The sequence below is a fragment of the Nycticebus coucang genome, chromosome 1, assembly GCF_027406575.1.
Source record: "Nycticebus coucang isolate mNycCou1 chromosome 1, mNycCou1.pri, whole genome shotgun sequence".
Classification (NCBI taxonomy): domain Eukaryota; kingdom Metazoa; phylum Chordata; class Mammalia; order Primates; family Lorisidae; genus Nycticebus; species Nycticebus coucang.
In genome coordinates this window covers 84,441,872-84,513,960 of record NC_069780.1, presented here as the reverse complement: position 1 = coordinate 84,513,960, position 72,089 = coordinate 84,441,872, and the positions used below count along the sequence as shown (strand labels likewise).

Here is a 72,089-nt window from a genome sequence, read left to right as displayed (position 1 = left end):
TCAGGGGAAGGGTGGTGTGGTAAATATGAAACTATTAATCCTACCCTCTTCAGTGTGTCTTTTTAAAAATTATTATTGTGCTAAAAGCAGGCACTGTGATCTCTCACTTGGTTTTCTTAGCTTCTTTTTTTTAATTAATATTTCTGTGGAGACAATCTCTGGAGAGTTCTATTCTGCCACCTTGTTCCACTACTTCCAGTCTTAGAATTTGATAAGATTCCAGTCTTAGAACTTGATAAGATTATAGTGTTACAAAATCCATCTTTAAGAAGCTTTCAGAGTGTTATAAAAGAATTAACAATCTGAAAATGATGCAGAATGCAATATTTTATATATGTCCTATCAATCTTTTTATGTTTTATAAATTTTGCTTTTATGTTTATTAATTGCATTTGTTCTGCTCACAGGTATGAAATTTACTAGTTTTTAAGATTCATAAGGGGTAAATTCAGATCATTCATTCTTTTTTTCTTTACTGATATGGGCATTTAATTCTATAAAGGTCCCTAGATGAAATGATTTAGCTACATTTAATAAATTTCTTTTTGTTGTATTTTCATTTTTATTACATTCAAAATACAGCTTTGAATTTTTTCAAAATTTTTCTCTTAATGTTTTCATTAACTTATATGTTATTTAGAATTGTGTTTTTTCAGTTTCTAACCATTTGGATATCTTTTTTAGTTATCTCTTATAAATACTTAATATTTGTAGCAAAAATGAATCTTTGTATGTTTTTCATGCTTAAGACTTGTTTTATGATTTATCTTGTTCAATATTCCATGTTTAATTTATAAAAAGTGAATTCTGCTATGTTGGAGTGGATTATTCTATAAATGACAGATCAAATTCATTTGTTTGTGTTGCCCAAGTCTTATGTATTATTACTTATTTTTTAAATAATTGTTTTATCAACTATTGAGAAAAAGTGATTGAAGTCTCAGATTATAATTCTATATCTTTCCATTTTCCTTTTAGTTCAATAATGTTTGCTTTATTTATTTTGTTATTCTGTTATAAATTAAATATACCTTCATGGTGGTTGTTCTCTGGATGAATTGGCCCCTACAGTGGTTATTTACTTTATTTTTTTTTTAATTGTTAAATCATAGCTGTGTACATTAGTGCAATCACCTGTACCCATTCTAAGATGCACCATAGATGTGCATCCACCAAAATCTCCCCCCTCCCTTCCACCTCCTTGGCCCTTTCCCCATAGCCTTGTGCTATAGTTGGGTTATAGTCTTCATGTGAAAGCTATAATTTAGCTTCATAGTAGGGCTGAGTACATTGGATACTTTTTCTTCCATTCCTGAAATACTTTGCTAAGAAGAATATGTTCCAGCTCCATTCATGTAAACATGAAAGAGGTAAAGTCTCCATCTTTCTTTAAGGCTGCATAGTATTCCATGGTATACATGTACCACAATTTGCTAGTCCATTCGTGGGTCGATGGGCACTTGGGCTTCTTCCATGACTTAGCAATTATGAATTGGGCTGCAATAAACATTCTGGTACAGATGTCTTTGTTAAATTGTGACTTTTGGTCTTCTGGGTATAAACCTAGTAAAGGAATTATAGGATCGAATGGCAGGTCTATTTTTAGGTCTCTAAGTATTCTCCAAACATCCTTCCAGAAGGAACGTATTAGTGGGCATTCCCACCAGCAGCGTAGAAGTGTGCCCTTTCCTCCACATCCACGCCAACATTTCTGGTTTTGGGATTTTGTTATGTGGGCTACTCTTAGTGGGGTTAGGTGATATCTCAGAGTAGTTTTGATTTGCATTTCTCTGATGATTAAGGATGATGAGCTTTTTATCATGTGTTTGTAGATTTTGCGTCGGTCTTCTTTAGAGAAGTTTCTCAAGTCCCTTGCCCACCCTGAGATGGGGTCACGTGTTCTTTTCTTGTTAATACGTTTGAGTTCTCTGTGGATTCTGGTTATTAGACCTTTATCGGAGGTATAACCTGCAAATATTTTCTCCCATTCTGAGGGCTGTCTGCTTGCTTTACTCACTATGTTCTTGGCTGTGCAGAAGCTTTTTAGTCTGATCAGGTCCCAGTAGTGTATTTTTGATACTGCTTCAATTGCCTGGGGAGTCCTCCTCATAAAATATTCACCCAGGCCGATTCTTTCAAGAGTTTTCCCTGCACTTTCTTCAAGTATTTTTATAGTTTCATGTCTTAAGTTTAAATCTTTTATCCAGTGAGAGTCTATCTTAGATAATGGTGAAAGGTGTGGGTCCAGTTTCAGTCTTCTACAGGTTGCCAGCCAGTTTACCCAGCACCATTTGTTAAATAGGGAATCTTTTCCCCACTGAATATTTTTAATTGGCTTGTCAAAGATCAAAGAACAGTAAGTAGCTGGATCCATCTCTTGGTTCTCTATTCTGTTCCAGACATCTACTTCTCTGCATTTGTACCAGTACCATGCTGTTTTGATCACTATGGATTTATAGTACAGTCTCAGGTCTGGTAGCGTGATTCCTCCTGCTTTGTTTTTATTGCTCAGTAATGTTTTGGCTATTCAAGGTTTTTTCTGATTCCATATAAAACGAAGTATTATTTTTTCAAGATCTTTAAAGTATGACAATGGAGCTTTAATAGGAATTGCATTAAAGTTATATATTGCTTTGGGCAGTATGGACATTTTAACAATGTTGATTCTTCCCAGCCATGAACATGGTATGTTTTTCCGTCTGTTAACATCTTCAGATATTTCTTTTCTTAGAGTTTCACAGTTCTTTAAAATTTATCAGCTTAGTAAAACCAAAATGTTATTATCTCATAATTGTGAAGTCAGAAATCTGAGCATCACTTAGTTAGATGCTTCTGTCTCAAGGACTCCCATGAGTTTTTAGTCAAACTTTTTAATACAGTGGTGGTAGTATCTCATCTGAAGACTTGACTATGATAGTGTATCTACCTTTAATTATTCACAAAGTTGTTGGTGGGGCTTGTCCCCTCACTACATGAATCTTTCCATGTGTTACAGCTCATAATATGGCAAGTGGTTTCCTGAATGAAGAGCAAGAACTTAAAACAGAACCAATTCTTTTAAAATCCTACTCTCAGTAGCAAAATCATATTACTTGTCATATTTCAAATGTAGAAGCAAGCCAGTAATTCCAGCCTATACTTAAAAGACATAATTACAAAAGACTTGAATATCAATAGTGGTGATTGGAGGCCATCTTAGTCACTGCCAAGATTAATCGTTAGCTCAAACACAGCATCTGAAAATCCCCTCAGGTAAGAAAATAGGCACCAAGCATCAGCTCATCTCAGAGGTTCTCTTTTCTCCTTAGAATTTTAATTCATCTAGGAGTTGTTGCTTTTATAAATGGCTTCAAATATTATTTTTTGTAATATGTCTACATTTTCTTGTTTGCATTGAGATAATAGTCTGCCATTACATGTTGCTTCCTAGCTGGAAGTGAAATGTATTCTTTCAATTAGTATGGTCTTCATTTATAAAAGTTCAGTTTGATTCCTTTTCGAAATCTTTGATTATTTTTGTGGTGTCTATCCCTCTACTTTATTTGAAATTTTCTTATATTAAAAAAAATTCAGAAAACTCTACTGATGATATTTTTAAAGTTTTTCAGGAGCTATACATGTATGTATGTGTGTGTTATGCATGTGTGTGCGTGTGTGTGTCATGCTTCACTCTAGCTGCAAAAATATGTTTATAAATCATAGAGATTAAATTTGAAATAAAAGCAGGTATAAACCTCTAAAGTTGGCTTTTTCTTAAAAACAGAATCTCAATTTAAATATATATATACTTTTTTTTTTTTTGAGACAGAGTGTCGCTCTGTCACCCTCATTAGACTGCTATGGTGTCACAGCTCACAGCAAGCTCCAACTCTTGGACTTAAGTGATTCTCTTGCTTCAGTCACCCAAGAAGCTAGAACTACAGGCGCCCATCACAATGCTGGGCTATTTTGTTGTTCTTGTTGTCATTGTTGTTTAGCAGACTCGGGCCAGGTTCAAACCCACCAGCTCCAGTGCATGTGGCCAGGGCCCTAACCACTTAGCTACAGGTGCTAAGCCCTCAATTTATATTTTAATAGTTTATACTCTGTTGTATCAGAAGTAGAAAATACCATTAGGAAAAGAATGCGTAAAAAGTGGGTAGACTGAGGGGGAAAATATTTATTTCCAGTAATAGGATGGAGCATAACATAAAGCACACTTCATACACCATCTATTCTTCAGGGGAGCAGTCTCATCATTCATGGAAGCAATTGCTTTGATTTTGGAATACAGAACGTATAGTGTAACCTCTACCTAGTCCAGGTTTGTAGTGTTCAGCTCTTCTGTTGTACTTAATGCCGTAGTATCAATACATATTTTCTACATAGTCTATGCTATTTCATATCTTGGAAAATTTGTTTGATGTTTATTCATGCTGTTACTTATTTCCCCCTATTTCCAATCATCACTATCACTTGATATTCAAGTCTTTTGTAATTATGTCTATGTGATTACTTAATATACATTGCAACCTCCCTCTAGTACACTTTCTTGAATTGCAAAAGCTAGAAAGCTAATGTTATAACTTTCCTATTTCCCTTACCTCTCATATATGTCTAGTAATCATGAAAAGCTTGAGTTTAGAACTGAATTAACCAAGGAGAGTAAAAGCAGCAAATTATGAAACAATTCTGTTATAATACAAAGGCACAATCAGCTTTCTTATTCAGGAAGTTTTGTGCTTGTAGCAGAACTCTGGTTCTAGAGTTAATATCTGTTGTATTAATTATTTCAGATTACCAGATGGCTTCCTGATGATGGCAGGTGTGGCAACTTCATTAGTAAACCAGTCCTATAGTGTGCTTATAAAAATTTTTTCTGTAAGCTCAGACTAGAGTCCATTTCATCAGCACTTTTAGTGATTAAATGCCATTTGATGGCCCATTATAAATCCCTTTCTCTTTAAACAATCTGGAGAGGATTGCATTCTTTGCATAAGAACCCTGATTGGCAAACCTATGCTTTATAATTTGGCTCAGGTGATGTCTCATCTCATTCAATGTTTTAACAAATTATTTGATTACCCCTTATGTAAGTCCTCCACAGAAGGACTTACATGATGTTCTAACACTGCATTAATTTCTGTCTTACTAGATTATACTGACATAGTGTCTTTTTAAATGTTTCCTCCATTTGGTAATAAACTCCTTGAAAATACAGTTCATTTAATATCCATATCAGGAAAAGAGTTTATAATAACTACAAACTGAATTTAACTGTGATACAAAATCTTCATCCACTGGCATTGTCTTTGTGCTGCTTTTTCCATCCATTATATTTTGTTAATTAACTGTCAGATACTAACTCTATCTCGTCTTCTCTTCATTCCTCAAATTTAAGTTTTTCTTTAGCTATATATTTAAACTCACAGGGAAAATCATTTGAAATAATCATTTTATATAGTAGTTTGCTTACCTATATTTTGAGTCATCTCCTTGTCTAATATTTAAATGTAACTGTGTTCCTGGAAAATCTACTAATCTAAATTGCTACATTAAGTGTAAGATATTTTGATGACTTATTCAATTTAATCACAATTTAAAACCTATGCAGTAAGATATATTATTTGCATTTTACAGATGAGAAAATTGAGACTTCTGGATTGGAGCCTAAGTAATTTTAAAATAATTCAGTAAGAGCTGAAGAGGGAATTTGAAATTAAAACTAATTTCAAAATCAGTGGTATCAATAAATGTCAAAACTTCTTGTACACACAAGTCTTCTGGAATTTTTCCCAAGAGATCTCTAAGACAGCCGAAGAGGAAGAGGAGCTAAAATAGGCGGTAACCATTTATCCCTATCTTCTGGCTCTCACAGCTATATTTTTATTTCTATCATGTGTTGAGTTTTTTCAAAAAATTCTCTCCTTGATAAATCTTCTGCCAAGTTCCTCTGAACCCTTTTATCAACTAGGCCTCACCCTTTAGACTTCTGCTCAATCTTTGTATTTCTCCTTTTTCAGAAAAATTCCACAGTCAGTTTAGTGAGACTTCTTCACCCTTGATATCTGATCTTCATTCCACATCCTTGGTATCTGACCACCCTGATCTACCCTTAGCAATAATCCTATGAAAATAATTAGCTAGACTCCTTTCCTTGTTTCTGATGTTTACTCTTAGAAACTTCCCATTCACTAATCTCCTTGGCTATAAACTTGACCATGCTGTAGTCAGAATTGAGCCTTGCTCTATACTGAACAATTTTCCCCTCATTTATAATACCTGGATAAAATCTGTTTTTATCACTTTAACTGTTGTCATCTCCTGGTTTTCTTTAACAATTTCCACTTAAGATTTCATAGGAAGAAAGTATCATATAATTAAAAATCCTAATGTATTGATTTTGTTACATATGTGATATTTCTTACCATGGAATTTCCCTACAGGTAATTAAGTTTTATGTATTAATTCCTTGTAATGTTGGATGTCAATAATCTTGAATTTTTTTGTGATATAATTATAAGTAATTGAGATTCATAAATTTACCTTAAATTTTTTTCCATGTGGAAAATGCTTTTAAGCTGGTCATAGAGGAAATAGGAGCAGCCAAGCATGTGTGAGAAGCATTCCAGGTACAAACCAAGCTTGGCGACTGGGGTTATTAACATAACATAATAGCTATTAAAGCTTTGAACATCTGCTTGTTAAATGATAGCCTTATTGCTATTCCCTTGGAAAATACCTTAAAAGTGACTGGTACTTTTAGGACTTTTCTGTTATGTTGCAAACACATTTTACTAAGAATGGTATAAGCCATTTGGAGCCATAACATATATGGCTGAATTGTTCATACTGTACTGAACATTTTACTTTAATTTAAAGATGATTTGTTTAGTCTTTTATATTACATTTGGATCTTAAGATCATCACATACCAACAATTATGGACTTTCTAAGTGGAGAATTCATAACATGCACAGCCTTTTGTTTAATATTATAGTGAATTTGATATAACTCTATGTTAACCTAAAAAGTCAACATGAGACCCATTGCATATTGATTATTTTTTTTGCAGTATATTCATTCTTAGTGATAAAAAAATTTTGTAACGGAAAATTTGGGTCAAGTGGATTAGCTTTAACTCTTGTCAGACTTTGTTCAGTAATTTCAACTATCAGACTTCACTGTATGAGTTTATGTGAGGGTCATAAAATGGTAAATTGGTCTAGAACTTCAATGTACAGAAGAGTTTTTATGGCAGACTGTTGCTCAAAAGAATAAAACAAACACATGCACCATTGAAAAAATTACACGTATTTTTGTTTCTCTAAACTAACCCAAACCATGAAAGCAAATAATTCTTTAATGTTGTCACATGAAAGATATGATGGCTCTAAAATATTTCTGTTGTTAGTTGCATCTCTGTCTAGCTTAAAACAGCTTAAGTCAATTCACTGTGTTCTAAACTAACATGGAGACAGACCAAAAAATCAGATTCTTTTGTCTAGAATAATAGTCATCAGTGCCTTCAGCTGAAAAACACTAACTGAAGATTAAGATGACACATGCTTTCACTTAAAGTCCAGTTTAAACCAGGGATTCAAAGCATCTTAATATGGCCAGTTGTTATCCAATAATGATGCTGGAATTGTCATCTTTACAATTGCAAAAACTAGCAATAATTTAATGAATTAAAAATCATTCATGTTCCGCTCCATTATAAAATATTCTGTTCCATTAGGAATTGAATCAAATTTCATTGGAACTAGATTGCTTTGGGAAAGCAGTGTGATACGCACTATTTTAGTCACCATACATATGTTATTTAATACTGTGAGTAGTATCCATTCACTTATTTTACAGATGAAAAAAATCAATCCCACTAATTAAGATATACATCTATGGATCTCAAACACCAAAAAAACAAGAAAACATACTCTAATGGACTTCACAAGACTTGGAATTAAATCTTCTCTTTTTTTTGTTTCTCTTACAGAAGATCCAAGATCTCTCTCAGCATGGTACAATGATTAGAATGAAGGATCTAAAGTTAGACCATATGGGTTCAAACCTTTTCTCTTCTACATATGAAAAGTGTGACCTTGATGCCGTGATGTAATTATTTATCCCTAAATTTCTTTGTGATATGAAAAAAAAAATTTCTACCAATACGAAATTAGAAGAATAAAAAGTCATTAATGTTTACAATGAAAAACCTGGAGACTGTCACTATTGATGTTAAATGAATTACTAGGCTGGAGAAGTAACTAGAGCTATGGTTTATAGTATGTATGACTGACCCTATTTCATTAACTATCTATTCTCTTATTCTTTCTCAACAACAGAAACCCAATTTTGCTTGAGACACCATTATACTTAAAAACATGGCATGTAGACAAAACAAAGTGGAGGTTCTGTGAGTTAAGAGAAAGGATAGAATATTTATTGAATAATTTATTATTAACAAATATTTTCTGCCATGGTAAATTTAACCTAGAATTAAATCAAAAGATCATAAAAAGATCTTAGTACTTCGTGCATCTATAAGATACTGAAATACTGTGAAAAGAGCTTTAATTGGTGTTTATGATACCTCAGGTGTGATAATACTCAGGTGAATGATATGTGGGTTTGTTTGTTTGTTTTGGTGGAAAAAAAGGAGGAACAGATAAGATAGATTAGGTTATGTAATAACTTTATAAGACTGAATTTTAATGGAAAGTATAAGTGCAAGAGTATATATGAACTAACAATGGCTTTATCTTTAAACAAAAGTACAGCGCCTTACCTCTCTGTTCACTGACAAGATCTAGAAACAAGAACAAGAATTGATTAACAGTAAGAAGTATACCTAGTGTTCAGATTGTGTTGTCCAAGTATTATTTTCCATTAGACAAAGAAAAAGCCAAAGATATTAGAAGAATTAATTACCTGATTCCAGATTTGGGACATAAAATACACAAGAAAATTTTGGAATGTTTTGTTTTACAATAAATCAAACAAGTTATCAAAGATTACTGAGGATGTTTCAAAAAGACTCAGCAGCTAACTGAAGAGTTTTCTATTGTCCAAAGAAGGAGCAAACGTACAATTTAAAAATTGAATAAGAAGAGCACAGGGGATTTTGGGGGCAGGTGAATACACTATACAATACTTTTCCAATGAATACATGTCATCACAACACCAAGAGTGAATCCTAGTGCAAACTGTGAACTTTTGGGTGATGTGTCAAATGTAAGTTCATCAATCATAACAAATATATCACTTGGGTGGGAGCTGTTGATCATGGGAGAGGCAATACAGGCAGGAGTATGTGGAAAATCTCTGTACCTTTTTTTTCAACTTCTCTGTGAGTCTAAAACAGCTCTAAAAATGTCTTAAAGTTGTAACTACAATGAATGAAACATTTTACATTTAAATCTATGAGTTGCTAGCATAGTAATACAGACTAAAATAAAACTCACTGGTCATTTTCAGGAGATTCTGGGTCAGACGCTGAAATCTATGACTCTTGGTTCTAAACTGTCCCGCTTTCTGATTTTGTATATAAATTTTTCTTGGAACACATCATACCAATTTATTTACATTAATGCCTATGGCTACCTTTTGTCAGTAGAATTGAGTAGTTCTGACAAAGACTGTATGACTTGCAAAGCCTGAAGTATTTAATAATTGGCTTTTGGCAAAAGGGTTTAGAACATGCTAACTCAAAATATGGCATCTTGGAGAAAATCTCACCTTCCCTTACCCTAATTTTCTGAAGTAGTCATAAAAACCTTCATGTGATAAGTTCCCACCTTAGACCCGGAGGAAAGGAATGTTATCTCTGAAACTCCGTGGACAGAGAGTAGAATCTGACCATAAAGGCCTAAGTTCCCTCCAGTTTATTATCATTAGACTACATTCCTTTCTCCAATCACACATCTCTACAACAATCCACTTCTTCATCAAAATTAACATAAAATACACAGATTTTCCTATTTCTTCAGGTCTTCATTTCCTTATGAAGGCTCCTGTATCACATAAAACTTATATTTCGGAGGGAGGTAGAGAGGCAGACTTCTCAGCGAGGTGCCCCACTGTATTCAGGGGAAAGCAGGTAGATACATGATCTGTATTTCCCCCTGTATTCAGGGGAAAGCAGGTAGATACATGATCTCCGGGAGCTTATCAAAATCACAGAAGAGCCCTGAAGGGCTGGAGAGAACTGGATAACCCACAAGCCCTGAGAGTCAGCAGGTGGGGGTGGTAAATTCTTTTAATTTCTGATATGATATGTAGTTAATTAGGAAACCTGGTTTACTTACCCTGTGTAGATAGAGCTAGTTTTTCCCTTCCCCTTTCTAAACAAGCCATCAGTTGTCTGTTAACAATCTCCTACATTTTACCCAATTTTCCTGGGGACTTGGGATTCTTTCAACCTTACCTTCTGGCATTTTGCATATGCACTGTTGGTAAAAATCAATAAAAGCCTTCTGAAGAAACCGGAGAGGGGCTACGTTTTCTCAGTTTACTACTGAGCCTGAGATAATGTAAGCCTTCTCCAGGCATTCACAGACTTTGTTTTGAACTGGGGTAGATTATTTTTCAAACCAAGTCAGGTTGGGATTCATGGGCAGCAGCCCCTGACAAATTCTATGCTTTTCTCTTGTTAATCGGTCTTGTGTTATAGGGGCCTCTGCCATGACTATGAGATGGGAAAAGGAGACAAATTTTTCACAAGACAAATTTGCTTATCATTTTTCTAAGTAAAATCATTATTGTGAGAATTAACAAATAAGGAGAAAGAATCAAGCATTTATCCTTCATTTCCTGTATAAATATAACTTCAAATTCACCAAATGTTAATGAGGAGATATTTTTATAGATATATTCTAACTTCTAAATGAAAATGGAATGATTAAATTAGAATATCACTAGTTTTCTACTTCCAGTGTAATAATAGGTCTAATGATACAATGATCCAAGGAGTTTATTTAAAAAAAAAGAAACCACCAGACATTATATGCTTTCTGGTAGGACTTAAAATATCACCTATGATGTAGTCATGCATAATATCAACCCTGGATCTGATCAAAACCTAATTACTACCCATTACAAGTAAACCTGTAACGGAAGGAGCCCATGAGACTACACCAAGTTGACATCATTGATAATATTCAGACTACAGGAAACTGTAAAAAAACAACTAGTTTGTAAAACAAGAGAGATGTCAGGAAAAATAGAAGAATACTAAAAAATTGTCTTTTAATAATATCAATCACAAATATGAAACTATGACTAAATTATAAAAAAGATAATTTTTTGTATTTTAGAGATATATACTAAAATATACATGGATGAAATAAAATAATGTCTGGAATTAACTTCAAAATGACTCCAGGGAGAAGGGAAGAGAGAAGGCCTCAAGTAGAGCAGTACTGGGACTTGTTTATGTGTGATGATTACTTCATGGCTTTTTATACTGTTTTTCCCTATGTCTGAAATTTTCCATAATGAAAATTTAAAATATAGAGGAAAGAATAGGAAGAAATTCAGTCAAGCTGGGGAAAGGGCTATGAAAGAATTGCTGGGTAAGATCTTGTTCTTGTATGCTGTTTCTATAGAACATAGAATTTTGTTTTAGACGAAGGATTTAATCAGTGGCAAAGCCAGAACTAGCCAACATGCCCAGGAAGGAGTGAGAAAACTTATTTACAAATGTAACGTAGCCAAGTTATATTCAGTTTCTGTTCCAAATACCTGTCTTTTACCCTACTCATCTGTTCAATTTTTATATCCAGTATTTTTCACATTAGAATAAAGCAGGATTTCTCTTCTGAAAAGTGTTTTTTACATCATGACAAAATGACACGCTAGAGAACCTTACAGTAATGTGGGTCTGGAGCAGTTCGTAATTACACTTAATTGACATAACACAGGAACAAGAATAACATAGCCTTCAATGATATTTTTTTCTCTCATTAAATTCAATGATAAACTATCCAAAGATGGTATCACTGGCCCATCATTATTACTAATCTCCCAACCAAACACCTTCCTATTTCTGATCCACCCATCAAGTCTATGCTCTCAGCAGGAAGATGAAAGAGTATGTACTGGCAGCAAGGTTCCCTAGCTTATGAGCCTAATGTTTATGACCTTTTCTTGAATTCCCATACAATTGTCTCTATTTATATATAGCACATATACCTGTGAGCAACGCAGAACTCAAGGTTATACTCCAATGCACCCCTGGGAGATACCCACTTTTCTACTGGCTCCCGTCAGCAAATGCTGTCTAAAATAAATACAGAGAACTTTGTACTTGCATATCTTTTTGAGATTAATAATACTAGAAGCTATGGGAGACAGAGTCAGTGCTTTTGAAAGTGTAAAGACACATAATCTTTTGAAATAGTTTAATGACATCATATGGGAAAACTAATTTTAATTTAAATAAATATACGCATGACTTAGCAACTAGATCTGTCATTAAGTTTATTAAGTATGAAATGTCCGATTTCCTTCAGGACTAACTGTGATAGTTGCTCTTCCTGGCATTTCACTGTGATACCTTCTTGTTCTATTTTTATTGTGAAGGTGCATCCTCATTCTTTCAAATGCCTCATTTTGGCCTGTGATCATCTTTCAAAATTTCTCTTTTAGAGCTATTTTAATGAAATCTTGGATAAATCAAAAATTAGTGTTATTTTTGAATATGAGTTGCATCGTGGAACCAGGGCAATGCAGGCAGCTGGAAATACCAACACAGTGTTTGGGAAAGAGGTGGCTAATGAACGCAGAAGATGCTGGTGATTTGAGCTGTTCTGTTCTGGTGATTTTAATCTGGAAAAAGCCACGTGGGCATCAGGTGAATAATGATGAGCTGAAAGTTGTAGTGAAAGTGAATTTATTTCAACCTACGTGTGAATTAGCAGCAAGGTCTGACATTACTATTCTAACAGTATTGGACCTTTTGGAACAAATCAGCCAGAGAAGGAAGCTGGATAAATGGGCTTTGTGTGAATTAAACGAGCATCAGAAGAGAAATCGTCTCAAAGCTTTCCCCTCTTTGCCGTCACAACATAAAGGCAACTTATTTCTATACCATATTGGTATGTGTGATGAAAAGTGGATTCTTTTTGACAATTGCAAGCATTTGGCATAATGGTCGTATAAACATAAAGTGTCAAAACACAGTCTGAAAGCTAATGGTGTCTGTTTGGTGGTTCAGCACTTCTATTATCTACAACTGCTTGGTGAAACCTCGTCGATGAATTACCGCGGCTGTGTCCTGCGGCCTATTGGTTACATGATGAAGAAGCTTGTGATGAATCAGCGAGATTGCTCAATCGAGACAATCCTCCAGAAAACAATACTGTCGCACAATCCACACTGCTCTGACTACACCTGCAGGCCATAGAAACCCTCTGTCCACCATATTCACCAGACCTCACACCGACAGACTACTGCTTCTGCCAGGCTTTGTACCACTTCTGGCAGGGAAAACATATTTAATTCTCAAGCTGTAGAAAATGCCTTTCAGAATCCCATCATCACTCGCTTTCCAGGGTTTTTCTGTGGCTGGTATCTCCGAGCTACAGTTAAGATGGAAAAACTATGTCACTAGTTTTAGGTGCATAGCATGATTAATCGTGTTGCTTTTGTTTGAGATATAATAAACAAAACTTTTGATTCCAAATCGGACTTTCATATGCAATGATCTAATACATAGGTTTGACTTCATCAGAATGCTCTTCTAGGGAGAAGTGATCTAAGGCGTGGAAATGTAGGGGAAAAAAAAGAAGAAGAAAAGAAAAATTCTTTTTTTGAATTCTTCTTTCAACAGAATGCTAGGCAGTTTTTAGCAGACTCATCCAAGATTAGCTGACTCTTGAGGACTGCATGTGTCAATGTGTTTGCATGACCAGACTATATAATTTAATAATTTCAAAAAGACAATTTAAGTTTCAGAGAACTGATTACAATGCAAGTGTTACCTGTCCATAGCAATGCAGAAGATTCTTGTTCTTGGTAATGCAGATGAAATGTGCCTGATAGAGAATGTGAACCTCTATAAGGAAATTCTCATTTGAACTGGTTTTGACATCTGACTGACTTCTTCATTAATTAATGCTTTAAACAAAACATACGTTATAAAACATGGGTTGTTTTATATTTTATGTTTATCGAGTTATAATTTTAACTTTTTGAAATTTAATCTTGAACAATTTTGTAGATTTCACTGAGATGCTCGAATGGTCTTGCTTAATAGACCCAAGGAAAGCACGTGACCAGAGAAGCACAAACTAGTGTGAAGACATGTCTTATCTTGGTTCTCAGAGTGAATCCGAGTAGTAACAGACATTTAATTTCAGTGATTCAGTGTTTCCTTAGCATTTCTCTCAATCTATTCATTTTTTAAATCACTCACAAAATATGTTTCAAGTTATTATCTTTCATGCTTAAAAAATTTCAGTACTTTTCAGTGAAGATCTTTCTGTTTTTTTATTTTTTGGAAGTACATTTGAACACTCTAAGGCATACTGACATTTAAAATGGATCCAATTTACATAACATTTTCTAGGGTCTAGAAACATATTTCAAAGGAGAAATTTGAATCCTTTTTATATATCACAATACCCAAAAGGATAAGCAAATATATCACTAGCTTATCTCCTTATTTCCCTGATAAGGTATATTGTTTCTGTTAGCAATTGTTTCTGTTATTTTTTGTATCAGATATGAGAAAATGTTAAAGACAGCATTTTTATAGAGTTTATCTGCAATGATATGCTTCAGATGAATAATATGTAGAAGTGGGTTTGGAGAAGACCTAAAGATTGTTAATTTTTTAATTTGTTAACCATGTTTTAGGCCACTGAAGGTGATACTAACCAAAGATTTTAAAAGAGAAACAGGATTTTTAGAAACAATCCAGCAGTGAAATCTTTAACAGTGGCCAACTTATGAATATTTTATTTATACTTACTTAAATATCTTAAACCATATTATCATAATTAATTCATAGACCTTTTCTAAAATATCAAGGAGTTATGAAGCAACTTTTCACATTTGGAGAAGGGTAAAGAAAATGCATTCTTGAGAACAGTATGCTTTATTTTGCCAACAACTTCTTAAAAATGTGAGATGAAATTATGTATGACTCAGGTCACTGCAGTTGTTGTTTGGTTTTGCCTACATTTAAAAAAAATTATGCCATAGCTTATAGTTTTAATAAAGTCTTTTTCCCCACCTATTTTTAAGTGATCCCTGTTTGTTCCCAGCTTTTATTGACCTAGTCTGAGAATAGAGTCAGAGACTCCGGTTACCCTTCCAGATCTATTTTCCCTCATTCTCTATCCTCTCTTCCCACTTAGGAGCTGTCCCATGAACCAACAGGGGGCTCCCTTGAGCTCTCACTTCTGGTTGGATGTAGCCAGTTGATGGTGTGGGAGACAAAGATAGGAGGGAGAGGGAGAGTGGTAGCTACTCTGTGCTCCCCTCACCCACAGGCTGGCTGTGTTCATTGACTGGGGTTGCCTCATTCAACCAAACTCTTTGACAGGACTCTGTCTTTCAAGGTATGATAACCACCCTTTCTTTGCTCCTTTTATTTGCACCTAGAGTGGCGGCAGTTCTGCTGTTTCTAGAACCATGTATGTGTAATATTCTTCATGATTTTCTTACTATCTGATTATATCTTTGTATGTGTTTTTTTCATTAAATCTTTCTCAAAGTATTTGTGTTGGAATGTGACATGTATTGCCCTGACAAACAACAAATAAACAAATAGGAATATAGTAATGCCCTAAATTATCTATAGGTGGTGTTTATTCGATTCCTTTCTATTCATTATTTAATGAGAACTGATGAAGCAACTAGGTTCTTGGGAATGGAGAGGAGAATGTGGAAGAAGAAGGCAGGAAAGCAAAGCCGTGTCCAGCCTATGCTCCAGAGAACATAAAGCGCCATCCACATTTCTATTGTCCAAGAAGTTTTTCCCCTACTGCTCCTCTCTCCATGATTGTTAAGATGTTTTTCTTCCTTTCTAAATTATAAACTCTTTGTTTGGCAGGGTGCAGTGGCTCATACCTGGAATCCCAGCACTCTGGGCAGCTGAGGCCGGTGCATTGCCTGAGCTGACCAGCCTGAGCAGGAACAAGACCCCAGGGTATTGTGTCGGGCACCAGTAGTCACAACTACTCAGGATACTGAGGCAAGAGGATCCTTGAGCCCAAGAGTTTGAAGTTGCTGTGAGCTCTGATGCCACCATACTCTAGGGAGAGCAACAAAGTGAGACTCTGTCTAAATAAATAAATAATAAAATAAATTCTTTGGAGAGAATATATCTTCTCTCTGCTATGCAAACCCTTTTGTTGGTAATGACTTTTCTTTTTTTTTGCTGTATTATGACTCAAATAGATGTTAATGTCTTACAGAGGTTATTGTTCTACACCAAAAAACTAAGGTTTACAGATCACATTAGTGTAAAACTGGACCTTTCCTTCCAAATGTACTTATATTTCTCTATTTCTCTATTACTCCTACCACCTTCCAACCTCCATGCCATAGGTCAAGAGTATGATGTGAAAATGTCTGCCCTAGTGAATTTCTTTTGCTTCTCATGTTTAGAATTTCAGATTAGGTATTACCAGAGTTTGAATCAAAGTAAATACAAAAGGAAAATCAATAAAATAAAACATATTCATATACAAAGGGTACCAAAAAATGTATACACATTTTAAAATAGAAAAAAGCATTAAAATTGTAATACTCAATATATACTGATTAAAAAAGAGGAATACAAGTCACATTTGAGCACCTCTTATGATTGCAGGAGTCAAATATGAGTTGGGTATATAATTTGGATATGTTTTTTTCCTTTCTTAAGATATGTATACATTTTTTAGCAGCCTCTGTATATTCATATTCCATTCCCATAATTATGACTCTCTATACTTTACCTTCTTCTCATTAAGTGAAGGAAAAAGCAAGAAGCTTTAAAATAAAAATAGCTACACATAAAACAGACTCCTTAGGATGATTTGACGCTACTGAAAGATAAAGGAATAGAATTATAAGCAATAAGTGGAACATTAAAAATATTTCTTAATAAGTCCAGAAAAATATAATCTCCTTACATATTCTGAATTTAACATTTATTCTTGATCTTAAGATATTCCATTTTAAAGGATTATGGAAACTCATTGAGATACAAAAATCCTCTTTCTAAGACTATATATTATACTTAATTTTTAAATATTTTAAAACATTTTTAAACTCACAAATTATAAATAATGCCTACTACTTCTATTATTTTACACTGTGCCAAGATACCATTATTTTCTAAGTAAGATGCTAATATAAGCCTACTCGATTACATAAGAAAAAGAATTAAAAATATGAAAATTAAAAATGAGGTGATAACACTACAATTATTTGCAGGTTGTGTGATTATATACTGAGAGAGATAAGAGAACCAGATAAAAATTATAAAAATATGTAGTTATTCGGTAGAGTATAATATTAACTAACAGGAACCAATGGTAGTCAAACAAGAAAACAATACAAAATGCAGTAGAAAAAATACTCCATGAATGTAAAACTTCTAGGAATACATATAAAGAAAAAGTATGCTGTGGCAAAGCAAACATTTTAGAACTTCCTGAGGTTCATAAAAAATTAACCTCATAAATTAAATAGAAATAATAAGAAAAAATAATCTTCTCTAGATAATTTAGTAACTTTAACACCATATCAATTAATATACCATTTATTAACTACATAAGTTAATACCAAATTTATATAGATTTTTTAAAATCTTATTAACTACTATTTATTAATACCAAATTTATGTAGATTTTTTAAAATCAAAATTCAGAAGAGACGAACAATAAAAGGGACTTTTCCTAACACATTGTAATATGCCATATAAACGTAAGTTGTAAAAATTATGAAGAGAATAATGCAACCGAACAAAAAGTTCAGAAAGTGACCCTGATACTTATATGACTTGAAGTATGTCTGAAATGGAAAAACATAGTCTTCAACAAATGTGTTGATCTCTGTGGGGGTGGAGATTGAGGGTGGGGGAAAGTGTTCCTACTCGCACAAAGATGGATTCCTAAGGCGGTAATGATGTAAATATAAGAAACCAGGAAACAGAGAAGAAATATGGGAGATTTCTTTCATAAACTAGGACAATGGAAGGCCATTGTGCCTTTGATTCAAATATTCAAAAGCCATAAAAATTGGTAAGTTTAGTGATACAAAAATTGAAAACTAATAGGTGACAAAAGAAAAAAAGCAGTCGAAAGACAAGAACCAACTGGGAAAGTATTAATAACTAATATCGCATACAAAGACACCCTACTTTAAAGAAACCTACAATTGGACAAGTCAATAGAAAAAATTAGCTATGCACAAATTTCTGAATTGCAGCAATGTTTCTAATATCAAAAGTTAGTGCTAGTTAGGCAGCATATGACATTTCCCTACAGGGAGAAAATTAGTCACAGATAAAGAAGTAAAAAATCTTTTTGTCTTGACAGGAAAAGATATGCCAGAATAATTGTTAAGTTTAAATAAAAGCAGAAAAATACATGCTGTATGCTGTTGTTTGTGTAAAAAGGAAGAAAAAACAGAATATGTGTTTGGAATATGGTATCTTATACACAGAAAAAAAACACAAATAGAAGCTAACAAACGAGTAAATAACAGTGTTTATCCTGTTGAGTGGAGGTACTAAGTAGAATGGAATCAAGAGTGGAAAGGTGTCTTAGTTTGTCAAGTATAAAAGAATACCACAGACTGGGTGGTGGCTTAGGCAACAAATATTTTTCATAGTTCTGAAGGATGGGAAGTTCAAGATCAATTTGTCAACAAATTCCGCCTTTGGTGAGAATCTTTCTGGTTAGCCTATTTCTCATTGTATCCTGACTGGCAGAGAGAGAGGAAACTTTCTCTCATCATCCTCATAAAAGGGTACTAATCCTGTGATAGGTGCCCCACCTCCCTGAACTCATTCAAACTAAAGGCCCTATCTCCAAATACCACATGGAGAATTTGGGCCTCAACATATAAATTTGGAGAGGGAAACAAACATTCAATCCATGGCAGAAAGAAACTTTTCACTACTCACCTTTTAATACTTTCTGGTGTTCAAACTTTGAAGATTTATTGCTTATTCAAAACTTAAAATATAAAACCGCCTCAAAAATAACAGAGATGTATGATAGCTCAACTCATTAAAACCTGATTGAATAGGTGGTATCTTTAAGTTAATCTCTTTGAAGAGAGAAGCAAGAATTGATAGAAAGTGTAACGGGATATCCCATCCATTAGTAAACTAATGTTCCTGTTGGCACCTGTTATCTTCTTTTAGTCATTGTTCAAACTGGTTAAATTTTGCTTGTAATTTTCTCCATCAAATAGTCATACTTCTCTGAAACCATAGGATTTTTGTATTATAAACATTGAAATTATTCAAAATTTTTCTGTTTACATGATTCCATAAATTCTGAGAACCAAATATCTGTAATATTTTAAAGATACTAATATCAAGCAAATGCAAATTATGAGTGGATTATAAAACAAAACATTCCTTCAGAAAGCCACAACCTGAAATTAACAGGCTGTTGTGTTCTTCATGAGCTGGAAACCCAGATGGCCAAGCATTCTGCAAAAGGTAGGAAGTGATGAGTGTAGGAGGTGGTAGAAAGTGGTATTTTAGGAGATTTGAAATGAGTGAAAGCACTGAATCCTTTGGTGCCTGGTACTCTTTTTGTATATGAGCTTATGTAAACTTGGTCTACCCTGAGTCCACAGAGGAAAAGAGAGTATTATTTACTTCTAAATTTTCCATGTTAGACACAGTTAGTCATAGGGGTTTCCCTCTCTTCTAAAATGAGGAAAACATTTGGGTAAGTACCTTGTACAAATATGAAAGTTCACAGTACAAAAAATAAAGATTTTCAGAATAAGAGACACCAGAAGGAATATGTGAGCTAGGAGGTAACCAACGTCCTAAGTAAATTATTTCTGAAAAATTTATTGAGTTCTCAATCATCTAATACTCAAGCAAGAGTATTAAGTTTATAAATATAAACATTTAAATAAGTCAACAAATTCTCAAAGTTTTGAAAATTATTCTGTCCATTGTCAAAGCTTCTAAGGTCATGGAGAATGAGAACTTTGTCAGCAAAAATCTTAGGAAATTTTGATTTTACATATAAATATAAGGAAACATAAAATTACATATGGTTGCTTTATATAACCTTCCTAATATAAAAAGTCACTAGGATTATTAAAAACAAAAATATAATCTGGCTATTTTATGATTTTTCTGGAAATTCTAATAAGCAATGATAAATATGGTTTTAATTGGACTTTTTCATAATGGGTAATTTCTTTATGTCTAGAATCAGTAGGACAACAGACAAATCTCAAACTTCGTGATTCAATACAGTTCTTCTCGTATGTTGACTATAGCCTAGAAATTTATGATTGCAAAAATGCATGTACCCCGTTGATAGGCCCAAATTTAAATTCATAGCTGCTAATCTCCAGGATCCTAGGATGCTACATTTAATTGTATCATATTTTCCCAGTTTTTTTATCCTGTCATGTACATTTTTTTGCCTTTAATTAGATCATTCCCATCACTATTGACACATGCTGCATCTCTGTCTTAAATATCTTTCAATTACAATAGAATTCTTCTCCAAGAATTGCCTAATTTTATTATCCCCTTTATAGCAAAATGTCTTGGAAGAATTGTCAACATTTCCAGTTTTGTATTATGTCCCCTTCTGTTCTCTAGCCAAATATAATAGGACTCAAGCTCCAACAATACTTCTGTAAACCAGATTACTTGTTCTTCTTTTGCCACATCCAACAGTAAATCCACATTTCCTAATTGTTAAAATTTTTCATAAGTTCTAGTCTAAATAAATGCTTCAAGAGGATGGCTTTGTCTGCCTCTACTCCTCAGCGAGTTCCCTCCCATTTCTACTCACATCTCATCTTCCTCAGTGTTTATGTATCAGAGAATCCAGGGCTCAATCTCAGATCCCTTCTCTAGCTAAACTCATTCTATAGGCACTGGCTTAAGTCTCATGGTTTTACATTACTTATATTCTGGGGAATCACATTAAATCTACAGCCTGGACTTCTACCTAAAGCTTAATCCACAGACTTCTACACTTCAACTGGATCTCTGAATAATATTCAAAATTTCTCATGTACAAAACAAACAGATCTTTCTTAAAGTAGCTCTGCCTTTGGTTTTCCACATTTCAGTGAAGAGCAACTTAATTCTGTCATTTGCTGAGACCAAAATTGTTGGAGATATTCTTCATTCTTTCTTGCCACATCCATTTCTCTAACATACTAATTGGGTACAGGAGACACAACATCTCAGAGCCTCTCACTGTTTCCTCATCTAATTATAATTCTCTTTCCCAAACAGAATAATGCAGTCTGATACTTTCTTTAGCTTGTTGTCATATATAATGTAAGAGAGTTCTTTCCTGAACAATGTGTAGTTACTGCACATTTCCTACCATTCTCCATTGTCCTTAACCACATAATGTCCATTTCCCTCCCTTCTACTTTCCTCCCTTCCTGCCTTGAAAATAGAGAATTAAAGTAAGACAAGACTAGTGGGCATAAGAACTCGACCCCAGGAACATGGAGACAACTCGGAGAAGTCTGGGCCTCTCTAGTCACTTGGGCTTGGGGTTTTGAGGTAATCCTACATAAATATCAAAGTTCAGTGAAGGTCCCCTTGGCATATGAGCAGCAGATCTAAAAATGCTTTTTGATTCCGTTTTCCTTCTGAGCTATTGACTTGTATTCTATCTTTCCTTCTTTAGTCCTCTCAATTTGAGTTAACCCTACTTTTCAATCTGTTTTCTTTCTGTTACTTCCCTGTTTTACCTTTCTTTTATGCTTGTATTTTTTCCTCTGTAACAAGCACATGGTGGGTAGATTGAAATGAATTGCAATTTCTGATAGTCTTTGACGGTGTTCAAGCTAATACAGTGATAGGAAATTGCTGCAGCTATAAAACCTAGTTGACTATCTTTAAACTAGCTATTAACCTTGGCCAGATATCTTGATGCTGGGCTCTTGGCATGCATGGTTTAAAAATCATTGACTATCGGGCGACGCCTGTGGCTCAACGGAGTAGGACGCCGGCCCCATATGCCGGAGGTGGTGGTTTCAAACCCAGCCCCAGCCAAAATCTGCAAAAATAAAAAATAAAATAAAAAATGTACTATCATTAAAAAGAACTGCTATCTTTCTGATAGGGGAACAAGTGTAAAACGAGTAATCACCCTATTATCTAGGTGGTAAGTAATCTACAGAACAAAGGCACATTCCACACCAGATTTCAAGCTTTGATTGATATGCTTAATACTCTTTCAACACTCTCGCAAATAAGAAATTAAGTTCTTTTTATTTATGTTTAAGTCATTTCAGAATGTTTTCTTCCTTTCCTTGTTTTATATTGTGGCAACACAAGGCAGAAATTAAGCTCTTATAGATGATGCTGTGGGCTATGCCTCACGATTCCTTTATGGCACAGCAGGTGTTTACAGCCGTACGTCCCATTGGCAAAATATCAAAGCACTGACACAAATGCATTTTGTACTTTAATAGATTAGGGCCTTCCAGTGAGCCAATCGATATTTAGCTACAAAATATTTTCATTTCCTTCTTGCAGATAAGTTTACTTTGAAAAAGGTGGCATAATCATTTCCAAAGAGGACAGACTGTGGTCATAATTTGTTCTGCCAAAGAAATGAATCATTTTAGAGATCTTTGCCTCCTACATCTTCCATGCTCCTGCTAAAGAAAGACAGAATTTCCTGACAAAGGAATGCTTTTTTATATAAGCCATTTTTCAAATATTCTAAAATAATTATCTCTGTACCCAACGCTGGGTAATTATAGCATGTGAAGAATGTATCATATGGGAGCCCAAATCAAATATAATTTGCAAAACTACTGAACCTTTACAACAAAATGAGAACACGTACAGCAGGTGATTGCTGCTGCTTTATGTCAATTATTAACTGTTCTATAGCAATACCTGCTAAATATTTCATCTTTAAATTTTTGTGGCAGGAGTGCAAGAGAAATTTTGGCATAAAATCTATCCCATGGATTTGCAAAAAGGAAAATTCAATTTGAGCAAAAGAATGAATTTAAAGGCATACTGTCCTCTGGCTGAAACCTGTCTGATGTAATGGTGCCGAGCAATGCACCCGTTAGTCCTGAAGCACCTATCTTTAAATTGTGCTATGACAAATAACTGATGCAAAGGAGGCACAATATGTGATCAGGGAGAAAAGATGACAAGTCCTGTAGAAGCGTTGTTTGGAATCGGCTCAGTCAGAATCACGGTGGGGGAATATCTGAGGTAGGAAAAGGGTCTTTGGTAAATCAACTACATTACAGGATTCACTGCTTTGCTCAAGTCTCTGAATTCCTCCTTTCCTCTAGAAGCCTTCATAATTTGTCTCAAATGCTATAATTTATTGAATTACTTTCAGAAAATATGTCTCTTACTTGTTCTCCCAAGCATACTGACGCAACCTTGGGTACTACCCTTTGCATTGTTATAGACTTACCCTTCCGTCTTCAAGTGCTTTGTGAAGAAACATGCTAGATCCCTCTATGTTGCTAAATGCCACAATGCCAGCAAAGTTCCATACAGGAGATACACATTCTATATATTGTCACTTTAATAGAGTCCGTTTAAAATGTTAAATATTTCTTTACATCAATAAACTATAAAAATACAAAAATATAGTCCAGATTTTCATGACAAATATTTTAAATTCCTCATGGAATCCTTATATATTGTGTTGTGTTGTCAATTAATAGAAGTATGTTTGGTAGGTAACATATACCATTCTTCACGTTTGATAATGTTCAAAGCATATTAACACAATTATTAGTACTGCGTGACTTTAAATAAGTACATCTTTATAATTTTTGCTTTTTAATGTATGAAGTCCTTCATGGGAATAGCTCTCTGGATAATCAAACGAGCCCCTTGAGATGAGTTTTAAAAAGTGGATATAGTATATGATGAAATTTGAAATTCTGGGGAGTTGTACATGGTTTTCCAGAATTAACTGGTGCATCTAAGTAAACAGTTCAGAAGATATAAATTCTCCGGCCCCAGTCACATGGGCAATCAAATTGATGACTGAGGCAGACACTGTGAGGTTAATTTCAAAGAAGTATTTGGAGACCCCATTCCCTCAGTCTCATCAATTATCCCAGGACCCAACACAAGCTATTCTCACATGGTGGACATCGGCCCTTAGGATCAAAGTTTTTGTCAAGGGATGTTAGTAACCTATTCAGAAAAATAAAATTGGTTGACAGGATCCCTCAGTTTGATCACCAATTTCAAAAGAGAAATAATGGTAACTTGGCTAGATGTAGAGATGCCATGGAATAAACAAGATTGGCTTCACAGCACCACACTCACTGACTGTTCTTTGCTTGTCCTTCCTGTCCTAGATGTTTAGTCATCAAAGCTTATCCAAAACCAAGATGGAAGATTTATTTATTATCCTTTTTATTTATTTATTTAGTTATTTAGGACAGAGTCTCACTATGTCACTCTTGGTAGAGTGCAATGACATCACAGCTCACAGCAACCTCAGACTCTTGGGCTTAAGTGATTCTCTTGCCTCAGCCTCCCAGGTTGCTGGGACTACAGGTGCCTGCCACAATGCCTGGCTATTTTTTTTATTGTGGTTGTCATTGTTGTTTTAGCAGGCTGGGCCAGGTTTGAACCTGCCAGCCTTGGTGTATGTGGCCAGCACTCTAACCACTGAGCTGTGGGTGCCGAGCCAAGGTGAAGAGAGTGCAGGACTGCAACTCTGGAGATCTTCTTTTACTCTTGCCTCAGTTATTAGTTAACTATGCTACTTTGACAGCTCACTTTATTTTCTCTCTGTCAAATCTACTGTCCTTATATGCAAAATTAGTGATCTGAAATTGGTAAGTTTCTACCATCTGTCCAATGTCTCTGAATCTGTAAGAAAAATAAGAGCATAATAAACCATTTTCAAAATGAGATGAAAAGTTATAGTAAGTGATTCAAGTCATGACACTAAGTGATTTCTAATTCTGGGCTTTGCTCAAGTGTCAATTTGAAGAGAAAATGTAAGCATCCATTGTTAGCATCCTAATGTAATTTGAGTAAAATGACAGAGCTACTGATTCAATACCATTACCAAATTAGTTTGTCCATAACCTCTAGCATGGCACTCCATTAAATTACACACTCATTAACAATATACTTGGAGACATGTTTGTAGAAAGAATCTTTTAGCGAGGTAGTTACAAACCACACTGTTAGCTTTATATTCCAACATTCATTAACACTCATTTGAAGTCTTAACCAGACTATTGCTATGATGAATGTACAGAGAGAGGACCTTGGGCCCCTCACACTGGCCGTACCCTTCATCTCCCAGATGTGTATAATATGTAAGGAAGCAATTATTTCCTATCCATAGCCTACTAACCATTTAACCATCTCCCTCTAAAATGATCTTTTGAGCATAAACTCAAATTGCACCTGCCACAGAGGAAAACACTGCAGCTGAAAGTAATTTTTCTCCTTCCACCCACCCACCTCTGCTAGGCCTACCTTCCATCCACAAGGTACCAGCTGTCTCCATCCTCTCCTGACCCTAAGGCTTTCTTTCAGTCACCTCTACCCACCTAAACACCATGCTGTCTTCAGTGGTATTGCTGGGAGTTTGTTTCCTAAGGATATGTTACTGTCCTTACCTCCCAAATTCTTTGGACTCTAAATCATATCTTCCACCAGTCCTGAACATGACTATTTTATGCTAGCTCTTATCCTTAGCAATGCATATGTTAATCAGCTATTTCAATGATTTGAATTTTTAGGCTTTTTTTCTCTGTTGACGTTTAATTCACATAAACTTTTCTTTTGCATTTCTGCCTTATTTTTCTGTACATCAGTATGTTTATGTGATACGCAATCATTACCTATGTAGAGTATAAAAATTTATAGGAAAGCATTTTCTTTCTATTTTTACTTTCATATATCGTATCAGTATTTATATATACATACATATATTGGGGGGTTAATCATTAAATTTTTTAGATTTCAGAATATTAGGGGATACACATGCTTTGTTTACATAGTTTGTTACATAGTTTGTTTTTGTATAGGTTGAATCAGAATTATAATGTGTGCCCTTCACCCAAATAGTGTGCACTGTTCCCAAATGGTGTGAATGTACCCATACCCTCCAACCACTTTCTCTGAGCTTGATTTTCACTGAGATTTACCTCTATATGGTCTACATACATATGTTGATATTGAGGTCATTAATAGCAAAATATGTTATATGACAGATATACTAAAATAGCTTCTAATAATCTGGTTGATGATTTTATTATTTTTTACAACCCACAGAAGACCCTTTGACTGCTACATAAACTTTTACATTTTGTATTTCTCCAAAACCACCTCTACATATTCATATATAATTAAAAGACAATCAAACTGGTGTGACATGGAATGCATATTTTTTAACTATTTTTTTCTCTTAAGTTTAAATTTAAGTACTAAGAAACATGTATGTTCTTAATATAACTGGAGATTAAATTTATAATATGTAAAGAAGTAATTATTTTGTAACCATAGCCTACTAAACATTATTAACAGCTTCCCAAGGCAGTAACGCAGTGGTAATAAATATGAGTCCTGAAATAATACGATAATTTTAATTGTACCTGGGTTTTCAAGGATATTGTTATTTCCTCAGATCCAAGTAGTCCAGTCACATAGTCCAGTAACTTAGAATGCTGTTAGTCTGATAGTTTACCCAAATAAAAATAAAAAGCTAAATATTTACTGATGTACAAAAATATTAAAAACAGAATGACTGCTATGTATAACCAATATAATTGTTACAAAATATATTAATATTAATAAAATAAAAATAGCTAGGCATTGTGGTGGGCTCCTGTAATAAAAAATGTATATATATTGAGATATTTAACTATACTGATTATAATTTTAAAAATACATAAACTAAATGTGAAATAACACAACATTTTGGCATCAAATTCTATTTTCTGTTATATACCTTGTCCTAAAATCTACGTTTTTGTTTTCTTTTTATTAAACATTTCTAATTCTAAATTATTTGGCAAGTTCTAGTATTGACTTTGGTAATTCTTTTGTGAATGGTGGATAATAAGAGTCTCAAGTATAGCTAAAGGTATTTTAAAAATGAGACCTGAAATGTGTTTAGGATAGTGTCTGGCACATGGGAAGGACTCAGGAAGCGTTAGTGTTTTGGTTGGTTGGTAGTTTGGTTTGTTTGTTTAAAGTTTCTGTAAGCATCTAATATATTTGTCACGCCTTCAATTCTTTATTTGTATCCTCTTTACAAGCATGCCCTCTTACGTATTACATGAGAAGGTTTAAAGAAAAAAAGAATGATTTCTGTTTTGTGTAGTATTCTTATCAAGGGAGAAACTAGAACATTTAGTGGCTTTTTTTAATACACTATCTGGAAGTTAATAGTCAAATATTCTTCTCTCCTGACAATTTTATTATGCCTCCAAAATTGAATAATATCTGGTCATTTAAATGGCCTTTCAGCTTCTCACCTTGTTATTCTTCTTTTGCCGTTTGTTTTTTTGAATAATGACCTTACCTCGATTTGTCATTTTGTTCAGTGACCAAATCCTAAAACTCTGTGTAGCAATAAGGATCACAGAATGGAAAGCCATTTCAGCAGATATTTTGATCCTCTTAACTGAATAAGGAAAACCGCACAAATGATTTATTGCCTTTGGAAAAATATGTACATTTACCAAGAAGACAGAGCACTATACCTATTGGAAAAATTAATTTATAAAGAATATTTTTCTGCCAATAATGTTATTCCCTGTACACACTGTCCAAAGAATAAAGAAATTTACGTAAATCCTATCTTTGCCTGAAATGTTCATTTATTCCAAATTGTTTAAGTAATCTATGAATGCATGCTTGTTGTTAGAAAAAAACAATCAAACAATACAGAAAGTACAAAACAAGCCCAGCTCTGCACCAGACGCCTGCCCTGGTCCCCCACCCCATGCACGTCACTATCATAATGGCCCTTTGTCACACAGTGCTGAGTGACAGCTGTGAATTCTTTCTTCTAGGCTGTTTCCACACATTTATACCGTCTATCTGTGCTGTTATCAGAGTACAGAATTCTCACTTCATAAAAATGGAAAAGATGTAAGAACTAAATGAAAAAAATCTTTGTGGGAGATTGAAGAGGCAAAAGAACAGAAGTAGCAGAAGAGAGCCTCCTGGAGACGTTAATCGGTTCATTTCTTACCACGCCCACGAGGCACGTGTTATTCCAGCTTTCGTGACAGTGAGGTACAATTCAGAGACACCCTCAAGGTTATATCAGCAAAAAGTGGAACTGGAATTCAACCAAATTCTATTTTTACCAATACTTCAAATTTAGCACTTACACTATATTACCTCTCAGTGTATTTTAATTTGAGAACTTGAATTTTTTTTTCAAGGTAAAAAAGAGAGATTTTATTTAAGAACAAAGAGAAAGTTCAGAGCACTTTCAAGGAGAGTTGGAAGTGGATCCCTCTAATGGAGGAGAAAGGTGAGCGGGAAGGAGACACAAAAGCCCGCAGGGCAGAAATTTCAGGGTAAAGGAGATTTTATTAAGAAGAACAAAGGGAAAGTTTAGAGCAGTTCAAAGACAGTTGAAAGTAGGTCCCTCTCATGGAGGAGAAAGGGTGAGGGAGACCCAGAACTTTAAATTGGTTGACAATGGTGGCCGGGTGCCCTAGTTCACACCTGTCATCCCAACACTCTGGGAGGCTGAGGCGGGTGGATTGCCTGAGCTCACACGTTCGAGACCAGCCTGAGCCAGAGCCAGAACTCATCTCTAAGAATAGCTGTGACGCCATGGCACTCTACCCAGGGGCACAAATGAAACTGTCTCAAGAAAAAAAAAATGTTGACAATGGAACTTTCTTCTAGATGCACTTGCACACAGAAACTTATACACATATACACACATGCACATGCATCTCAGGGACACACAATTAACAGAATAACATCTTTGCAGGGATGTATGTTGATGAATAATTGGAATAACTTTTTGAGGTCATTCTTTGAGAGCAGAGGGAAATACTTTTTAAAAAGATTTTATTCTTAGAGCAGTTTTAGGTTCACAGGGAAACTGGGTGGTACAGAGACTGCCTGTATACCTCCTGCCTCCCTACAGAGCCTCTGCTACAGTCCCTCCTGTCATCAACTTCCTCTCCTGGACAGTTGTTTAATATGCTGAAATTCCCCCTCTGTAAACAAATGAGAAAAATATGATTTCATATTTATGAAATATTTTGGACAGCAGGTGATTTGGTGGATTGTAGAACATTAATGTTTGTTGGGTAATTTTAAAATTTCCAGTATTTTCAATTACTTTAGCATTTTCAGAGCTTTGTCTACTTGGATTTCAGTAGACTTTCATTTGCAGCTGATTAGTAAATACTCTTAAACATGATTTAAGAGTAGATTAGCAGACACTCTTAAACATGATAAAGGAGAAACCTGATTCTAGAATGTTTCTAGCCACATTATGTCCATTCACAGTCAGAATCTCCCTCTGGTCAATCTTTCTTCATTCTGCACAGCACTGCACCGCTGGGGATACCAGGGCTCAGGTCATCCCTCGGCTCCCTCTGGATGGAGGCACATTCCCTAATGAAAGGCCATAGTTCATCTATCAGAGACGGGAACTGGATCTCTCTTCCTGAGCTTGAGCCTCCAGCATAAGTAAGAATGAAGAATCTTGTCCATTGCAAGTTCAGAGAGCCAGAGCCCGTTTTCGATACAACAGTTTCAAATCTATGAACAAACTGCATGGATCAGTTAGTTACTCTGCATGTTTATAAATGAAATACTCAGTTATTTCTCAGCTACCAAGTCTATTAGCAAAGTTTCTAATAATTCTAAAAATTACCAAGAAAAAGGATAAACATGAATATTTAGGATAAATTGCATAAGACACATACTTTTCTTTCTTTTTTTTTTTTTTTTTGTAGAGGCAGAGTCTCACTTTATGGCCCTCGGTAGAGTGCTGTGGCCTCACACAGCTCACAGCAACCTCCAACTCCCGGGCTTAAGTGATTCTCTTGCCTCAGCCTCTGGAGCAGCTGGGACTACAGGCGCCCGCCACAATGCCCGGCTATTTTTTGGTTGCAGTTTGGCTGGGGCTGGGTTTGAACCCACCACCCTCGGTATATGGGGCCAGCGCCTTACCGACTGAGCCACAGGCGCCACCCCGACACATACTTTTCTTAACTTAATAAACAGTATTTCTTCCACCTAATTATTCATTAATCATTGCTGAGGGCAGAGAAAACAAGATGGGGGAAAGAATGAGAATGCAGAAAAGACTTTTTCAGAGACATTCTGACTATATTTCAAATTTAATGTATAACTGCAACGTATCTAAAATATATACGTTTGTAATTCTTTTCTTGTTGCAGCTCAGGAAACAATATACCACAATGCTGGACTCAGAAACAGCCTCCGAATCAAAAGGTTTTGTCTGACCTTCTCCTGCCCTCCTGTCTGTCAGACTCATTCACCAGTCCTGGAAGATACCTACAGAAACTAGACTCTCTTTTCCCCAAGGTGGGTCGTAGAAGCCAGAACCCCTTTTTCTGAAAGCCAGCCACAAACCTAAGAAAATTATTACTCTAACTTTCCCTTTGCCTTTCTGTGTAAAAAGTGGCCCTCAAGAAATTACCTGAAGAATCTTATTTGACTGTAAATTATAAGACCCTCATTTTGGTGCCAGAGTTTCTTTCTGCAGCAGGTCCTGGGTCTCAGAGATTCAAAGAATGAACCCCAAGACCATAGAGATCAGTGATAAGACAGGATTTGTTAGATAGAAAGTAATGGAAGGAAGGAAAGGCAGCAGAGCCTCTGGCAGAGCAGGCAAGACCCAAGTGGGAAGTCTCTGCATGGGTCTTTCTTCTAGGGGTTTTATTCTGTTTGGGAATTACACTTGGCCAGGACTTGACAGACTGCAGTGAGGGTCTGAATGAATAATGTATTATCAAATGAATGCAGTTCCTTCTCTCAGGGAAAAAGCTGCAGGAGGTTCCCTGCAGAGGGGAACCTAGCTTACATGCAATGCTGGAAACACCACTTTCTCCTGTCTTACGTTTATTCAGAGCGCAGTTTGGAGAGGAAAAGACAGTTTGCTTAGGCCTGGAAAGGGGACCCCTGTCCAGCCCTGAATGAGAGAAACTCTGTATCAATTTCAAAGAGAGCCCTGCCCCACACCCAAAGGAAGGAATGCTACTCAGAGAAGCCAGGAAGAATCTAGACAGTAGGACCTTACTGGGTTTACCCTACCTGGTCTATTAGCATTACACCACACCCTTTGTGTACGCTCATATTTCTACACCGCTGTCTATACTTTATTAAAGTTAAACATAAAAATGGACAATTTCCCCTGTGTATTTTCATCTTCTTTCAGAAGGCTCCCAGGATACACATTAAGTAAATTTGCCTTTTCTTCAACTATTCTGTCTTTTCTGAGTTTATTTTTCAGCAAAACTTCCCCTAATCCTGCATTAGTTTTTAGAATTATTAGAAATTCCAAATAATTTATATTATAACAAATTTAAAATGAATGTTAGTGATACCGGAATTTCAGGTTCTTGGTCTCGGCAATTTGAAGAATAAATCGACCAGGATCAGTGGTAAGTCAGGATTTATTTACAGAAATAAAACTTACAACAACTACAAAAACCAAACCTCCTGGCAGAGAGAACCCAGGATGGGAACAAGCTCTCCTGCTTCCTCTTTGAGGTCTGTCTTTGGGCTCTCTGCTCAGGGGTTTATATAGTGGCAGGGGGTTGTTCTGCTAGGGCGTGAGTCTTATCAGTTACAGCCAGCTGTCCAATGAACTCTCAGACCTTGGAAACTGACAGGAAATTTACCAGTCAGAAGTGCCTATGGAGGAGATAGCAAGGTGCCATCCATAAAACTGACCAGTTAGATGTCCATGTGGAAGAGACAGCAAGATGCCAGCATCTCCCCTGCAGGTGTCTGGCCCTTCCAGGAAGCTGGTTCCTCCATCCACAGGAGCATCTATACCTCCAGGGCTAAGGCAGCAGGTCGTGGTGCTGCCTTGTCCTGCATCAATTCTCCCTCTCCGAGTGGAAACTCTAATCGCTATTAAGGATAAGGGCGAAGACTCAATCTAACTGCTTCCTGCCGAATCAGGTGATAATGGGGGGGCAGCTAGGTTTCTGCAGAGGGAGCATGATCCAGGGGCTCATGATAGAATCAGGTCTTAGACAGGAATGATCTTTTCTGTGTGTGGCTTGATGACATTTAAGTGTAGGTGGACTGTGGCTGGTTCTCTTCATAGTCTGCTTTCGTAGAAGGTGGAGAAAATCCTGCTTTCCTCCAGGATTTTACTCGTGAATGATGTATCCAGGAATCCATTCCCATAACTTTAATAGCTGTAGAGGAAGATAAGATAACAGAAAAGGGACCTTCCCAAGTCAGGGTTAGGGAAGGTGAATTAGAGGGAAGAGTTTTGATCATGACTAGATCCCTAGGGGAGAAAAGCTTCCTTGGTGTTGAAAGTGAAAATGTAGTAGGGTACTCATGGATACAAATGGTTGTTCCTGTTCTAGTTAGTATGTCCCTCCCCAATAGGGGAGCAGGATGTTCAGGCATGATTAGAAAGGCATGAGAGAACAGTCATCCCAATTACATCTTAAAGACTGAGAGAAAAATTTGGTAATTGGCTTTCCAGACACCCCCTGTATAGTTAACAGATTTGGGGGATAAAAGTACAGAAAAGGTTGCTCTAGTGTCCAGAAGAAATTTTGTCTCTTGGCCCTCCACTATAAGGAGAACCTGGGGCTCATGAGGGGTGATGACACAAGCTGGAGCCATGAGATGCCCCGGGCACCCTCAGTCCAGTTTGGGTGCGGATGGGATCGCTGGCCCAGGAGGCCTTCGCCTCTGGAGACAGGCCACCCTCCAATGGTCACCCTTACATTTTGGACAAGGGCCAGGTGGCTTGCCCAGCCAGCAGTACTACTGAGGGCAGTCCTTTCTGAAGTGACCAGCCTGTCCACATTGGAAGCACTTGTCCCCAGGTTAGTAAGGCAATAAATTAGGGTTGAGTTGAGAGACACTGTGAAACTTTTTGTATTACAATTAGTTGCACTTAGTCAAGGTCCTAGACAAACCTAGAATTATCTTAAATTTCCCCGTACTAGAAGAAATCAAATACCCAGGGTCATCCTCATTGCTCTTCTTTATTTTCAAGATATTGAGCAGTAGCTGAGGTTCAGGGCTAGTCCCACCTTGGGGAGTCATCCCAGGCTTCTCTTCATAGGCCTCTGGTTGCTCAAGCTGTGGATGGGAGTCATGTCACCCCTTGTTTGGGGATGACTTCTCTTTAACAAGGTCAACTCTTGTGTTTTTAGGGATATAAAAACACTAATGAACAGAAATAACTCTCAACCCACCTAAAACACCTAATACACACTTCTAAAAAAAAAACAGAATACCCATACGAAATTAACTATATAAACAATTTTTACCTACATTCAAACAAAGCATATATGCTATTAAGGGAGAGGAAGAAAACTAGAAGAGGTTTACAGAGATAAACAGAAACAATTTGGGACCATGGAGGAGAAGAGAAGATAGGAAAATCTGGGAAAGCCCAAGTTTTCGAAGGCCCTCCCAGTCCTGGGGTCAGAACCATTGCTGGGGACCCCAGGGCCTCTGGGTGCTACCTCCTTACTAGGCTCCCGACCAGGGAAAAGGAATAAACAGAGAATAGGTTCAATTTTCTTCCAACAGTCCCTTCCCCACCTTTGTCTATACTTTATTAAAGCTAAGCATAAAAATGGACAATTTCCCCTGTGTATTTTGATCTTCTTTATGAAGGCTCCCACAATACACATTAAGTAAATTTGCCTTTTCTCCAACTATTCTGTCTTTTCTGAGTTAATTTTTCAACAAAACTTCCCCTAAATCCTGCATTATTTTTAGAATTCTTAGACATTCCAAATAATTTATGTTATAACAAATTTAAAATGAATACTAGGACTCTTTTTTTTTTTATTGTTCAACAAGGTTTTTATTTGTCCAGATATACAGTTGGTTGGGCCTGTTCGGGCATTTTCTCTAGCAGCTGGGGCATCTCCACCCATGGTGTTTCTAGTACAAATCACTTGAGCTCTGTGCTTTGAAACCAGCTTGATAAGCTCTCTATTGTGGATTCCTGAAGGGCTTCCCTGGCCAGGGAACCTCGAATCTTCAGTCTCTCAGAGACCACAGCTGGGGTTACAAGCTTATCGCTGGGACCTTCCTTACAGAGTTTGTCAAACAAGACTAGGTTGTTGAGCTTGTTTTGAACTTAGCCTTGGGACTACTTCTTCTTTTTTGGCCTTGCTCTCAGATTTGTTCACTGGGTCTTTGTTCTCCTTGGCTGACTTTCCGGCATCTTTCTTTTTCTTGTCATCCTTGGGCAGCATCCAGAAGCTCGGAGAGGAGCTGCCACTAACTGCCACAGCCTAGCTAAGATGTCATATTGACTATTTTAACAAAATTAGGATCATACTAATCTACTACCAAGTTTTCTCCCTTAACCTATATTATAATGCATTTTCTTTTTTTTATTGTTGGGGATTCATTGAGGGTACAATAAACCAGGTTACACTGATTGCAATTGTTAGGTAAAGTCCCTCTTGCAATCATGTCTTGCCCCCATAAAGTGTGACACACACCAAGGCCCCACCCCCTCCCTCCGTCCCTCTTTCTGCTTCCCCCCCCATAACCTTAATTGTCATTAATTGTCCTCATATCAAAATTGAGTACATAGGATTCATGCTTCTCCATTCTTGTGATGCTTTACTAAGAATAATGTCTTCCACTTTCATCCAGGTTAATACGAAGGATGTAAAGTCTCCATTTTTTTTTTTTTATTGTTGGGGATTCATTGAGGGTACAATATCTATATGATCAATAAAAATTCTGGTTTACCATTATCATTATTTTTACTGATGATCATTTGCTGCTGACAGAAGAGAGTAATAGTAATTTTTATTAAGTATGCTGTGCAAATGTCTGATGTTTGGTTATACTCATACAAATTATTCAGTAAAACTTTTCACAGTCTTGGTTGGTAAAATACTCAAAGTTCAAAATATAACACTTGCCGTGTGCTTTCTCATAATTGATATACTTTCGTTTAAACTCTCTCTTGTGAAATATTTAACGCATTATTTCTTATTCACTTTTTTTCTTCAAAAAGCATACAATCTTTCATTTGGATAAGGTCTTATGGAATTATCCAGAAGGAACAAATGCATAATAGCAAGTGAAGACCTGTAGGCGATGCATAATTCATATTAGAAAGCAAAGCTTTCTTTTAAAAACTCAGAGATTTATTTGTTGGTTGGAAATGGTATTTCTCTTTTCAGTTCAGTGAGCCTAAGCATTATTTCTGAAATCATTTTACACATTTTTTCATCTGTTTCTAATTACAAAGCTCTTTGACTATAAATTACAGTGAACTGATATTTAACACACATGTGTATAATCTCTGGCGTGTGTGCACCTTCTCCCACATGCTTTCCTCACCTGAATGTGGGAACAGGTGCACTCCAAAAAAATAAATACACACACATTGTCCCAGGGCAGCAACTTTCTTTCCCTCATTTATTTCATTTTATAGTTTTCCAAATATATGTGTATTAAACACAATATTTTAGGAAATAAATAATAACCTGAAGGTAAGCTTTTGATTCTCCAACTATTGAATCATTTTATTTATTCTGAGACTTTTTTCACAAGCCCCAGAAAATTAACTATTAACTGCTGAGATATGTTTTCTCTTCGTCATTAGAATCACTAGAACATGAAAAAAAAAAAGAGAGAGAGAGAGAGAGAATCATAGAACGTGGATGTCTTATTATTTTGTTAAGGAGAAACTTTTTCACTTGGCTCACATTTAAGCACCTCTTTTTCTTAAGCCATTTGTTAATTTCACTTTCTTACCCTGACCACTCTGTTTAAAGTTGTCACTCTTCCATTCCATTCCCCACACTTTGCTCTTCTTTTGTCTTTTTGCTTAGCACTTGTGAAATATTAGCACTTAGTGACATCCGCACAACACATCTGGGTAAAGATAGAGGCTTAGAACATTGATATATCTCAAGCATCTAGTAAAACAGATGACAGGTGTCTTACTGTAACTAGCTGCCAAATGAGTGAATCTTCATTTTGACAATGAGAAAACTGAGGCCTGGACAAGTTAGCCAGTTTACCAGACTTACATAACTTGGATGCTACCGCCTGCTTTCAAAGTCTTGGCCCCTACACTCTCATTCTTCCTGAATTTGGGAGGACCAACATTCACCTGCCTCAGGAGCCTGGCGCCACACTTCACTAACTCTCCTCAGGACACACCTAATCGCTCATTATTTTGGCACAATCATAGTCAGAGACTAATGAGAAGAATGAATGCTGGCTTTGTGGGAAACTGATGCTGAGGAAAGTTTCTTTCTTTGGAGAATAAAGCTAAAAATAAACCTAAATTCTTTAGAGAATAAAAGAAAATTTTCTTTGAAGTCCGTCAGTGGCGTACATAGTGTATTTCACAGCTGAATTGGATCTTTTCTTTAATACTTCCTTGGTTATATGCTGAATCGTGTCCTCCCCAAATTTGTACATTGCAGTCTTAACACCCAGTAGCTCTGAGTGTTGAGTGCATTTCGAGATAGAGTTGTTAAGGATGTAATTAAGGTAAAATGATGTCATATATCTAATACTGGTTGTAATTCAATCTTACGGGTGTCCTTATTAGAAGGGATTAGGACACAGATACACACAGAGTGGGGAACATGTGAGGACACGGGGAGAAGACGGCTGTGTGAACACCAAGGACACAGGCCTCTGAGCAACCCAAACTCATCAACACCTTGATCTTGGACTTGTAACCTCTAGGGCTATAAGAAAATTAATGTCTGCTGTAGAATACCATCCAGTCTGTGGCATTTGGTAATGACAGCCTTAGAAAACTAATCGTTAAAAACAAATTATCCAGACAAGAAATACAAAGAAAATGTTCTCTTCCGACATTGGTGTAGGGTGAAGGGCAGTAGTTAAAATGAAATGAAAATGTAAAAAACACAAGTTAGTATTTTTAACCACATTACTGTGTACTTTGGGAAAGATAGGAGGGAAAACTGCATAAGGAAATGCTTTTAAAAACAGAGAATTGGCTCAGAGACGTCTTTGCACAAAGCATGCCAGAATTGAAGTAGTTAATGCTCTGCCTCATCTATAGGATTATAACCTACTGCTTTCCCCACACCTACTGTTGGAACATAACAATGTGTCAGAGCACAGGATTAGACACACGCTCCACCTCCAAATAGTCTAATTCATTCAAAATCATTAAGAACTCATTCTCAAAGAAAATTTCTGCAGCCCAGAATTTACATGTGTGTTTGTTATTTAGAATTCAGACCAATGAAGGACCTTTAATGCAAATTGTGATGCTACAAAAGGACAGCATTTAATGCATATTATTGGGTTTAAACCTTTTACAGATAACGGAGCCCCTTATTGCAGGCCTGCCTTCCATGCTGTCCCAGCTGCTTTTTATTTTTACCTGTATTTTGCTTCTTCCTCAATAGTAAGCTTTTCTGCTTTCCATTCTGGCATAGCTGGAATTACTTTTCAAATAAACCTTTTGTTGTTGTTTGTCACCATAATATATCGTGTGTTTTACTCGTGTAAGAATGAAGCTATCGAGTGGCCTGAATACAGACAAAATGGGCGACTCCAATGGGTTCCGTAGGAAGATGGCCTGTTTGTCATGAAATTATTTTCCCAAAGTGATTAAAAGAAAATTCTAGGCATTGATGGAGGCCTGAGATTTAATCCTATTTGGACTCTGTGTTCACCTGGGAGACATGTTGTATGAGGAATTCCATATGAAGCTCTCCTCCCGGGTACCTGGAAGGCAATGCTATGGCTGCCTTCCTGTCTGTGTAGGATAGTCTGGGTTTCTCCAGGCCTTCCTCCTCTTCCAGCTGATTGGAATTCTCAAAGTCATTTTAAAATGACAGAATAACGTCTCCCACATCCTGGGTAATGCTCAGCCAAAAGGCAGAGGGGATGAGAAAGTCAAGAACAAGTTGCATGATGGTAAAATGCCACAGTCCTTTGTGATTATTTATTTAATTGACAAACACTAATGTGCCAGGAATTGCTCTGACATTAATTAGTATTAGATATTAATGATAATACGAATATAATCTATATTACCATTAATTTAATGTTGATACCAATGAATATTAGTTATTCGTTGATATTAATATTCATTAACTACTATTTACATATTTAATATTTGTCACAGCAGTATGTGACAGAGACAATTCTTACTGCCACTACACAAATGGAGAAAATGAAGCACAGAGCTCCAGAGTTATCTGTCCAAGGCACATACATGGCTGGTACAGGCTAAACCAAAATTTAAACAAAGCCAGGGCTCCAGATACTGTTCTTACCCAGAGGCACAGAGTGTGTGTTAAAGGGGGATTTTCTCTGCTCAGCTCTTTCCTTTTGCATGTGTCTAGTAAAGGAAGGAAATAAGTTATGGAGTTGCAGCTAATGTTTCCTTCTCGGGGTTTCATTATGTGGCAAGAAACACATTTTTTTTTTTTTTTTTTTTTGCAGTTTTTGGCCAGGGCTGGGTTTGAAACCACCACCTCCGTCATATGGGGCCGGTGCCCTACTCCTTTGAGCCACAGACACCGCCCCCAAGAGACGCACTTATTTCACAATGGCACTCAGATCCGAAAAAAGCATCACCATATCTCAGTTCAACCTTCCCTAATACAAGAAAGACAGCATGGCCTTCTTAGTTAAAGGGACAACCATTCAACTCAGATGACTTAAGAACATGAAGACTCAGGTGATTTGGAGAAAAGAACCATCATGGCACTTGGAGAATAGCTCTTAGAGAGCAATGGTTCTCTGCATGGTTGCAAAAACAAGTGTGATAGAAAAAAAGAGGCCTTGAAGGTCCTGAAGAGAAATAGCACTGGATGAGTCATCTTTCCTTGGGCTAGTTCTGGTTACTTTCAGCTCACATGTTATGCCCAGCAGAGCTGTATGTACATATGAATAGAGAGAAATAGAAGTACCTGGCCACAGAAGGGTCTCTGCTTACTTTCCAGTCTAATGAGTCAGAAACCAGTAAGCAACAGCATCTTCCCACCCACACTCACACACGCGCGCACACACACACCTACCTCTCAGCAGGCAAATATAAGTAAGTGATTAAGCAAAGTTACTGCTCCTGCAAAGTCAGTAGAGGAGAAGGTTTTTCAGATTCCTCCAAGATGGTTTAATTACATAGATTCTCACCAAATGTTTTAGCATCAGATTTCAATCTCGTGGCACACAGGGAAATAGAATCCTACATACTACTTCCTGCAGCCTATCAGTGGGCAAGAAATTGATGTGAATAAAAAATTCTTCTCAAAAAAGAGCAGATCCTTTATAAGTCACAGATTTTACTTAGCTACTTTCTAACTTCAAATTCTTGTTTACATTGTGAGAGAAATCAGTGGCCTCATTTTAAAGGTCATACAACCTTTTATGATGGTGATGTTTGCATTAAATGAAGGAAAGGTGTAGAAACAAAAGGTCCCAGTAGAGAGTAAAATATTTTACATGCTGCATCTTTTTGTTTGGTTTTGTTTTTATGAAGTATTGATTGAAGCAAAAGATTTCCTTCCCCCCAAATGCTGATACAATGTTGATAATAAATACTTCACATAGAAGTCTTATACGATGCTATTTTTATTCTTTTCCAAATATTAAGGGGGTACAAATGGTTTTTGATACATGAATACACTAGATAATGTTGACAACAGGGCTTTCGGTGTGCCTGTCACCAGCACATCATTCATTCTACCTGACAGGTAAGTTTTTATCTCTGAACTCACTTTCACTCTCCCCTTCTTGGTTTTCAATAACGTCTCTGTCTCTTTGTGGTCTCTTCTCCTATCATTTAGCTCCCACTTATTAGTGAGAACATGTGGTGTTTATTTTTCTAATCCTGAGGCACTTCCCTTAGGATATTGACTTCCAGTTCCATCCTAGTTGGTGCAAAAGACATTATTTGCTTCCTTTTTACGACTGAATGGTACTCCATGGTGTGTGTGTGTCTGATATATTTTTCATCCATTCATAAATTGGAGGGCACTTAGGCTGATTCCACATCTGTGCAATTGTGAATTGTGCTGCCATTGTGAGGTGTGAATTGTGACATTCCAGGGCAGATGTCTTTTGGATAAAATGATTCCTTTTTCTTTAAGTACATACTAAGTAATGAGAAAGCTGGATTGAGTGGTAAGTCTAGTTTTAGTTCTTTAAGGAATCTCTGTTCTGTTTTCATAGCGTTTGTGCTAGTTTGCAGTCCCACCGACAGTGTCTTGGTATTCTGTTCCTTTTGCAACAATGCCAACATCTATTGTTCTTCCTTTTTTCAATAATGGCCATCCTGACAGGGGCAAGGTGGCCTCCCACTTTCATTTTAATTAGCATTTCCCTGATGATTAGTAGTCCTGAAGATTTTTTCCTGTTTTCTGGTAATTGGTGGATCTTCTGGTAAACTTCTATTCATATGTTTGGCTCGGTTTTTGATAGGTTTTTATCTCTGATTTAAGTTATTTGCAGATTCAAAAAATTTACAGTAGTCAGATGCATAGATTGTGAATATTTTCTCCATTCTGTTTACACTGTTAATTATTTCCTTTGCTGTGCTGAAGCTTTTTAATTCAATTAAGTCCCTCAAAATAACTTATTGCTGCCTTTGGAGTCCTACTCATAAATTATTTGCTTAGGCCTATGTCTAGAATGGTTTTTCTTATATTTTTTCTAGAAATTGTTATAGCTTCATGCCTTAAATTTAAGTCCCTCGTCCATCTAGAATTAATTTGAGACATGTGGACCTCATCTTATTCTTCTGCATGTGGCTATTCAATTTCCCCAGCACCATTTATTAAATAGGACTTCCTTTTCCCAGTATATGGCTGTTGCCTTCTTTGTTGAAAATTAGTTGGTCATAGCTATATGGTTTTAAGTCTGTATTCTGATGCACTGGCCTGTGTCTCCGCTTTTATAACAGTACCATGCTGTTTACTCTAGCCAGGAAATGTGATTCCTCCAGATTTGTTATTTTGCTTAAGATTGCTTTGGCTATCTGGGTACTCTTTTGGTTGTGAATGAAGTTCCATGTTATGTTTTCTAGATCTGTAAAATAAAACAGTGGTATTTAGATGGAATTGTGTTGAATCTGTAAATCACTTTGGGCTATGTGGACATTTAAGTCTATTAATTCTACCAGTCCATGACCACGGGATGTGTTTCCATTTGTTTGTTCCTCTACAGTTTCTTTTATTAGTGTTTTGTGGTTTTCCTCACAGAGATCTTTCACCTCCTTGATTAAGTACATTACAAAGTATTTTCTTTTCTTTGCAGCCATTATAAAGGTTATTGAGTTCTTGACTGGACTTTCAATTTGACTGTTATTGGTATGTAGAAATGTTACTGATATGTGCACATTGATTTTGTAATCTGAGCCTTGGCTGAATTTATTTATCAATTTTAGGAGTCTTTTGGTGGGGTCTTCAGAGTTTTCTAAATACAAGATCATATCAGAAAACAGGGATAGTATGACTTCCTTTTTCCCATTTTCCATGTTTTTTATTCCTTTCTCTTGCCTGATTGATCTGACTAGGACTTTCAGTAAAATGTTGAATAGAAGTAGTGACACGGGGCGTGCCTGTCTTGTTTTTAGAGGGAGTATTTAAACTTTCCCCCATTTAGAATGATATTGGCTGTATGTTGTCATATATGGCTTTATAATACTGAGGCATGCTTTTCTATGCCCATTTTGTTGAGTATTTTTGTCATGAAAGGGTGTTAGATTTTATCCAAGTTTTTTTGCATTTATTAAGTTGATTATTAGGCCTTTTATTTTGGTTTCTGTTTATGTGGTGAATCATATTTATTGATTTACATATGTTGAATCATCCTTGCATTCCTGGGATGAAACCTATGTGATCTTTCTGATGTGCCGTTGAATTGATGGTAAGGATTTTAGCTTCATTGTTCATAAGGGATATTACTCTGCAGCTTTCTTTTTTGTTGTATCCTTCCAGGCTTTGGTATGAAGGTGATCCTCGCTTCACAGAATGAACCAGGGAGGATTCTCTCCTTATCAATGTTATGGCATAATTTCTATAGGATAGTTGCCAGTTATTCTTTATATATCTGAAAGAATTTAATTGTAAATCCTCCTGGTTCAGGGCTTTTTATTTATTGGGAGATTTTGTATTCCTGCTTTAATCTCACTGCTCATTGCTGGTCTGCTTAGGATTTCTATTTTTTCCTGATTCATGTTTGGGAGGGTATGTGTTTCCAGGAATTTTTTCATTTCCTGTAGGTTTTCTAGCTTGTGTGCATAGAGATTTTTACAGTATTAGCAGATGATACTATTCTATAATGTAATTTATTCACAGTACTTCTGAGATATCACTTGTAATAGCTCCTTCTGTTGCGGTCATGTGAGTCCTTTCTCTTCTATTTTGAGCTATTCTGGGAAGTAGTCTGTTGATAGTGTTTATCTTTGCATAGAACAAACTTCTTGTTTTATTAATGCTTTTTATTTTGGGGGTAGTTACATTTATTCGATAGTTCTACTCTGAGCTTTATAATTTCCTCTCTTCTGATTGCTTTCTACTTTTTGTTTCTAATTCCTTAAGATGGGACAAGAGGTTGATAAGTTCCCAGTTTTCTGTCTTTTTGATACATGTATTTAAGGTTATGAACTTTCGTCTTAGCTCTATTTCTTCTGTATCTCATATATTTTAAAAACTGTAAACCCTTTGTTATTCAATTCAAAGAATCTCTTGATTTTCGTTTTTATTTCATCATTAACCCAGGGTTGTTCAGTAGCAAGTTAATTTCTATAAGTTTGTATGGATTTGAGTTTCTCATGCAATTGATTTTTAGTTTTATTCCACTGTGGTTTGAGAAGATACATGGTATGATTTCAATTTTTCTGAATTTGCTCAGACTGATTTTATGGCCTCGAAAGGCCATAAATCTTGGAAAACATCCAATGTGCTGATAACAAGGATATATATTCTATAGTGTGGGAGTAGAGTGTTCTGTAAATGCCTGTTAGGCCTATTTGTTCTAAAGTCCCATTTAAGTTCAGTATTTCCTTGTTTATTTTCCGGTTTGATGATCTGTCCACCTTGTCAATGGGTTGTCAAAGTCCCTGGAAATCATAATGCTATTGTTTATCTCTTTGCTTAGATCTAGTAGGATTTGTTTTATGAATCTGGGAGTTCTTTCATTAAGTGCATATATACAGGGTGTCCATAAAGCTCATGTGCAATTTACTATGTAAAACTCTTTTAAATTGCACATGAACTTTATTTTCACCCTGTCTCTTTATGATTACACAATGACCATCTCTGTCATTTTCTTACCTTTGTTCATTTAAAGTCTATGATATAAGAATGGCTAAACCTCTTCTCTCTTGGTTTCCATTTGTGTGGAATACTTTTTACTATCCTTTAGTCTGTGTCTGTGCAAGTTCTTGTGGATTAAATCTGTTTCCTGGAGACAGAAGATACTTGGGTTGTACTTTTTTTTTTTTTTTTTTTCATCCATTCAGTCACTGCCTTTTAAGTGGGGCATTCAGACTGGTCATGTTCAATGTTAGTCTTGATATGTTCGACACTATTCTGATCAACAAGTTGAATGAATAGTTTTGTTTTTAATCTTGTGTTATATAAAAGCTATCAGATTTTACTTTTGGGTGTTTTTATGCTGATGGGTTTCTATTGTGCTTTTCATATGTAATCCCCTTTTGATCATTTTCTGTAGGGCAAGTCTAGTAGTGACAAATTTCCTTCATGTTTACATATTTGATGCAGTCTTTATGTCACCATCATTTATAAAACATAGATTTTCAGGATACAAAATTTTTAGATGAAAGTTGTTCTGTATAAGAATATTAAACATGAAGCCCCAATCCCTTTTGGCTTGTACAGTCTCTGCTAAGAAGTCTGCTGTTAGCCAATGGATTGGCAGATTTGCCTTTGCAAGTTAGCTGTTACTGTCATCTTGCAGCATGCAGAAATTTAAATTTGGCTCTAGCTAGGTTGACAACTACATGTGTCTTGAATATATACTATTTTCTACGAATCTTCCTGGCATTCAATGACCATCTCATATCTGGATATCCAAATCTCTGGCAATACCAAGCATGTTTTCCTCAATAATTCCCTTGAATGAGTTTCTCCTGCTTTTCGCTTTTTTTTATTTTTTAAGTTTCCGTCAGGAATACCTATAATTGGTTTTTTGGCCTGCTTTGCATAGTCCCACAAATCCCTGAGTGTCCATTCTTCTTTCTGCTTTTTCTACATCTTTTATTGAGTGGGTTAGCTTGAAAGTATTCTCTTTAAACTCTGAATGTCTTTCTTCTGCTTGGTCTAGCCTGCTACTGAAAATTTTCTTCTGCTGTATTTTGAAAGATATTTGTACCAAAATGTTCACTGCAGCCCTATTCATAATTGCTAAGTCATGGAAAAAGCCCAAGTGCCCATTGATCCACGAATGGATTAATAAATTGTGGTATATGTACACCATGGAATATTATGCAGCCTTAAAGAAAGAAGGAGACTTTACCTCTTTCATGTTTACATGGATGGAGCTAGAATATATTCTTCTTAGTAAAGTATCTCAAGAACGGAAGAAAAAGTACCCAATGTATTCAGCCCTATTATGAAACTAATTTAGGGCTTTCACATGAAAGCTATGACCCAGTTACAACCTAAGAATAAGGGGAAGGGAGAAAGGGAAGGGGAGGGAGGGGGGACGTGGGTGGAGGGAGGGAGATTGGTGGGAATACACTTACAAGGGTATATGTGAAACTTAGTAGATGTGGAATGTAGATGTCTTGGCACAATAACTGGGAGAATGCCAGAAAGGCTGTGTTGACCAGTGGGATGAAAATGTGTCAAACGGTATATGAAGCTAGTGTATGATGCCCCATGATCATATCAATGTACACAGCTATGATTTAATAAATAAATAAAATAAATAAATAAATAAGAAATTTCTTAAATGGCTCTTTTAATTTTTAAGTTCTGTTTTATCATTTCTTATGCTGTCTATCTTTTCAGTGTCTTTTTTTTTTTTTACTCATGTCCTGAATTTTTGTTTATGTCTTTGGCTTTCAACTGTGTCTTCAATCCCATTCACTATATTTGCCATCCCTATTCTGAATTCTATTTCTGGAGTTTGGACAATTTCTTTTCTGTAGGGAACCGTTGCTGTAGATTCATTGTGATCATTTGGAGGTGTCAAACTGACTTGCTGTTTCATGTTACCAGAGTTCTTGTTGAAACCCCTTCTCTCAGCTCAGGGGAAATAGGTTTGCAATGTACCTATTCTTTGCTAGGAATTCTTCTACTTAGTGAGAAGGAGAGATGTCTAGATGATGCAGATGTGTCCTATTCTGGAAGACTGGTCTGGGGGAGAGGGGAAGGGCACTGAGATCCTGCAATGTGGCTGTTTTGCACTGTCCCATTCATCACCTTATTCCCCTGTGGTTGTTTCAGTAGAAGCCAATGCTGGGGATCTTCACGTGGAGTGCTGGGTTGGTCCCTAGGCCACTGTTAGAAGCTCAGGGAGGGGCCTACATGTATCCTTCCTCACAGAAGTGGATGTTGCAGCAGGTTTTTCTGCCCAGGTCTACCCATGCCATGGAAGTGAGACTTCCATGGTGAGACTACCTAAGTGGTGGCTGGGGTGGGTAGGAGGCTGTCAGTGATGCAGGCATTTGTTCCACCCTGGTCCAGGTGTGATAGCATGACATGGTGGTGGGGAAGCTCTCTCTGGGGGGTGAGGGGTCCATCATGGTGCAGGTATGGCACCACATAGAGCTGTAGGGACACGTTCCACCTGGCAGTATGGGGGCGTGGGAGTGGGTTCCACTGGGAAGCGCATGGGACTGCAGTGGCCAGGCAGTAGGATGACTGGGGTTCTTTCCTGATTTGGGTTCCACTGTGTCTGTTACTGTGAGACCTCTCCAGTGGTGTCAGTCCCTGCTCCTTGCAGATTCTCTAATGAGGGGTGCTCGACTCCCAGTCATGAAGCACTTGAGAGCATCTGCTCTTCTTCCTCCTCCCCAGGCTCAGCACAGGTGATGTTGTAGCAAAGCTGATGCCTGTGCTTACTGGGGGCTGTCATCTGAGAGCACAGAATGTATAAGTTGCAGTGACCCAGGAACCGAAGCCAGAGTCCCTGCTGTTCTCATTCTCTGGTGCAATGATGCTATACAGTCTCTATGCAGCCCCCTGATCACTATGGAAGCCTATGATGTGGTGGGGGGAGATTCTCCTCATGGCTTAACTTACAGTGTCCACAAGGGGAGGATGGAGATTTGGGTCCTCTCCTTTGTGTGTTCCCCATGTGGGCTCCTTCTCCAGGTACCTTCCAGTCATGGTTAGTGGATTTTTCCTTTTCTCCCTCCTTCACTGTGAGTATCTTCTGTCACTCTTGTGATATTTTTAATGCTCCTTTAAGAAGGACCTCCATAAGCAAGCATCTACTTGCACCTTTGAGTCTCTCCTTGAGAGCAGTGTGTGCAGGCTACTTCTAGTCTGCCATCTTGGCCACATGATTTTTATATATCAGAATTTATATAAGTTTATGCAAAATTTATTTTCTAACATTTCTTACAATTAAAATGAGGAAACATCTACCTTTGATAAAAATACCCCTTACATGTAACTACAACTAAATGTTTGTTCTTTTCCTTGAAGTAGAGAACAAAGTTTTAAACTTTATAGCAGCGGTTCTCAACTCTCCTAATGGCAGGAGCCTTTAATACAGTTCCTGTGGGTTGTGATCCACAGGTTGAACTGCTGCTTTATAGACTTTCACCACATATTTTAATATAAGCTTATTTTCAGCAACACAAGACTCCAACTTGCGCTTACAGGAACACCAGTGGAGAGAGCACAAAATTTGGACAAAACTGTATTTATTCATTGGTTCAAAAATGTTCTTTTCCTAAGGATAAAATTTGCTTAATTTCTTTAATTTACTGTTTCCTTGTAACTAAAATAGCTAACTCATATTTTTGATTGAAAAAAATATATGAGAGCAGTTAGTCATTTCCGGTCATACAATTGATGATGGTAATAAACATATCATTAATGATATCCTGTATCTTATTGGCTGCTTTACAATGGATGTGTTTTATAGAATGAAATACTAATAATAAGAACAAAGTATTTACATATTTATATTAAGCCTTTGGGGCAGCATATACTACTTTTTAGTTTACTACATTAAAGTTTCATCCTTACTTTCAAGGGGTCACCTCGAAAGTTAGGTCATCTTCATGAAACTTCCATTTATTATCAGTCAGCATTTATACTATGCAAATGATAACAATTCCATTTAAAAATGAATTCTGTTTCAAAAATTAGAAATCTAACAGATCTGGAAATAGTGATTTCCTGATGTCAAATATAACTTATATCGTCAAATATGCAAATTATGCCTCCAGTATAAATCAAAGTCTATGACTCAACATATCAAAGGAAGTACCATTTTTGAAAAGAGTCAGTATCAAAAGATTATTATAGGTTGACTGAAAAATTATCAGATAGGTTTTAGGAATGTTGAAGAATTTTATCTTCTTCTTCACCATAATAATAATATTATTACTTAAACCACCTCAGTTAGTATTTCTCCATGTAGATTCAGGATTTTCAGTTGAAAAGATGATATGAGTAAAATTCCTATACTTGAATTTTCCTTCTATGTTCTAGAGAACCAAATTTTAAAAAACCCCAAATGAATGTGTACATTATAGCAGATTTACTAATATCTGAAATCATTTGTTCTGCTGTATAATATACATAAAGTTTTATTTTAAAAGAAAAAAATAGAAATGAGGTAAACCTCTGATTCCATGAAATAATTTTAGATGTTTACTTTGCAGGAAATATTTCTACATAAATTCAAAATATTCAACGTAAGAAGGATATTAGTATACTGTCAGCCAAAGTTTGCCAAAAAATTTATCAATAAAGTGAAATATTTTATGCATAAATATTTTAACATGTTTTTCTAACAATGATAATTTTTTTACTAATCTGATCTATGATTTTAATATCAAATAACTATGTCATTATCAGAAATCAACAATATTTATGGAAAATGATATTTTGCACTTATGTGATTCTGACAGTAATATTAAAATTTAATTGCAAATTTTGAAATGCTAAAGCAGTGCTTTTGAGTTAATACCCCCAAAATGTAAAATTCTTCAACTATGAAATACTTTTGAAAATACATTAATATTGCTCATAGTTTTCACTAGGATGAAGAATAATATAATCATTGGGCTAAGAGCTGCATAAATGAAAGTCCTGACTGTTCCATACACCACAGTTATGAGTGGGCAAATACCCACAGACTCACAAGATTCAAAACAAAGCACTTAACATTGCCTTCATTAAGCCATAATTCCATCAATTCATCATCAGAATTACTGTCGTTTAGAATTTAATAATAATTAATGTAACAAAATTGTCCATAGTCCCGGTGTACTAGTAATGCATTGATGATTTTCATACTTTGAATAAAAACAGGATGGCAGATTCTTCTTACATTTTTGAATATTATAGCAAGTAGTAAAATAATAGATCATTAATAAATATTACAAGGATAGTAAAGGACTTCTTTACTTTCATTTCTTCTCTGAGTCATTCATACATCTTTTTGCATTTGAAGATTTGGGCTACTGTGGAAGTAAATTTCTCACGGGATGTAGCATAATATATCCTTATCATAAATTGTGACTCTTAAATTAGTACAGCTCCGTGTCTTCTTTTTTCTTTTCTCTCCTCTTTTCTTTCTCTCCTTAAAAAAATAAATGTCTAAATATAAATAAATAAGGCATTAGTAGGTAGCATTTAATGTAAAGAGGAAATTCACATGTCTAAAAGGCTCTATGAACAACAATTGTGTCTAAAGCGTCATATTAAAACACAGAGAATATCTGCAGTTGGGGTGAGTTCATATATGAGATAAAACATTGCTTTAATCTTCTCATGAGAGTAGAAATAAGTGTTTTTATAAGATTTAAAGATTCTTTTGATGGCAGGGCACGACACTTCGACAGGTACAGATGAAAGGCAGAGAACGCTTGTTACTTCCAGCAGCAGACGAGGAAGGTTACCAGAGGATGCCACACAGAGTATTTACTTGGGGACAGGTAAGTACAAGCTGGAGCTGTGCCAGAGAGCTACATGTGGCCAGAGGGTGGGGTTAACTAGGTTCCCTGAGCTCTCTGCTGATTGGATAACTAAAAATTTGATGGCCTCTGAGGCAATGAGGTGGTACAGTTGTCCCCACTTGTCTCGTACCTGGCCCCAAAGAGTGGCACCTCAGTGAGAAAGGTGGTTGAGGTGTACGTACAGAGTTCCCTTGAGAGTAGATGTCTGAAACAGTCAGTGATTGGAGGTGAAACCGTTCGTGAAGGGGAATTGGGAGTTTTTAGCCATAATTTCAAAACTAAATCAACACAACACTCATGAAACATTGTGCATGTTAAAATCAACCTCTTTGATGTCTTGACATCAGTTCTGAGCTGGCTTATTTGGGCACTTGAATAGCTTACATAGTAGAGGAGCCTTCCAGAGAGCAGTGTATGTGTTGCCCTAAAGAGCAGAGAAAATATTTTATGATGAAAGTAAAAAGAAACCAACTAGAAGCATGAAGCATTGCTGAAGGCCAGCTTTTAATTTGATTGGTGTTAGCCAAGAGAATAAATCAATAATGACAGGAAACTCCAGTAATACTTTTATTGAATTATGGGGCATGCTAAATGCATAGGTCTTGTTTGTTATGATGACATTACAAATATTTCCTTGATTAATAAATAATCAAGTGCCTATCTATTATCAAAACCATTTTGTCAGGTTCTCTGGCCTTGATTAAGCAAGCTTAATGTCTTTGGTGCTTTAGAAATATGAAATAATAAAGTTCGACGTTTGTGGATTAGCATCAGTGATTTTTGACTGCTGGTTTGGAAAGATGGTCGCTGCAGCAGCTCCAGCAGTCCCAAAGTGGCAGAGTCCTAACATGACACGTACAGACTCAGCACATCAAGGACATCTGTCCAAAGTGATGGACAGACTGTGGCAGTGCCACGGTATAGCCCAGTGGTGTTATAGTTAGATTGGAAAGTTGTGCCTTACTCACCTCCCTTTAGGTAAATGGAAATTCCTGAGGTAAGGGACTAGAGGAAGACATGGCGAGTTTGCAAGTCATCTTTCAGCTGATATGGGATCTGCTGCATATTGAAGAAACAGAGAACAGGTGCCACTTGCCATCAGAGGGCACCTCAGATACAGAAGATGTGGCACTCTAGAAGTTTTCATTTTCTAGTATTTCCTATCTCCAGGAGAGTTACCAGTTGGATAAAAGTGCAGTATGGAAATATGACTCAAGCTTGTGGCAGAGACAACAATTACCAACAACCAAAGCATGAGAGACTAGATCAGTCAAATGCACATCTATGTTGGATGTGTAAATATCCAAGGGCAGTAGGGATGTGAATTAGCTCAACCTCTATGGAAAACATTATAGAGATTTGTCAAAGAACTAAAGGTAGACCTATCGTTTTATCCAGGTTTTCCACTACTAGGTATCTACCCAAAAGAAAAGAAGTTGTTATATCTAAAAGACACCTGCACTTGCATGTTTATCACGGCACAATTCACGATTGCAAACATGTGCGGTCACCTAAGTGCCCATCAATTCATGAGTGAATAAAGAAAATGTGGTGTATATAAATATATGCCGTGGGATATACTCATCCATAAAAAGGAATGAAATGACATCTTTTACAGCAACTTGGATGGAATTGGAGGGAATTATCCTGAATGGAGTAACTCAGGAATGGAAAACCAAATACCGCATGTCCTATCTTTGAAGTGGGAACTAAGCTATGGGTATGCAGGTGCATACAGAGTCATACCATGAACATTGGAGACTCAGAGGTAGGGAGGGCTAGAGGGGAGTGAGGGAAGAAAAATTACCTATTAGGTACAGGTGCTATGCAGATGACAGGTACACTAAAAATCCAGACGTCACCATTATACAATTCATCCTGGTAACAAAAACCACAAGTTCCCCAAAAAGTAGTGAAATAAAAAATATTCAAGGGGCTAGTGATGGGTTTAGATTTCATTTGCCAAGTTGGCTTTTGGAAGGCAAGTGGCACAGCACTGTTCAGATAGGAAGAACTTGAGTCTTTCTAACTTAGAAAAAAAATTCAGATTCTCAATCTTATTTCTTATCAGCTATCCATCATTTTAACCATCTGGGTGATGGAGAAATAAACTCCTCACCACTCTCATTCCAAGGTCTCCCTCTGAAACAAGGTTTTGGCCTCTAAACACCTTGATGTGCAGTGGTACTTAATGCCCAGACACATTGGCTCAGGGTGCTACATTGTTTGAGTGATTAGTTTGCTCAATAGTGTGGTTTGGGGGAATTTTGGCAGAAGATATTCATTCTCTTGACCCTTTGTAATTAAACAGTAAGCCATTGGTCTCCATGAGTGTGATCGTAATATCTCTGGGGGCTTGGGGTTCACAGAGTTTGCTAACAACATCTTCAAAGAGGCTTTTAACCATACCTGAAAAACGTTTACAGAGCAGGGTACTATTTCTCTACAACGAAGGAGCTAAACTAACACCTTCCTTTACAAGGGGTGGCCTGAAACCAGGGCTCTGCCCCAAATAATAATAAATCCTGGGTTAGGCCTCTGTTAAACACAGGCTATTACAAGAAGCACAGAGAAATTCCACCCCTGAAAAGTATGGCTCAATTAGTAAACCAAAAGCAATCTTGCCAAGAGCTATCAAAGCATCAGTGTCATAGCTATGCCATTCTGCCTATTTCACTGTTTTATAAGATTTAAAGATTCTTTTGATGTGGAAGGATATAGCACACTGACGCTTGGATAGATGAAAGGCAGAACTCTTTGATACTTGCAGCACAAAATGAAAGGAAGCTTTTAGGTGCACCCAGGAGCAGGTGCACCAGAAATAGCGACTCAGAGAGGGCAGTTTCTCTACTGCAAGCCAGATGGGATTAGCTAGGTATTCCAGGATCCCTGTGGATTGGTTAATTTGAAAGATTTCCTGAGCACCATGGGTTAGGAGCTCTCTCCAGTTGTCTAGTACCTGGCCCCAGAATAGGGGATCCCAACAAGAGAAGTGGTGGGGGTATATGCATCCAGTTTTCTCCAGAGTAGAAGCCTGGTCAGGGAAGAGATTGGGGCTACTGGCTTACAAAACTGTTTATGAAAATGAATTAAGAGTTTTTTAGCCTTGACTTCAAAACTGGGTCAAGACAGCAATTGTGAAATTTTGTATTACAAGGGGAGCCCTTGATCCCGTTATTTCATTTACTTTAATATGATCAGTGAAGCCTTTATTAATGCCTCATAATTGGGAGAATGCTATCTATCTTATTTTCTCTTGGAGTTTCAGAACAACGGTTTCTTTTTCTCAGGATTCAAAAGATCCAGAGGAAAATAACGTGAGAAAACAAAAGGAGCATTAAATTCCAAGATAATAGATAATGTCTCCTATACGAGGGATTGTTATCAGATCAGAATTGGATTTTGCTTAGTGTTGTACCATGTTTGCATTTTAAATTGGTGTTAAATTTTTCTTTCTTTCAGAGTGTTAACTAGCTTTGCTTTTAGATTCTGTCAGCTCCCAAACTCACCCAACTCTATTTATTTTCCTTCTTTTAGGCATACAACTCTCTCTCTACTCTTTAGAATGTTACAATATTATATTTTAGGTATGCAAATGACCTCAGGCACTATATATTACCAGAGTATCATATTTACATGAAGAAACTATTGTATAATTTTCTCGTGCACTCACCCAATTTCTATGACCTATTATGCTACATGTTCATATCCACTATGGCCAAAAATGGAAATAACATAAATGTCTACAATCAAATTGTGGTACGTTTATACTATGAAATATTATTCAGCAACAAAAATTAACAAAGTATTGATGAATGTGACAACGTGAATGGATCTCAAAAACATTATGCTAAGTGAAGGAAGCCAGATGAAAACACCATGTGTTGTATGGAACACTATGTATGAAATGTCCAGAATAAAAAAATAGAGACAGAAAGTGGGTTAGTGTTAACGAGGCTGGTGGTTGGAAGGCAGAGAGACTGTAAAATGGTGGGAACTTTCCTTTGTGGCAGTGGAAATGTTCTAAAATCAGATTGTGGAGATAGTTGTGCAACTCTGTAAATAGACTAAAAAGCGCTGAATTAAAACTGAAAATAGGTAACATGCTGTATAAATTATGTCTTTTTAAATCTGTTAAAAAAAGAATTATGGCCTAGTATTGCGTACGTGTGAATAAACAGGCCACACAAAATAAATTATAATGATGCAAATGATGGTGATAGTACTATAATAAACAAACATAAGCTAAAAAAGGCATGATACCTGCTTTACTAGAACTTACAGTTCACTTGGGAAGACACATTTGATTTAAATATTAACTAACATGAATGAATGCAAAACTGCCAGTGTGGCACAAAGCTAGGCCAAAGTGCACAAGATCTTTGAAAATCCACGAGAGAGAACTCTGACTCAAGTCAGGGAGATCAACAAAATCAAAGAACACTTGTGCCAAGACCTCAAAGATGGAAAACAGGGGGAAAAGACAAATGTTCTAAACAGAGGGAACTAAATTGACAAAGTGAATTTGCGAACATGGCCTTGAACAGCTATGGTGCAAAGAAGGGAAGAAAATGTAGCTGGAGATTAAGATGAGACTCAGACCACGGTCTACAAATGGTTTCACGTTAGATTAAATAGTATTTTAAATAGTGGATGTGGTATTATCAACTTTGTGTGTTACAAAGATCACCGTGATGAAAGCATTCTCATATTCCAATCAGACTTTTGACAAAGCAGATAAAAGCATACCACTGGGGGAAAGAATCCTTATTCAATAAATGGTGCTGGGGAAACTGGACAGCCACATGCAGAAGATTGAAACAGGATCCACACCTCTCACCACTCACAGAAATTAATTCACCATGCATAAAAGACTTAAACCTAAGCATAAAACCATAAGAATTCTAGAAGAAAGTGTTGAGGAAAACTCTTATAGATGTGTTAGGAAAAAAAATTATGAAGAAGATCCTAAAAGCAATTACAGCAATAACAAAAATAAACAAATGGGACCTGATCAAATTGCAAAGTTTCTGCACAGCCAATTACACAGTCAATGGAGTAAATAGATAACCTACAGACTGGGAGAAAATATTTACATGCTATACATCCAATAAATGGCTGATAACCTGAATCTACAAAGAATTAAAGCAAAGCAGCAAGAAAAAACTCAAAAGACCCCTTTAAAAAGTGGCCAAAGTCATGAACAGAGACCCAGCCTCGGCCAAACTGCAACAGAAAAATAGCCGGGCGTTGTGGCGGGCACCTGTAGTCCCAGCTGCTCGGGAGGCTGAGGCAAGAGAATCGCGGAAGCCCGAGAGTTAGAGGTTGCTGTGAGCCGTGTGACGCCACGGCACTCTACCCGAGGGCGGTACAGTGAGACTGTCTCTACAAAAAAAAAAAAAAAGAAAATTTTCAAAGATAGTCTAATGGCCAAGAAACACATGAGAAAATGCTTGACATGTCTAATCATCAGGAAAATGCAAATCAAAACCACAATGAAATATCACCTAATCCCAGTAAGAACGGCTCTTATCAAAGTTTCCCAAAACAAGTGCTAGTGTGGATACAGAGAAAAAGGAACTCCTTGTACGCTGTTGGTGGGACTGCAAACTACTACACCCTCTATGGAAAGCAGTACAGAGATCCCTCAAAGAACCAAAAGTTAGACCTACCATTTGATCCTGGAACCCCACTATTAGGTATTTACCCAAAGGACAAAAAGGCGTTTTATCATAAAGACACTTGCACTCAATTGTTTATAGCAGTACAATTCACAATTGCAAGGATGTGGAATCAACTCAGATGCCCATCAACACATGAGTGGATTAGTACATGTACAATGTGGCATGCCGTGGAGTACCACTCAGCCATGACAAACATGGTGATCTAACATGGATTGTAACAACTGGATGAAGCTGGAGTCTATTTCTGTAGGTGAATTATTGCAAGAATGGAAAAACAAACACTACACGTACTCAACATCTAAGTGCACATATGGAAGTAAAGACCCATAGGAATCAAGTAGGTAGGGGTTGGGGGTGGGGTTAATTCATACCTAACTGGTGCAATGCACACATTCTGTGTGAAGGTCACACATTTTAACTTTGACTTAAATTGTATAAAAGCAAATTATGTAACCAAAACACTTGTACCCCAATAATATTCTGAAAAAAAAAGAAAAGGCACCATGCCTGCAATGTATAAAATGCATTTCAAGGGTTTCAGAGAGAGAAATGCTACACAATTAGGGGCAACTGCAGTAATTCAGGAGAGAGATGGAGTACTTTATACCATGGTGATAAAAGTGAAGATGAGAGAAGAGGCCATATGTTTAACTTTCTAGGAAGTAGTCGGTGGGTCTTGTTGATTGCAGACTTGGCCAAGAAGGAATCAAAGGGAACCCTCGGGTTTCTGGTCTGAGAAGCAGATTGTGTCATGGTGGCATTTCCTGGGAATAGCAATATTGGAAGAGGATCAGCTTAGGCAAAGAGATCATGAATTTCTTTTACCTAAAGTCAAGGTAGCTTAAGGTTCTGTTCTCTATGTAGCATCCTAATGTCAAAAAACAACTTTGAAACTTCTTGAGTGAAAACCTAGACCTTCCATATTCTTTTATGTGTGCATAAGAATTGTATCGACCTATGCTAAAGAAAAGGTCCAGGATACCTCATTAGCACATGCTAGTATTGTGCTTAAAACAAAAACAACAAAAGTGAAGAATTATATGAAGACAGGAAAGGAGAAAATCACCCCCTACATCTATCTGTCCTTCCTTCCTCTTCACTCTTTCTGTCTCTCGTTTGCCTGTCTCACTTTCCGAGTTTCAGAAGATATTAATTTCTTTTAGTTTCCTGTAATGCGCCATGCTATTTCTTATCTAAGTGCTTTGTTTCCTCCCTCAATAGTCCTCTTCCTCAGTCCCAGCTTCACCTATGTTATTGATTTGTGTCCTGTAAGAGGAAGCTCGAGCAAACAGCTCGGAGCCCTGAATTAGATCTGATTCTCCTATGGTGCTCGGTGCCTGTTCTCTCACTAAGCCACTTTATTACTTTGTGGTTATCCAGTAATATTTCTATCAGCTTCCTTACTCTCTCAGCTCCTGTGCTTTACTCACCTTTAGCACAGTAGCTATTGAGAGTTCATATGTATTACTTTCTTCAAATGGAATCTCTAAAATAACACTATCCTCCATGACCTACTTTCAAAGAGGCTGAAAAATATGCTTCTCCAAGGGTAAAGGGTAGGCCAAAATAATTGTCTTTCTTGCCAACAGTGTTCAAGTTGTTGGATGCTTATACACGCAGGCTGGTGGACTTACCCATGCCAAAATCCCAACTGAGACAGATGGGTCACTCAGTCAACTGGAAACACTGGACCCTGCACATCATTGTCAACTTACCCGGTGAAGGAGACAAACAAGCCTGGCGTTACACTAAGTGAACTTTATTCACAGAACGAAAAGATCCTGAGATGGAAGATGTATTCTTTACTAACAGGGCTCAACAATTGTGCTGTGTTGTGCTGTGTAATTGAAAACAAAGCAGTGAAATTGGCCTTGAGGAACAATAGAAGACTTCTAGCAGAGAAGAGGAACAAGGTTGCTGGAAAAGAAAGATAGAAGGATTTCCTCAACATTTCATTCCAGTAGGTACTACGAACTTAAAATATGTATTAACATATTAAATATTAATTTACTAAATGACTTTCATTCCCTACATAAATTGAATTTCTTCAGGGGTCACTCATGTATAGCAAATGTAACCTTCTAGCAGGATTATGCTTGGAGTAAGTATTTAATTTTAGGCTTCGTTATTTTATTTTGCATATTTTCCCCCTAACGAAGTCTTTGATTTCTATGAACCAATAAGGGATTCTGTTAACAATAAATTAGTTACAAAAGCCCAAAGTCATGAACGCAGCAATTTGTAAGTTGCTTAGCAACCATCTAGTGTACTGAATCTTAATTTTGGATCAGTTAACCCTGAAGGAATTTCAGAAGTAATTTTTCTTGTTGCAATATCTATAAAAGCTTACCAATCCATGTTTAAAACATGTTTTCCCTTTTGGTTATTCAATCTTTCATAACTTCTCTCAAGCATCAAATTATGTTGGTTAGTTCAGTTAGAAAATGAAAATTTTATTTTATATGAAGCTGACCAAAACATTTGAGTAAAATCAGCTCGGTTGTGAAGAAAATGTTTTAAAATATGACATTTTTCCATTGTTGCTTCTCATGACTGGAGAGGATGTCAAGAAACAGTTCAGTGAAGGTTATTTTTATATTATTTCCACCACAACCACAAGCTTAACATCCTACATGAACATACGTTCTGAAAAATTCTTTGCCATTCTTTGCCAACTGGAGAGATACTGTCCAGAAAAACAAATGAAGTTGAAGACATCTGCCCAAACCCACTCCTTTAGCTGTCAAATGACATCTACCAGAGCACGTTCTTTGTTTCTTGACTTTAAATGGTGGGAATAAAAAGGTTTTAAATTTTCTTTGTTACAACCATCAAAATGTAGAAATGAGGTAAAACCCCTCCATATTAAATTTTAATCAGTTTTAATGTTTATGTAGGTTATAATCATATGAAAATTACAAAGGATTTCTAAGATGAAAACTGTTAAAATTTGGATAACAATGAATCTATGTATCAATAGTCTCCTTGCAAAGACTCATGTACATGGTGTGTGTGTGTGTGTGTGTGTGTGTGTGTGTGCGTGTGTCTGTGTGTACAGGGTGTCTGTAAGGTTTGTGTGCTAATATGGACATCTTATATATAAAATAAATGGAAAATAGCATTTTGAAGCACCCAAAATTTGTTGTTGAAAAGATTTCACTACAAAACAGAAGTAAGGAGTAAAAGTCAACTTCTTGGTATAGGTACAGGTTTTCAATTTAAAATATTACTTTTCTTTTTTTTCTGAAGTGTGTCAGGTTGTTACCCATAGGTTCCAAGGAGATTGGGGGATGAGGAATCAACTTCCACATTAAATAATACAACAAAACAGATTGAACTCTAGGTTAAAATATCATCAGGAATTTAGATTCTGGTAACCTTTAGAATCTGGTAAAAACTAGATTGCTAAAAGGATGTTCTTTAAAAAATAGAGCTGTATTCTATTATGTGTATTTTATAGTATATATATTGTGTATTATTCAATATATCCAATTATACACCGAGGCACCGAAAAAGGAATACACCTTTAAGAAAAGGAAAAAACTGTATTGAATTTGTAATATTTAATATAACACCAGTAACAAAAAGTGAACACAAGTCCCATTGAGCACCTCTTGTAATTGCAGAAGTTTGTACTATTCAAGTCACATTTGACTTCTGCCATCACAAGAGGGACTTAATGTGACTTGTACTTATGGTATGTAATTGTTTAATACATTCACATAATTAGTAAACTTGTATACTTATACGAGTATATTAAATTATTTACTAGTACCCTGAAAATACGCATGTCTCTTTTGCATAAATGACAAATAAAAACGAGTAGTAGAATCGAGTAACGTTACTGACGCATTTGCACATCTAGAGGGTTATTAGTGTTTCCCAGTTCTTGTATTTGCTGAGCTCACTAGTCACTTTTTCAAAGAAAACAGGGAGGAACAAAGGAAGTAAAGAAAGAAAGGGAGAGAGACTGAGAGAGAAGTGACTTTTTATTTGGCATTTCATCCAGTTTAACAATTAATAATTTCCAAACTGCTATCAAAATTTTGGGGACAAACTGGATTAAACAATGCATGTCCTAATCAGAATACTGTCACTGATGAATATTTGTAATTAAAAGTATTATGTTTTAGTTTGCCAGTGAGTTTAATAACTCATAAGTGCAGCATTATTTTAATAACACCAAACACAATCTAATATCTCAAAACTAACGGCTGGTTCTTAAATTGCAGTTTGATTGAATCAAATTATTTACCCATAAAATACCTACTTTAATAGAATGAATTTGTATTTTTATTCTTGCATAATGCACCAATCTTCCTACCAAGAGAAGAGTTTAGAACTATCATTTCTATTTTCATTACAGGTTGATAATATCGTTCTGGTAAAAGCATCAGAGAATAAGCAGCTTAATTCCAGCTGTAATATAGGTTAACAAAAACACATAGACCTTATGGAAATCATCAGAATAGGGTTCTTTGTTCACTTGTTTTCATTTTAAATAGAAAAGTACCTCTAAGATTGCAGTGAGTTCTAAATATCGTTTTATTAGGGCATTTGGGAAATGCGTCAACATTGAATTCTTTGTGTATAGTAAATGTGATGTGGTATCACATACATTGGTCCAGATTGCCTAAAATGCTGCTGGGAAGCTGAGGTTTCAAGGGGTTAATTAGGGAATTTAATTTCTCCTTAATGTGGAAAATTTTTTCTCTGTGAGAAAGCTGAAATCTAATAGTCGAATATATTATAATATATGTATCCCATTGACAAAATAACAAGAGTGAGGTGTATCCTCAAGCCTTGGGTTGTGACCCTAGGACCACTTGCTTCCTTTCTTAAATACATAAGAAACTTATATAACATATCTCATAATTCATTTAAATGCATATTTTCCTGTCATTTAATTGTGTTGCCCAGACACATCACAATTCAGAATAATTTTTTAGTATACTTTTTACATACACTGATTCTGTATGAATTTTTAATATTTTTTTCATATACTCATCTGAAACAACTTTTTCCAAACAAAGTGTGAGTGGGACTCCCCAGAATCCTTCATGACATCTCCAGGGGTTCCTAAGTTCCAAACTATTTTTGTAATCATATTAAAACACGAGTTATCATTTTTATTTTTCTTCCCTTAGGAGTGCTCAATTGAGTTTTACGGAGGCCACAAGAGTGTAACAACATCACACTCTGGTGACTATCATGATGTGTGCCTGCTCATTCTTCTATGTTAAAAGTTTCTCAGGTTTATTTTTTAATCTGTAAACAGTGGTAAATATCATTTGCACTTGCCAAAAAGAAGTTGGGGGGTCTCAATTTTTAAGAATGTACACATTTCCTGAGAGTCAAATGTTTAAAAACCATTGATCTCAAGTTTTCATTATAGCATTCAAGAATAGGCATGACATAATGCTATTTTGTAATCAGAAATCTAGTGAAAACTATTAGAAAATGTATTACTTTCACCAGAACTTTCTGTTAAGAATAATAGTTTGCATCATTGCAGTGCAATATTAGTCACTTCAAAGTCAACCCAAATGTTTGATAACCACTTCTGAGCCTTTAGAAACTTGCGTGTCTGTCCACAATGCACAGCTTTTCATGACTGCCTTTGCTAAACATTTCACCAACAAATATCTACCAGTGTTTACTGGCTAGGTAGACAAAACATTTTGCTGCCACTTTTGGAAGCATGTACAACCCCCGTGTTCTCATATAGAGACCTTTCCTAATTATGTTGGCATATGTGGCTAATATGGAGAAAGGAATAGATTCCAGAGCTACCTGATAAAAATTTCAATCGTATGAGTTTGTAGTTAAATGTCCTGGTGCAGGATAGGCAGGGAATCCAAGAGACTCCAGGGAACACAAAAGAAAAAGAAATAAAAGCACTTTTCATTTAAACAATGGCCAGGAGAATGCAGACCAAGACTACCTAAAATATTAACTCTATTAACTGCTAACTTCTAATCCTTTACATTACTAGAAAGCCCACACTTAAAAGCATTCCCCATCCTTTGAGATAGGATTTTCTAAATAAACATATTTTGGCCAAAGGTAATTGATTTGATTAATAAAACCATGTTTTGAAATACATTGTATCTATTTTTATTGGATAAGAGAATTCTAAATTGCAGCAAATAAGTTTTTCTATTATTTATTATAAGAATTAAATAGCAAGAAAATTGTTTATTGATTAAACAATAAAAGAGTTCTTGGGCAGCACCTGTGGCTCAGTGGGTAGGGCGCCAGACCCATATACCAAGGGTGGTGGGTTCGAACCCAGCCCCATCCCAACTGCAACAAAAAAAATAGCCAGGCATTGTGGTGGGCGCCTATAGTCCCAACTATTTGGGAGGCTGAGGCAAGAGAATCGCCTAAGCTCAGGAGTTGGAGGTTGCTGTGAGCCATGTGACACCACGGCACTCTACCCAGGGCGATAAAGTGAGACTCTGTCTCTAAAAAAAAAAAAAAAAATAGAGAATTCTTTTTGATTGTTGCTATTGAATATAGTTTTGCCTAAACTAGAATTTTTCAAGCAAAGTAGGGTTTCATCAGGCTTCAGAGGTCACGCAAGGGTCAAGTTTTTAAAAAGGAAATGGGAAGTTAAGGCTTTTGACAAAGTTCTTCACATTTTCTTTCACCATAAAATATGTTTTGAAGAAAAAGTCAACAGCTAAATAATGACGAAACAATGATAATGTTAAGGATAAGAAGTTTCCATTACTGGCCTGTAGCACATCAAATCCATGTATGGAATGTTGGGTGAGATTTATTCCTAAGGTCCTTCCATCTCTGCAGTTGCCCCATAATTGTTAATGTCACATACTTTCCCAGAAGTGGCTAGTAAAAATGGCCACAAGAAATTCTCAAAGACCCATTGGCTAACAGTTGAGAAGCAGGGAAGGAGTCTTGCTTTCATTACCAGGTGACTGGCTCCTCCCTAAGAACCCGCTGTGTGCTATGGAAGAATGAATGGCCATTACTGTGCAGCAAGACGCACTGGTGTCGCAACACGGCCTCTTTATCAGTTCTCTAGAAATCTTTCTGTCCTTTCAGTGCCAAAGAGCATGAGTTTGAGTACTGATTTCCTCTCTAGATCTTATTCTAGTAGTGGCAGAAATAAATACTTCCATAATACATTGCCATATACCTTCTAAATGCTATCTGTGGACACAGTTTGCGGGGGTAGAAATAAACAAGTCCTTAAATTGAGGGACCTACTAATTAGTACAATACGATAGAGTAACGTGTACATTTAAGTAAGTACAATTGTCTAGAAAAAGTTACATGGGGCTATATAATATGAATAGCCATAAAGAATATTAGGCTAAAGAATTTACCCTTAACTTGCTAAGCCCTGGAAAATAAAGAAAAATTTTAATCAGAAAAATGTCATTGGTGGTGGGATTACACCAGTGGTACATCTTACAAGGGTATATGTGAAACTTGGTAAATGGTCTGTAAAGCTAGTGAATGATGTCCCATGATCATATCAATGTACACAGCTATGATTTAATAAAAAAAAATAAATAAATAAAAAATAAAAGAAAAATGTCATTGGGGCTGCACGTTAGGACAATTCACTTTTTGGCATCTGAAGTTGTACTGGAACACATGTGAATGAGCCAGTCTTATCATCTGTCCATTAGAATTATTTTGTGCTGAGTTAATAGGCTGCACCATTTATTCATTTAACTATATTTTCCTTCATTTATTAAATAATTATTTATTGGATAAGGAAAAGCACCCTAAATGTCATAAATAAGGTTGACTTGTACACAATGTATTTCATAATATTTAGGCTTGGACGTAAAAATTGGGATTTGGCATGATTTTAACAAACTGAAAAAAATTCTTTTAAAACAATGCACAAAGTATAAGAGTGCTTTTTTGTGATAAAGAAATGATTAGAATATGAATCATTAGGACTAATATAACAATTATTTTTCAGGGTGCTTATGTCTCATTTATTTTATATCTCTAGTCACAAACAAAATAAATGCCAGGTAATACCAGGTAATAAATTCACATAGTTCTGTGAATTTATTAATTATATAGTAAATTAAATGTAGTTTAATTAAATGGTGTAGATATGAGTTTTTTAAGTAGTTTTTAATTTTGTTTAGTAATTATTAGGCATTTAATCTTTGGCGAAATCTTATAATTCATTTCTTTTCCTGGTACGGTAATTATAAATAATTTTCTGTGTTAACTATGCTATGTAGTATTTCTTTTAGAAATAAATGATGAGAACATATGTAGCAGACCATATAGCTTCAGAGAAAGGAGAAGCGAGAGTTACGTCGTAATTATAAGAAACACCCAAAACAGCACAGCAATGTAACTCCTTGGTGCCAAGGGCATGGGGCAGGATTCGGCTCTCCTGACATGAGAGCTCGGGAGACAGAACTCCAGTGATTGGCAGTCATTACACCTGTGGTGAGAGCAGCCCTGGGATCACGTGTATAAGAAGCTGCAGGAGCGGTCAGTCAGGGAGCATGACTAACAGATAAGAACAGATAAGAAAGAATCCTTAGAACAGATAAGAAAGAATCCTTAGTAAAGCATCAAAGAATAGATAAGAAAGAATCCTATGTACTCAATTCTCACATGAGGACAGTTGATGACCTAGTACACATTATGGAGTGGGGGAAGGGGAGAGCAAAAAGAGGGAAGGAGGGAGGGGGTGGGGGTTCACAGTGTGTGACACAACTTTTGGGGGCAGGACACAATTATAAGAGGGACTTTACCTAACAAATGCAATCAATGTAACCTGGTTCTTTGTACCTTCAATGAATCCCCAACTACTTAAAAAAAAAAAAAAAAAAAGCTAAACAGAAAAAAATTAAAAAAATAAAATGTAATGGTCCTCACCAGAGTCACGTAAATGAATCCACTTCATATGTGTTTTCTTTAAACTAGTCAGTCTACAGCTCCTCTCTTTCTTACTCCCAACACACTGTTTAATTTCCCTGTACCTCTGAACTTCCCCTCACCTCTCTGGGGCCTGTGAGTAATACACTTCTTTGGTGCATGTTTTCACCTCCTCTTTTGTGTCCCCTGACACACACACTTGAACCTAACTTCCACCTGCTCAAGGTTCTTTTAGAAAAATGGCTACCTTGGCTTGGGAAGATTCTTGAAAGAGAGAGCACAAGACCAAATATAACAGAAATCATAACAGTCACAATCTAAACCACATTTTTAAAATAAGTAGAAGCTAGCATATCATTTATAAATAAGTGGTCAATAAATCTTATTTAAAGTTAGGATATTATTCAGATGGAGGTTTAAGTGTATTTGAGCATGCAGTAGCCAAAAAAAAAATCAGATCTAACGCTATGGGAAGTTCTGTATCCTGCAACCACTCCAAATTCATGATTCCTTCAGGGTGTTCCAGCAAATAACTGAGCATTCTAAGGTCATAATTTCCTCTGAGGCTCCCAGAAAGGAGTGATTATCTCAAAATTTTCCCATTACTCTGACTAAGACTTTGTTAGAGCTGCTTTTGCAGCCTAAGACATTTTGGGGCCCATCTTCCCCGTCCCCTTCACAGGAGTCAGACACGCTTTGTGAACTGAAGGCTCTACCACCCCCTTTCTCTTGCTGCCTCTCCTTTATTCTTCAAAAGGACTTCCCCATGAATCTCACTCACATCTCATTTCATCATCTGCCTCTCAAGGATCTGAAGTAACCCTGGAACCATTAAAAAATAATAACAATTGCATTTAAAGTACATGGTAAAGAGAAAATGGAGAAATAAGTTTAGGACAAGCAACAATGGATTAAATTTTGTCTTATGCCTACAGAGAATTCTATAGGTAGTCTAAATAACATAGTATAAATGACATTTTAAGGACTAAATTTATTATAACGGGAAAAGTGAACATCCTCATATATAAATCAAATTTCTACCCACTGTGAGAAATTACATTTCTGACTGTCTTTCAAAGTTACACTCTGAGTGAGAGGGTAATGTTACTCAGCCAGCTTCTCGAATGTGTTACTTGAAGTTGACTCCCAACCGGGGCAACTGGTCACAGTGAACTTTTGAAAAGGCTATACGGATGCAAGCTGAGAAAGAGACAGCAATGCTGTGTGTGCACGATCATAATTAGTCACCAGCTGTGATGGAGTAATGTTGCTCCAGATGAGAAGAGTTACTGATGCCACTTCATTTGTTCTTCCTACAAGGTAATAAGCTCTTTTAGCTCTGATCTAAACCTCCATACGCTGAGTTATTCTCTTGAAGGTTCCTTCACAGACTCCTCTGAGAAGTTAGTGTACTATGCAAGAATATTTGTCTCACGGGAGACAAACACATGGGAATTAAAATATTTTGGTAAGCCAATGAGCTCACATGAGCTGGAAAACATGAATTAATTTCACAAATTCAATATGCTATATAAATAAAAAAACACACATTTTTTAAAATTCAAGCAGATTAGGTTGTATAGCACAGTATTTTGAGCAAGTTTCAGAATGTACTGAAGACGTGTCTGAAGTATTATTCTACTATTTGATTAATTTGGATCTAGTTTATCTATAAATAGCAATATGTTATATGTGTAAGAATACTAATAAACAAAATACAATATGACAAGCCTATATCTGTAGGGAATTATTTTTTTTTTTACAAAAAATTGAATGTTAAAGTGGCTCAGATGTTGATTTATTTAAAGATAAACATGTTTTAATACAATTCAAACAAAAATTATTAAGTGGAAAATACCAAAATATATTTCAAATAGTACGAAATGAAAAATACAGTCATGGTAGCCAACACTATAAATATATAAACATTTTAGTTTTATCTTTCTTGTTGGTATTAAGGTAAGAACTTTATATAGAAATTAGGAGGAAGCTATTTCAGATGTTGATGAATGGCTCTCTATAATAATTCATTAATGTCTCATTTGTGTACACAGTGAAATGCTTCACTCTCACCAATGTAAACTGCTAAAATCTTATCATGTAAATTAGTCTTAGTATATTTCAGCTATTAAGATTTAATTTTGTGCTAGATCTAAATGCAATGAGTGACCTTCTGACCTTTAGAACTTAGTATGATACATTCATGTAGAAATGTAAGATGCATAAAAAATGATGGCTACAAAACTAAGAGGGATTTTTCTTCCATTTGATGAATACTGAAAAGCGTGTTGCAAATATCCCAAGTCCTTTCTTAGCACGTAAATACCTCACATAAAACAAGGTTGCTGTCTGTGTGGGCTGGCGTGCAATCGCGCCTTTCTTTGGCAGCGCCATCTGCATCCAAGTGCACACTAACACTCTTTTTTTCCTCTTTCAATGTCCTCTGGTGCTAATTGAAGATTTCTGTGATAGCTCTGAATGTGCAGGAAATGGCTAGTAGGAGTCCAGGCATTTGCAAATGGAATTTCTGGCTAGCTTATTATTCCCTAACTATACTAGCATTTGAGCTTTATTTTTATTAAATTTAAATCCCCTCTGTACTGTTTAAATCATTATTTGCTAGTTTAACATGAATATAGAAAACATGGAATCTGAAATAGGTGCTTTTTCTGCAGACCCAATGGATGGCTCAACGTTGAAATTTTACAAAAATAGAAATCATTAAAATGTTTACTTTAGGAAAAAATTTTCAAGGTCATGACATTTATTTATGCAGGAATTTCCATTAGGATCATTAACATACTGCATTTTAAATGATGTTCTCTTTATTTTAAAAATAAACCTTTCCATTATTACTGAAAGAACAAAATACCTGAACTGAAAGGATTGTAATTTTAGACCTAACAAGTTTTATTTTTCAGAACTGGCATGTAACGTAGCCTTTCATATTAAGCTACAATGAGTTACCAGTAAAACAAAGAGCTCCTACATCATTTAAAAGCAAAAAGAATGTGCTTCTCTGTAAGAGACAGTAAGAACAAGGGTTTTACTATTATCAAAGGCATCAGGGTGTCATGAGAGAGCAGGGCCGAGTCTGGGGAGGAGGAGGGAGGAAAGATAAAGTATGAATATGCATGAAAAGCAGAGTAGGTACTTTAGAGTTAGTCAGATTAGTACAGAGTCACCAGCTCCCATCTTCCTTCTCAACCCACAGTTGATCATAAGCAATTTTTACTAACCTATGGGATGTTATGAGAAATCAAAATTCTCTGTTCCTTCCATATAAACTAATCAATCTGTCAACCAATCTTCCAGGAATCAATCAATAAACTGACAAATCAGGAAGTCAGTGCATTGATCACCTACTATGTGTAAAGCATTTGTTGACTGCTTTAGCAAAGGTGCATAAACTGATGTTGACGGCAATATGGAAAGAGAAATTCCTGACAGTCGAATCATAATTACAACCTCGCAGAACGATCACCTGGAAAAAGAAGACACATTTGGTTTTGTGTTTAATTATGATGAAAGCATTAAACATGAGATCTACCATCTTAAATTTTTAAGTGCACAATATGATATTGTTAATTGTAGGCATGATATTGTGAAAAAGATCCTTAGAATTGATTTATCTTGGACAACTGAAACTTTATGCTTCTTAAACAGCCAAAGAGGCTCATGATGGTAGAGTGAAGGGCTGTGTAAGGACAGCTATATATGCATATAAAAATAAACACACAAAGTTTAAAACCCTCAGAATAACCATTCCATTCTCACTTTCTCTCATTTCATCATCTAAATCCTACTTGGTTTCATTTCTTAAATTTGTCTCAAAACTATCACCTCCTATTCATTTTTAGCACTGCTTGTCTAGTTCAGGTATTTCTCGTCTTGGTAATCTATCACAAAATGCTTCCATTTCTACTCCAATTTCCCTGCCTGTATATTGCTCATGTGAAAGACATATTCTTCACTGCTAATTGAAAGCTCTTCTTCAATTTAGAGATGATCAAGTAACTCCCTTACTTAAAAACCTGTTGTCTCTAGAAGATTCTCAAACTGTTCCACATTCACCTTTCTAGCACCTTCTCTCTCTTTCTTGATCTCATTGTAGTTGATAAGAACTGATCTTAAGCAGAGAAGTGGAAAAAATTAAAAGCTGTAATTTGTGGGTTCCCTTTCAAGACCTGGGTCTCTAATCCTCTATTTTTCTAAGACCCAAACAAATTGGTGGGATGGATAAAAATTAATATACAAGTATTGAAGAATTCCAAGGTGTTAGTAAACAAAAAATTCAGCTTTTTAAAATAATCTTGTAATTTTAATAGAGGTCCCACATTTGGCCCAGAAATATTTTCTAACCCCAAATATATTTTTTATAATAAAACCTGGCTTCAAAATCTTATGAGATGCAAGCAAATTTTCTATTGTATGCACTGAAAAAGATACTGATTCTGTGAAATAGAGAAAAAGAGAAAATATGTAAACAAATGAGAAATAAATAGAGGTGGATCGAAGGACTAGTTAAGTCAACTGGAAATATGTTACTCCTCTGAAGATATTTATGCAGTTTGAAGAGTTATATTACCAAGAGTTAACTCAAAGAAAGAACGTTTTTATGAACAGGAGCAAAAACCTTATCCATTCTAAGAACATAAGCCTGAACTTTTAGAGTAATTCTGAAATCTCTTGTGACAATATTTCTATAAGATAGATAAGATTAAGATGTGATTATAAAGCCATGTAATAATTTGTTTTGTGAAGCATAAATGGCATTTTCCATTTATTGCATCCTTACTTAAACGTTTTGAGTAAGGGTATAATTTTGAAATAAGTGCATCTGTTCACAAAACGATGTTTGGAAGACCATTCAATTACAGGTATAATCATCCCTTTGCATAAGAAAACTTGACGCCTAATGTACCGGTAGCTGCTGCCTTACACTCATCCCTCAGCCTCTAGTGGGAGGTCCAAAAGACACTTTGGAAACTCAGCCTCAGTTGCCCAAGGCTCCTCCTGACACTTTTACTCACCTGAGCCTGGAGTTAGTCTACACCTATCCAAATAGAGCTCACTCAAAATGTTCCTGTTTCTCACATGCACATTCCCGCCCCCCCAAAAAAACCCATGCCCTGACGTGTCCTGGAGCCTTCCGCTGCATTGTGCTGCCTAAGAGGTGCCTGACATCATCTGCCCATGTGACTTCCCACCTTCTCCCCACAGTCTGAAGCCTGTCCACCACCACACACATATCAAAATCCAGCCCCATTCCATTCCCAGCAATAATTCCTACGGCAAACCTGACTGGACAGGAAGAGAACAGGGTTGGAGAGACGGGGGCTTCTGATGAGTTGCCACAGTGACCTCGAGAAGCATTGGGTGGCAGAAGAAATACTGTCCTTTTTAAAAATTAAATGATCAATTTCTTTTCTTTCATTGTATTTGTTTATTTATTTATTTATTTATTTATTTATTTATTTTGAGGCATAGTCTCACTTTGCTGCCCTTGGTAGAATTCTGTGGTGTCACAGCTCACAGCAAAATGTATCACAGACCCTGATAAATTGCAGACCTGCCACAACACTTGCCAATTTTTTTAGAGACAGTGTCTCGTTCCGGCTCAGGCTGGTCCGAACTCACAAGCTCAGCCAATCCACCTGCCTCGGCCTCACAGAATGCTAGAATTAATTTATTTTCAATGATATGTAATACTGATACATATTTTGGGGGTCCATGTGATATTTTAATGTGAATCATTACTCATACAATTGAGTAATGATTAAGTCAGAGTAATTGTGATTTTTATCAGCTCAGACACTTAACTAACTTTTCTTTGGGTTGGGATCATTATAAATCTTCTCTTCAAACTATTTTGAAATGTACAATAAATTATTGTTAACTATGATTTCCCTGTTGTACTATTGAATACTAGAATACCAGAACTTATTCTTCTTCTTCCTATGATCAATTAGAATATGAAAATCACATTTCTACTTACAAAATATGTCTGATATAGGTATTCTAAGTTAGAGAATGTTCTTGGTCATTTTTTTTTGTCATAAGTCTAAATGTCTACTTAAATATAAAACACTTCTCTCGGGCACATTTTTAGATGATCCTTCTGCCTTTCTCTATTTTTATCAGCACATAAAGATATATTTCTACTAAATCAAATGGAACTATCTATGTTTTTAAGTCTATATAACTCTTACTCTATTTGTTTTTAAATCTAACAGTAACTGTTACTCTTAAAAAAGAAATCAGGACTTCTTCTCCAAAGAAAGCACAGACACTTAGAGTTTTTAAGGTCTGCTCCATAAATTGCTTAACCATAGTTTTGTAAACTAACTGTGATGATAACTGTCCTCTAAACGAAAGCATTTGTTTTTTTACTATGAAGAGAAATGCACTCTGAACTTTTAACCACTAAGCTAACATGAAGGCTCAGAAGGTCAGATAAGACTCCCATAACTCAGAGATATCACCCAGTATCAGCATTAATAGTAAATTAAGTCGTAGGAGGGAAGAGGGCTAACTAGAGGCATTGGTCACCAGATTGTTCCAGAGGAAGGGAAAGGTTTAAGATGGAGAAGAAAAGGGAAGGAAACACAGCTCAGGTGTAGTTTGGAGTGAAAGGTGCAAAAACCTACTAGAGATTCCATGGAAGAAGTTGAAGAGCAGAACAAGGAACAAGATATCAACAGATATCAACCCTGGAGAAGCTTGAAGCCTTGCAGGTGGGGATTTTCCTTTTCTTCCCCTCATATCTCTGGTGGTCAGCACACCCCCAAGCTGCCCAGGGCTTTTCTATTCTCAGAAACACAAAAGCTGCTGCCACCAATGAACTGGGAGCTTCTTCAACATCAAGCACTGGGGAGCCAGCCTGCTGGAGGTCACTCCCTGTGACACGGATTAGAATGGAGACAATCAGAGCCATACAGCTTCCCACCCACAGGGTGCCTTTGTCCTCTCCAGGGAGTTCCAGCCCATCAGTCTTCATGACACCTGCTCCCGGGCAGCTTTCAACTCCTTCCCAGGCTATGTTGGGCCCCAGAGAATTTGTACGATCCCAGAGCTTGGACATTCCAGATGCGATTCTTTTCAGGGAGAGGGACCTGAGTGCTGGCTCTCCTCCAACCCTCCCACAGCCTCTGCTGCAGAGCTATTGAGTGGGGGATTCCTGGAGTGACCACTTGCCTCTGTTTGTGGGTCCACTGCATCAAGGGTCCCACAGAGAGTGGGGCCCATGCTTTTCCGCTCGAGGACCTACAGCAGACCCAACGGTGTTCTGACTATGAACTCCCTGCCCCCACCACACACACACTTCCCAGTGCCATCTGCCCTCATGCCTCAGAATTGGCTGTCAGGGCTCCCCAGGGCAGGTCACACCCTGATGCAGAGAGGCATTAAACCTGACAGAGTACTCCACAGGCAACTCAGAACCAGGTTCTCCCTGGCCTGGTCAGAAACTGACTTTGGGAGTGTAGGCGACAGGACTGCAGCCTGGATCCCAAAACCCCAGGACTACTTGTTCTGCTTTTGGACACAGAGGGGAGATTTGCAAGTAAAACTCAAAAGGTGAAGGAGCCCATGGGGGTGGAACTGATGGGAAAGTGCACTGCAGGCCCAAGCAGCAGCTCACAGGTGGATAACCCTCCACCCCCAGCAAAGCCACGCTTTCAGAGCAGGACGGGACCCCAGGAAGGGAAATTTCAAACCTGTGGCACCAATGCCCCAGAGTTCAGGCTCCTGATTGCAACCAGACACTGGAAGGAGACCCCTGGGGAGGGGGAGGATGGAGAAGAGCAAAACATGTCATCAGCAGCCAAACTGATTCCCAGAGGGCCCCACTCCCACGAGCAGAACTTCTGCTTTAACACCTCCCTAATGGATTTCCCCAGTGGCCCGGGAGCTGATTCTTGATTCTTGATTCCTAACAAGACAATTTGAGTGTCCACCTCTGCGGAGCCTGAAGACAGGTTTGAATGACCCAGCCCCGCCAGCGCCACTCCTCTACCACATACCCCCAACTGCTTCTCCTC

At 36.5% G+C, this 72,089-nt stretch overlaps 1 pseudogene; it reads right to left on the bottom strand.

The window, feature by feature from the left end:
* Positions 1 to 32,424: 32,424 nt before the first annotated feature.
* LOC128590531 (40S ribosomal protein S25-like) lies at positions 32,425 to 34,595 on the bottom strand (annotated as a pseudogene).
* Positions 34,596 to 72,089: the final 37,494 nt, after the last annotated feature.